This window comes from Triticum aestivum, chromosome 1A (assembly GCF_018294505.1).
Source record: "Triticum aestivum cultivar Chinese Spring chromosome 1A, IWGSC CS RefSeq v2.1, whole genome shotgun sequence".
Classification (NCBI taxonomy): Eukaryota; Viridiplantae; Streptophyta; class Magnoliopsida; order Poales; family Poaceae; genus Triticum; species Triticum aestivum.
Window position 1 is genome coordinate 16025071 of NC_057794.1, and position 71725 is coordinate 16096795.

Here is a 71725-nt window from a genome sequence, read left to right on the forward strand (position 1 = left end):
AGGGACATGTTGGTGTCTGTTATTCACACATGCATTACGATTTCCGGATAACACAATTATAGCATGAATAAAGACAATTATCATGAACAAGGAAATATAATAATAATGCTTTTATTATTGCCTCTAGGGCATATTTCCAACAGTCTCCCACTTGCACTAGAGTCAATAATCTAGTTACATTGTGATGAATCGAACACCCATGGAATTCTGGTGTTGATCATGTTTTGCTCTAGGGAGAGGTTTAGTCAACGGATCTGCTACATTCAGGTCCGTATGTACTTTACAAATCTCTATGTCTCCATCTTGAACATTTTCACGAATGGAGTTGAAGCGACGCTTGATGTGCCTTGTCTTCTTGTGAAACCTGGGCTCCTTGGCAAGTGCAATAGCTCCAGAGTTGTCACAGAAGAGCTTGATCGGCCCCGACGCATTGGGTATGACTCCTAGGTCGGTGATGAACTCCTTCACCCATATTGCTTCATGTGCTGCCTCCGAGGCTGCCATGTACTCTGCTTCACATGTAGATCCCGCCACGACGCTTTGCTTGCAACTGCACCAGCTCACTGCCCCACCATTCAAAATATACACGTATCCGGTTTGTGACTTAGAGTCATCCAGATCTGTGTCGAAGCTAGCGTCGACGTAACCCTTTACGACGAGCTCTTCGTCACCTCCATAAACGAGAAACATTTCCTTAGTCCTTTTCAGGTACTTCAGGATATTCTTGACCGCTGTCCAGTGTTCCTTGCCGGGATTACTTTGGTACCTTCCTACCAAACTTATGGCAAGGTTTACATCAGGTCTGGTACACAGCATGGCATACATAATAGAACCTATGGCTGAGGCATAGGGGATGACGCTCATCTCTTCTATATCTTCTGCCGTGGTCGGACATTGAGCTGAGCTCAATTTCACACCTTGTAACACAGGCAAGAACCCTTTCTTGGATTGATCCATATTGAACTTCTTCAATATCTTATCAAGGTATGTGCTTTGTGAAAGACCTATGAGGCGTCTCGATCTATCTCTATAGATTTTGATGCCTAATATATAAGCAGCTTCTCCAAGGTCCTTCATTGAAAAACTTTTATTCAAGTAGGCCTTGATGCTGTCCAAGAGTTCTATATCATTTCCCATCAAAAGTATGTCATCTACATATAATATGAGAAATGCTACAGAGCTCCCACTCACTTTCTTGTAAACGCAGGCTTCTCCATAAGTCTGTGTAAACCCAAACGCTTTGATCATCTCATCAAAGCGAATGTTCCAACTCCGAGATGCTTGCACCAGCCCATAAATCGAGCGTTGGAGCTTGCACACTTTGTCAGCATTCTTAGGATCGACAAAACCTTCCGGCTGCATCATATACAATTCTTCCTTAAGGAAACCATTAAGGAATGCCGTTTTGACGTCCATTTGCCATATTTCGTAATCATAGAATGCGGCTTCTATGCGGCAATTGCTAACATGATTCGGACGGACTTCAGCTTCGCTACCGGTGAGAAAGTCTCATCGTAGTCAACCCCTTGAACTTGTCGATAACCCTTAGCGACAAGCTGAGCTTTATAGATGGTCACATTACCATCCGCGTCTGTCTTCCTCTTAAAGATCCATTTATTTTCTATGGCTCGCCGCTCAACGGGCAAGTCAGTCAAAGTCCATACTTCGTTTTCATACATGGATCCTATCTCGGATTTCATGGCTTCTAGCCATTTGTCGGAATCCGGTCCCGCCATAGCTTCTTCATAGTTCGAAGGTTCACCGTTGTCTAACAACATGATTTCCAAGACAGGGTTGCCGTACCACTCTGGTGCGGAACGTGTCCTTGTGGACCTTCGGATTTCAGTAGGGGCTTGATCAGAAGTATCTCGATCATTTTCATTAACTTCCTCTCTAGTCGGTGCAGGCACCTCAGGAACATTTTCTTGAGTTGCGCCATTTTCCGGTTCAAGAGGCAATACTTCATCAAGCTCTACTTTCCTCCCACTTACTTCTTTCGAGAGAAACTCTTTCTCCAGAAAGGACCCATTCTTGGCAACAAAGATCTTGCCTTCGGATCTGAGGTAGAAGGTGTACCCAATAGTTTCTTTTGGGTACCCTATGAAGACGCATTTTTCCGATTTGGGTTCGAGCTTTTCAGGTTGAAGTTTCTTGACATAAGCATCGCATCCCCAAACTTTTAGAAACGACAGCTTAGGTTTCTTCCCAAACCATAATTCATACGGTGTCGTCTCAACGGATTTCGACGGAGCCCTATTTAAAGTGAATGCGGCAGTCTCTAAAGCATAGCCCCAAAAAGAAAGCGGTAAATCGGTAAGAGACATCATAGATCGCACCATATCTAACAGAGTGCGATTACGACGTTCGGACACACCATTACGCTGAGGTGCTCCAGGCGGCGTGAGTTGTGAAACTATTCCACATTTTCTTAAGTGTGCCCCAAACTCGTGACTCAAGTATTCTCCTCCACGATCTGATCGTAGAAACTTGATTTTCCTGTCACGTTGATTTTCAACCTCACTCTGAAATTCCTTGAACTTTTCAAAGGTTTCAGACTTGTGTTTCATTAAGTAGATATACCCATACCTACTTAAATCATCAGTGAGGGTGAGAACATAACGATAGCCACCGCGAGCCTCAACACTCATCGGACCGCACACATCAGTATGTATGATTTCCAATAAGTCGGTTGCTCGCTCCATTGTTCCTGAGAACGGAGTCTTGGTCATTTTACCCATAAGGCATGGTTCGCACGTGTCAAATGATTCATAATCAAGAGACTCTAAAAGTCCATCAGCATGGAGCTTCTTCATGCGTTTAACACCTATGTGACCAAGGCGGCAGTGCCACAAGTATGTGGGACTATCATTATCAACCTTACTTCTTTTGGTACTCACATTATGAATATGTGTAGCATCACGTTCGAGATTCATAAGGAATAAACCATTCACCATAGGAGCATGACCATAAAACATATCTCTCATAAAAATGGAACAACCATTATTCTCAGATTTAAAAGAGTAGCCATCTCGAATTAAACGAGATCCCGATACAATGTTCATGCTCAAAGCTGGCACTAAATAACAATTATTAAGGTTTAAAACTAATCCCGAAGGGAGATGCAGAGGTAGCGTGCCGACGGCGATCACATTGACCTTGGAACCATTCCCGACGCGCATCGTCACCTCGTCCTTTGCCAGTTTCCGCTTATTCCGCAGCCCCTGCTTTGAGTTACAAATGTGAGCAACTGCACCGGTATCAAATACCCAGGAGCTACTACGGGCACTAGTAAGGTACACATCAATTACATGTATATCACATATACCTTTTGTTTTGCCGGCCTTCTTATCCGCTAAGTACTTAGGGCAGTTCCGCTTCCAGTGACCGCTTCCCTTGCAATAAAAGCACTCAGTCTCGGGCTTGGGTCCATTCTTTGGCTTCTTCCCAGCAGCTTGCTTGCCGGGCGCGGCAACCTCCTTGCCGTCCTTCTTGAAGTTCTTTTTACCCTTGCCTTTCTTGAACTTAGTGGTTTTATTGACCATCAACACTTGATGTTCCTTTCTGACTTCTACCTCTGCTGATTTCAGCATAGCAAATACTTCAGGAATGGTCTTTTCCATCCCCTGCATATTGAAGTTCATCACAAAGCTCTTGTAGCTTGGTGGAAGCGACTGGAGGATTCTGTTAATGACCGCATCATCCGGGAGATTAACTCCCAGCTGAGTCAAGCGGTTATGCAACCCAGACATAGTGAGTATGTGCTCACTGACAGAACTGTTTTCCTCCATCTTACAGCTAAAGAATTTGTCGGAGACTTCATATCTCTCGACCCGGGCATGAGCTTGGAAAACCATTTTCAGCTCTTCGAACATCTCATATGCTCCATGTCTCTCAAAACGCTTTTGGAGCCCCGGCTCTAGGCTGTAAAGCATGCCGCACTGAACGAGGGAGTAGTCATCGAAACGTGCCTGCCAAGCGTTCATAACATCTTGTTCTGCAGGGAGAACGGGTGCGTCACCAAGCGGTGCTTGTAGGACATAATCTTTCTTGGCAGCTATGAGGATGATCCTCAGGTTCCGGACCCAGTCCGTATAGTTGCTGCCATCGTCTTTCAGCTTAGTTTTCTCTAGGAACGCGTTGAAGTTGAGGACTACGTTGGCCATTTGATCTACAAGACATATTGCAAAGATTTTAGACTAAGTTCATGATAATTAAGTTCAACTAATCAAATTATTAGTGAACTCCCACTTAGATTAGACATCCCTCTGGTCATCTAAGTATTACATGATCCGAGTTAAACTAGACCGTGTCCGATCATCACGTGAGACGGACTAGTCAACATCGGTGAACATCTTCATGTTGATCGTATCTTCTATACGACTCATGCTCGACCTTTCGGTCTTCTGTGTTCCGAGGCCATGTCTGTACATGCTAGGCTCGTCAAGTCAACCTAAGTGTTTGCATGTGTAAATCTGTCTTACACCCGTTGTATGTGAACGTCTGAATAAAACACCCGATCATCACGTGGTGTTTTGAAACAGCGAACTGTCGCAACGGTGCACAGTTAGGGGGAACACTTCTTGAAATTATTGTGAGGGATCATCTTATTTACTACCGTCGTTCTAAGTAAACAAGATGCAAAACATGATAAACATCACATGCAATCAAATAATAAACGTGACATGATATGGCCAATATCACATAGCTCCTTTGATCTCCATCTTGGGGCTCCATGATCATCTTGTCACCGGCTTGACACCATGATCTCCATCATCATGATCTCCATCATCGTGTCTCCATGAAGTTGCTCGCCAACTATTACTTCTACTACTATGGCTAACGCGTTTAGCAATAAAGTAAAGTAATTTACATGGCGTTTCTTGATGACACGCAGGTCATATAAAAGAATAAAGACAACTCCTATAGCTCCTGCCGGTTGTCATACTCATCGACATGCAAGTCGTGAATCCTATTACAATAGCATGAACATCTCATACATCACATATAGATCATTCATCATTCATCACAACTTTGGCCATATCATATCACAAACCACTTGCTGCAAAAACAAGTTAGACGTCCTCTAATTGTTGTTGCAAGTTTTACGTGGCTGAATTAGGGTTCTAGCAAGAACGTTTTCTTACCTACGTTAAAGCCACAACGTGATTTGTCAACTTCTATTTACCCTTCATAAGGACCCTGTTCATCGATTCCGCTCCAACTAAAGTAGGAGAGACAGACACCCGCCAGCCACCTTATGCAACTAGTGCATGTTAGTCGGTGGAACCGGTCTCACGTAAGCGTACGTGTAAGGTTGGTCCGGGCCGCTTCATCCCACAATACCGTTGAAGCAAGAAAGGACTAGTAACGGCAAGAAAGTTGACAAATCTACGCCCACAACAAATTGTGTTCTACTCGCGCAAGAAGAACTACGCATAGACCTAGCTCATGATGCCACTGTTGGGGAACGTTGCAGAAAACAAAAAATTTCCTACTCGTTTCACCAAGATCATCTAGGAGTTCATCTAGCAACGAGTGATTAGTTGCATCTACATACCTTTGTAGATCGCGAGCGGAAGCGTTCAAAAGAACGGTGATGATGTAGTCGTACTCGACGTGATCCAAATCACCGATGACCAGCGCCGAACGGACGGCACCTCCGCGTTCAACACACGTACGGAACAGCCACGTCTCCTCCTTCTTGATCCAGCAAGGGAGGGAGGAGAGGTTGAGGGAGATGGCACCAGCAGCAGCACGACGGCGTGGTGTTGATGGAGCTGCAGTACTCCGGCAGAGCTTCGCTAAGCACTATGGAGGTTGAGGAGGTGTTGGGGAGGGAGAAGGAGGCAACCAAAGGCCGAGGCGTTCAGGTATGAAGTCCCTCCTCTCCCCCACTATATATAGGGGTGCCAAGGGGGGGTGGTGCGCAGCCTAGGAGATCCAATCTCCTATGGCCGACGGCCAAGGGGAGGTTTCCCTCCCCCCCAAGGCACCTAGGAGGTGCCTTACCCTCCTAGGACTCTTCCCCTTCTAAACCCTAGGCGCATGGGCCTATGTGGGGCTGATGCCCTTGGCCCATTAGGCCAAGGCGCACCCCCTTACAGCCCATGTGGCCCCCCGGGACAGGTGGACCCACCCGGTGGACCCCCGGGACCCTTCCGGTGGTCCCGGTACAATACCGATAACCCCGAAACTTGTCCCGATGCCCGAAACAGGACTTCCCATATATAAATCTTTACCTCCGGACCATTCCGGAACTCCTCGTGACGTCCGGGATCTCATCCGGGACTCCGAACAACATTCGGGTTACTGCATATACATATCCCTACAACCCTAGCGTAACCGAACCTTAAGTGTGTAGACCCTACGGGTTCGAGAGACAAGCAGACATGACCGAGACGACTCTCCGGTCAATAACCAACAGCGGGATCTGGATACCCATGTTGGCTCCCACATGCTCCACGATGATCTCATCGGATGAACCACGATGTCGAGGATTCAATCAACCCCGTACGCTATTCCCTTTGTCTATCGATATGTTACTTGCCCGAGACTCGATCGTCGGTATCCCAATACCTCGTTCAATCTCGTTACCGGCAAGTCACTTTACTCGTACCGTAATGCATGATCCCGTGACCAGACACTTGGTCACTCTGAGCTCATTATGATGATGCATTACCGAGTGGGCCCAGTGATACCTCTCCGTCATACGGAGTGACAAATCCCAGTCTTGATCCATGTCACCCAACAGACACTTTCGGAGATACCCGTAGTCTACCTTTATAGTCACCCAGTTACGTTGTGACGTTTGGCATACCCAAAGCACTCCTACGGTATCCGGGAGTTACACGATCTCATGGTCTAAGGAAAAGATACTTTGACATTGCAAAACTCTAGCAAACGAACTATACGATCTTGTGCTATGTTTAGGATTGGGTCTCGTCCATCACATCATTCTCCCAATGATGTGATCTCGTTATCAATGACATCCAGTGTCCATAGTCAGGAAACCATGACTATCTGTTGATCAACGAGCTAGTCAACTAGAGGCTCACTAGGGACATGTTGGTGTCTGTTATTCACACATGCATTACGATTTCCGGATAACACAATTATAGCATGAATAAAGACAATTATCATGAACAAGGAAATATAATAATAATGCTTTTATTATTGCCTCTAGGGCATATTTCCAACAACCCGAACATTATCGGTGGACGCCAGATCGATGATGGATCCGTCCGGGACGAGCCGCCGACGTCCACCACAATGCGGTTGCGGTGCCCGGACTAATGGGCCATACGGGGCGTCGGAGAATGTGACTCCGCCTCGTCGACGTTCATTGCCGCAAGGGCTGCCGCCGCCTCCCACGCTTGGTGCCTTGCATGGCGTGCACGTCGTGCCATGGCCTTGTGGGATGATGGTGCGCCATCGAAGGGGTTGCCTGTGCGCTAGCGCGTTCGAACGCCAGACGGACCGCATGACCTCCGGCGAGGCAGCGCCATGCCCCATTTGAGCGGACGCAATGGATTCCCGACGGATGGAGTCCGAGCACAGCCGTCCACGGGCCTCCTCCCGAGCATGGCGGAGCGCAAGCCGGACGTCCATCTCCTGCTCGGGGCCGCGCGGGATGAGATCGGAGTCGAGGGATCTCGAGGTGAAGGACTTGGATCCATTGCCCACCATGCCGGAGACGACCGGAAGGAGCCAGAGACGAGCTTGGGTGGCGGAGGGGAGGGAAGTGGCTAGGGTTTGGTCCGACGAGCGGTGTGAAGGATTTTATGTGGGATCGGGTGGGCCAGCGTGGACCGGGTCCGATATGGCGGGCATGCCGGGGCGCTCCCATATCCGCCCCATATTTAAGTTAGATATGGTGTGTGCCGGTGAGCCCGGGCGTTTGAGGGGCCTGTCTGGGTTAAAAAATCGTGACCGGGAGGCCCGTCCGGGCGTATGAGGCATATGCTCTAAGAAATAGTAGTATCTCTTTCCAATATTTCACTTACTTTAAATCAATATGTCTATAATATATTCATATGATGTGGTAGACATGAATAAATTATGCCAGTAACATCAATCAATCAAACAATAGAAATAGCATCCAGTAGCTTCCGCTCGGTGCGGCAGCAACAACACCCACTGCCGCCCACCACCGCTCACTGCGTGCCTCTTCCTTATCCACACACAACACACAACACACATCGGCCATTCCACCTCCTCTTCTTCATCCACCCCGATCTAGCCCACGAACAGCTTGGCCTAGCCTTCCCACTGTGCGCAGCCGTGGTGGCTGGCGGGGGCCAGGGCAGCAACCCCCCTGTCGGTGAGGAACCACGAGAGGACGCCATGGATGGCGGTTTGGAGCTGCGTCGCCCGATCTGGCCGCCAGCCCAGTATCTGATCCCTGCGTCGGCTTCGGCTCGATTCGGACGTCCATAGCCTCCGCCACCTGCGCATGCCCCCCTAGGTCCGGCCGATGATCTCGCGCCGCTTCGTCTGCTCGCGTTGACCCCGAGAAGGCCAACGCCTCGTCGTCCAGCCGCGGCCCGGCCTGTGACGGCGGCGGCGGCGGCATCCCCGTGCCGTGGTGGTGGAGCTCTCCGGTGGGTGGCTGGGCGACAGGGGATGCGGGGCTGGCTCGGTTGCTCGCCAGATCGGCAGGCCTGTGTGGAGGCGCGGGAGGCGGTCTGGCGCAGCGCCTGCTGTGTGTCGTCCTCGGCAGCTGCCTGGCGGGATGCGTTGTGGTGGTGCCGTGTGCACTGCGGCTGCCAATGGTATCAATGTTTTTCTGTATTCTCTCAACTCTGTTTCCATGAGGATTATTAGAAGGAATGTCAAATTCGCCGCCGCGACCACTGTTTTTTGTTGGATTCATGCGCCGTTCCTCTTTGATTGATTGTATCTCACACTTCTTTCGTTGGCTTGTTGATTCTTGCAATTTGGAAAGTATATAAGTTGCTAGGATTTGATGTAAAGTTGCGGGGTGGGACTATTAATTCGAATCTGAAATTTTAGCACAAACTCTGACTGCTACAGCAGGGAGGGAGAGGAGGGCGATGCGAGCGGGTGCGGGTGGATGCGGGTGACTCCTTTTTTTCCCCGACGAACCGTTATTTTCACCGCGACGCATCATCCCTTCCTTGGCTTCTGCGGAGGACGCCGGTGGCAATCGGCGGGGCGTGCCCGGCGGTTCGGTGGAGGGAGGCAATGGAGGAATCCGGCAATGGATAAGTGGGCGGAGGTGGGGGTGGTGGCAGGGGTTTTTATGCAAAACAAATCGAAACGTTATCTCATCAGGAGCATACGTTAAGTAGGACTGCGGGTTGATTTCTTATAAACTGCGGGACTATTATGCAAAAGCGACGACGGAAAACCGAAACGTTTTCTCTGGTTGCCACTTAAACAGGGAGCGCGGGTTGATTTCCTGTAAACGGAGGGGCTTTTTTGTAAAACGACCATGACGGACGACCAGAAGCACTCCGTGCTTTATTAGTAGGGAAAGATAAAGGCTTAAACCTCAATATCTTCTGTGGATTATTAACACACTCTCTCTTGTTTTATTTTATCTGCGTACTATAGATAATACCTTGCACATTATCGTGGGAATTTTTTGACTATGTGAACATGAATACTTGAATTAATAATATTTTAAATAGATGCAATTATACATATTTATTGAATATAAGTACGTGGAAGCCTGGTGGGTGAAGGGGGCTCCTATATCACAACCTCAAGCTGTAGGGTGGGGAGCCTAAGAGCAACTCTAGTAGACCCCACATTTTGCCGACTTGTAAAATGTGTTTGCAGGTCGCACGGGGACGGTTATGCAGGTCGAATTTTGCGGCGGCAGACTAGAAACCTCAAACAAGCCCCTAAATTTAAAAAAAAAGTTGTTTCGCGCGAGAAATTTAAACAGCAGCTCGCCGGAGCTCGCTTGCATAGATGGTTCTTCTTCGCATAATAAGTTTATACACGCCACATACATACATAAAGGTTAGATATGCTAGACAGGGCCTACGCTACCGCACCACTACAACAAAGAGTGAGCTCACCGGAGCTCCTGCGGTAGCTGCCCATCGGCGGCGATCAGTCGGAGTCGCGGTCGAGGTCGATGTAGAGCTTCGCCTGCTCCGCCTTCATCACGCGCAGGTCGCCCTCCTTCGATGCGTGCGCCTGCGATGCCATGAGTCCCGTCTCGAGGAAGAGCCGCTCGTACTCGAGCTCGTGCCGGATGCGCTCTTCCATCTCCTCCTGATCCCTCGCCGACCGCTCGAGGATGGCACGCTCAAGGAGCTCCTCCTGCCCCGATGGAAGGTAGTCCTCGGGTCCGATGATGCCTCGGCGCAGCGGCGCATCGGGCATGGCCTCCTCCGGCTCCCTCTTCACCGGAACGAGCCGCGAGCTCGATGCGCCCGCGGATGAGCACCCCACGGACCCGTAGCCAGATGAGCTCCTCGCGGACCAGTTACCGGAGGAGGCGCGGCGGCGACGGGCGCCCTCGAGCTCGAACTCGTCGAGCTCGCGTCGGTTGAATGCCGGCGGCGGCCGGGCATCGTGGTTGAGCCACCAACGCGCCCCCCCGCTTGCGCGCGACGTCAGATCTGGCGCGGCGGCGGCGCTCCGCCTCATCCCCCGAGTCGTCCATGGTGGTTCAAGGCTTGCCGGCGGCGAGAAATGGAGCGGCGCGGTGGGGAATTGGAGGGGAACGCGGCTGCGGGAGGATAGGGTTTCGACCCGCATCTGCCCCGCAAACCTGCAGTTATAGTGGCTCGGGGGTTGCGTTTGCGGGTTGCGGCAAAAAAATTTACGGACCGGACACCGATGCGGGCTTTGGTTTGGCCAGAAAAATGGGCCGAGCCTCTATAATTGCCGGAATTATGCGGGTTTGTGTCGGATACGGGGTCTGCTAAAGTTGCTCTAAGAGCTTGCATGGCGGTGAAGTGGTGGTGTGGAGGAGGCTAGGAGTTTATGCAACGCGGATGTAGTACGAAAATTCTGAGGGGCATGCACCTGCCCGCCCGTGCCAACTGTCCGTTTGCCCTAAAGATGCTGGATTTCACATAAGCATAGATCAAGTTTTAAGTTTTAGTTTCTGAAATTTATGATTCATTCGTTTGCTCTTATCAAGTTTCAGCAGTTGAGACTTAACAAAATTTTAAAAACTCGCCAAAACATATTTAAAATGGATCTTATTTGAAAGATCTCGAAAAAAAAAACACAGGACATAGTACTAGTAGATTGATTTGACAATTGCGAACGTATTTTCCTATAATATCTGCCAGCACACAATAAAAAAACACATGCACGGAGCCGTGACCCGTCTCCGACGTGGCCAGGTCAAAACATATGCACAGTGAATATGGTGATGTATCTAAATCATTATCTGTTGTGTCCACTTGCCTGAAATAACCGAATATATCTACACATACATGATATCCTTTTTTTTTGCGGTTATACATACAGTATATGATATCTACTACTCCCTCCTTTCATCTATATAGGGCTAATGCGTTTTTTAAGACCGTCTTTGACTATTCACAAGATTAATAGTACATGACATGCACAATATGGAAATTATATCATTGAAAGCTCCTTTCACACACGAATATAACGATGTGCTTTGTATAAGTTGTATGAAATATATTATTGCTCTAATATTTGATCAAAATTAGCCTTAAAAAACACATTAGGCCCTATATAGATGGAATGAGGGAGTATCACAATTTACCGGCCGGTCACATGCAAGCACAAAGTTTGACCAAGAAAATGCACACCAACAAATCAGAAAAAAGATGTTTAATTCATCATTTTTACATTTTAATACGTGTCTCATTCATAATTTCGCAACTACTATAATGCATGCCATACTCGTGACGGCCATATACTGTATATACTCCTACTTGTATAATGCTCCTACTTGCATACGTACATGTACCGGTCAAAATTGCGGAGGGGCCAGCAGCTCCATGGTCACATCGTATTCTGTCAGCCAAACAGAAGACCGGAGCGGCAGGGCACAGGCCAGAGCTACGTTCACTCACGCGACCAAAACAGCGTTCATCATAGCCGACCTAGCCAGCCGCCGCCTTAAAAACGCCAGCGTTCTCTGCCTTCCGTCGACGCCGGTGCCGGTCCGTTCCGTCTCCGGTAGCCTTAGGACCATGGAGGCAGAGCGGATTTCGGCATTTGCCAGCGGGGGGCTCCGTTTCTAGATTGTTATTTTTTTTGAATTTTGTTAGGGTTCGTGTTCTGTTTAGGAAGGTGAGACGGTGGCGTCTCCCTGAAGATGGAATAAAGGTCTCCCCGTCTAGGCCTCGTTCTGGTGATGCATCTAGCATTATCGGTGGGCGTGTGGAGGTGTGTCTTCGGCAGATTTGTCTTTGGTGGATTTGCTCAGATCTGTTCGTCGTTCGTCTTCGTTCATATGTTTTCAGGTTGGATCCTTTTGATCTACACTTTTCATCCGTGGCGGTTGATGTTCTGGTGCGTTGGTTCTATAAGACCTTAGCATGACGACTTCCCGACTATCTACTACAACAAGATTTGTCCGACTCCGGCAAAGGAGGGGTGATGACAGCGGCGTGCCTTCGGCTCTCTTTAATATTTGTAGCCGTCGCTATCTACTGATCTGGATGTAATTTTTATCATTTTTAGTGCTTATTGCACTATTATAATTAAAGATGAATAGATTGAAAGTTTTCTTGAAAAAAAACAGAAGACCCCAAAACAATGGCAGTTACAAGACACACAATTGATTTGACAACTTGGTACGTACTAGTACATAATAGCCGCAAGTTGCATATCGGTTTTCTTCCGGCCACGAATTTGTGAGGTGTGCACGCACGCACCCGTGTCCCTTCCCACGCAGCCAGGTCAAAACACATGCACACCGTACCTTTGGTGATCCATGAATCGTGCCTCATGCATGAATGCTCCTCCTCCTCCTCCCACTTGAAAAAAGTGTATGAATGTTGCCGATACATGTATGTGAAACCTTTGCTCGATCCACTTGAAAACAAACACACATGCTTGCATATACTGTACATGGCATATATCCTACCGGCCGGTCACATGCATAAAGTTTGACAACAGAAATACACGCCGAGAAATGAGAAAACGAGACTAGTTTCCCTCGGAAAAAAACAAGTAGACGTACGAGACGACCATCTACATATATAATACTCCCTCCGTCCGAAAATACTTGTCATGAAAATGAAAAAAGATATATCTAAACGTATTTTAATTTTAAATATATTATTTTCTATCCATTTTGACGATAAGTATTTTGGGACGGAGGGAGTACTCCCACTTGCACATACATACGTATACACATGTGTACCGGCCGGCCACAACGCATGAAATTGTATTTTCTCAGCCAAGCACAACAATGCTAGAGGACATACACATACGCCATTGATTTGACAATTTGGTTACCAGCCACAAAACTGTATTGGCCAGATATATATACCTAAATAAATGTTATAAAAAGAAAATCTTGGGTGCATGAATCGTGCCTCGTCCGCGAATGGCGATGCATTATTCTGTTGATCTCGATCGCGACAAGGTCCACTGCTTGAGACGTTTTCCCGGCTAGCTAGAAACAAATAAGATAAAGAAAAAGTAGGCGACCGGTGTACGGATATCGCCGTAACCGCTAATATTGTCGCACCCACGTACCGCCCACATAAACAAATACGGAGGCGTTGTACGGACGGCGATCTGGCGTGGCAGCCGAAATTGACCGTTTGGATTTGAATATTCGCCTTTTTCAGGATAATATTCGCTTTTATCCGTGGAACCACTCTCGATGCTGGACCATCAAATGTATAATCGGAGTAGAAAACATACTGGCGCACGAGCAGTTAGCTATGATTTCATTAACATTCGTTTCACAGTATCTCTGATTCAAAATAACTGTCGCATTTTTGAACTAAAGTTCTGCCACAGTTCAAAATTTCGACTCTTATTATGGATTGAAAGGAGTACCATACATATTCCGGCGATAAGTTTGTTTTTTCCCCATTGATGATGATAAGCTTGATTGGCTGGCACCTGTCCATCTGGACTCGACACAGCCAGGTCAATTGGTGCTATCATGCCTAGAGAGTGGTTCTCAAAACTTATCGCCATGTTTTTTTTGAGTACTACTCCGTCTGTTCCTAAATATTTGTTTTTTAGAGGTTTTAAATGATGACTACATACAGAGCGAAATGAGTGAATCTATACTTCAAAATATGTCTATATACATCCGTATGTGGTGACCATTTGAAATCTCTAAATACGGAGGGAGGGAGTAGTATACAAGAAAACATAGCGGCATTCTCAAAAAACAATAATAATACGGGCACATGAGCGATGAGGCACATCGTACATTTTGGCATTGTTTAAGCACTTGTAGATAATACCATGGCGGTAAGTTTTGCGTTGGTTTGATCTTTTGCCCCGCGGATAAGCTCGGCTGGCCCGCTTGCCCTCGTGTCGACGCCCGCGAGCAGAGGCGACCGGCGAGGCGAGGCCAACCCCAACCCCAACCCCAACCACCACCCCGCCCGCGCCGCCCCTCCCTTTCCCTCGCCTTTTCGGCCCCATCAATGGCTCCCTCCACCTCCTTCTAGAAGCCGCCTGCCCCACCACCCGTGCTAGCGGTAGTGTATCGGGTTCCCCTTCCTTCCTTCCTCCCTCCCTCTCCCTGCCCGCACTGTCCCATCGCCCGCCCGCCCGCTCGCTTTCTGCCTTTCCCCCGCTCGCTGGGTGGCGGTGGTGGTGGAGGAACTTGGCGCACGGGGAAAAGGAGGGGCGGAGGGGGACGCACGCAAAGGAAGATATACTTTCCACCGCCAGACTCCTCCTGGCTGGAGGAGTTCCGATTCCTCCCCTCTCTTTCTCTCTCTTCTTTCTCTCTCTCTTTCTTGCTCTGGAAGCAGGGGAGGAAAGGGGTTCTGATTTGGGCGCGCCGTGGTTCGGTCCGGCTGATTTGGGAGGTCTGCTCGCTTGATTCGGGTTCGCTGATTGACGGGCCGGTTCATCTCCGGCGGCTCCATTCGAGGGCCGGTCCGGCGAGCGAGCCAGTCGCCATGGGGAACTGCTGGGGCGCCAAGATCAGCTCCGACAGCTCCTCCTCCTCCCCTTCAGGTGCGTTCCTGCGTCTTCCTCCCTCCCTCCGCCTCCTCATGCTATTTCACAAATCTTTTTACCACTACTACAGTATATACTAGCAGTACGACTAGTTCATAACTAATCTGTGCCCATAGGGTCCAATAAACAAATCCCGAATGAAAAACAAGTGCTCAACAAACCATTTCTCTGTCTCTCTAATCTGGTGGTTTGGTTTGTGCCGACTTCGTGCTCTGCATCTCTTCTCTCCTCCCCGAAACCAGCCTTCGGTCATGCTGATTCCATTTCGGTCCAATCCAACTGCTTCAACATTGGGTAAACAGCAGGTTCAGTTAACTACTGTAGTAACTTAATCCGGTTCCTCCCAAATATCAAGTAGAATACCACCCAATAAATCACTCGTCTGTGTTAACTCTCTACGAGTACTACTTTGCATCTCTTCACTTTTTTCCGGAACTAAAACTAGAACTGGGTGATGCTGATTTCGTTCCGTTTAATCTGCTTCAGATTGTTGAGCCACTAAATTCAGTGCAGCACAAACTTAATTTGTCTCCTATAGGAAAATTCAGTCCATCCTTTGGAAAAATCTGTCGCGAGCTTGGACTCTTCCTCTTGGGCTGCTTCATGTGTAAGGAATCATGCCTTTCCGTTCTGGGCCTAGGGGAGAGGAAGCTTCGGATGTACATGCTTCTGTTAACTTTATCTGACTTTTCCTCTGATTTTTCTGAGTGCCCAGTTCAAATCAGACTGAGAGGAAAGCTCAAATTTTGATGCTACTTTTGGCTAAATCCACGTGCTTCCCTTCAAAGTTATTGACTGTCCTGTTTTGGATGTTCAGTCTTCTTTTCTAAGCGAAACTAGAGAGCGAAATGCATATTTAGTCCGACCTAACTTATCCATGATGAACCTATTTTCTGTTCAATGTTAGGCAGATAGGATGAATGATAAGGGACATCAACTTATTTGTGCTAAAATGTGATTGAATAATCTTTGGCTAAGTCTGAACCATCATCCTATAATGACCAGGGACAAATTCCAAGTATGCTAGTAGGAATGGGGCGGCCTTGAGCAGCTCCAGCAGCTATGCCTCCGCGGCGTCAGTGCCACGGAGCGAGGGTGAGATTCTGGAGTCAGCGAATGTCAAGGCCTTCTCTTTCAATGAGCTGAGGACCGCCACGAGAAACTTCCGGCCAGACAGTGTGCTAGGCGAGGGAGGGTTCGGGTCAGTCTTCAAGGGGTGGATCGATGAGAAGACCCTCACCCCAACCAAGCCTGGCACCGGGATGGTCATTGCTGTGAAGAAGCTTAATCAGGAAAGCTATCAGGGCCATAGGGAATGGCTGGTTAGTGACAATTTTGCCTGCTGGAGATGGGATTTCTTGTTCATTTCAGTTTTGCATTGTGTCTGACATGCTCTTCCTTTGGGACGCAGGCTGAAGTGAATTACCTTGGACAACTATCGCACCCGAATCTTGTAAAGCTCGTTGGGTACTGTGTTGAAGACGAACAGCGGCTTCTCGTCTACGAGTTCATGCCTCGTGGGAGTTTGGAGAATCATCTCTTTAGGAGTAAGTGCCTGGCCTTTTACTTTCCCTATTCGCTGGGTGTTATTCTACAGTTTTCTAAAGTGTCTGAACATTCAGGGAGTACACATTTCCAGCCGCTCTCCTGGAACCTTCGGATGAAAATTGCCCATGGAGCAGCTAAGGGGCTCGCGTTTCTCCACAGTGACAAGGCCAAAGTCATCTACCGTGATTTCAAAACCTCAAATATCCTCCTAGATGCGGTATATATATCCACAGCCTTGAAGGATCTTTTACTTTGTGTCCGAAAAATATCTCTATCAGTCGATCTGACAGTCACGCAATTTCTTCTTCAGAACTACGACGCAAAGCTCTCAGATTTTGGCCTGGCGAAGGACGGACCGACCGGTGACAAGAGCCATGTGTCCACAAGGGTGATGGGGACATATGGGTATGCTGCACCAGAATACCTTGCAACAGGTAGCTTGGTCATTCCACTTTCAGAATCCTCAGCTGCACAGATATCTTGCTGAAAATCTAACCACACGTGCCTGAATCGTGATTGCGTTGTCACTCTGGTTGCGTCATCAATCAAGATGCCAAACTTAACTAATTTTTCGGTTACAACCTTTCAATCCTCATGTGCCCAAATATGTTGCTGAAAATCTAAACACATCTACCTGAAACGTGCTTGCATCGTCACTCCGGTTGCGTCATCAACCATCATGCCGAACTTAAACTAATTTTCCTGCTACAACATTTCCATGATCAGGCCACCTGACCACGAAGAGCGACGTGTACAGCTTCGGCGTGGTCCTCCTGGAGATGCTGTCGGGGCGGCGCGCGGTGGACAAGAACCGGCCGACCGGCGAGCACAACCTGGTGGAGTGGGCGCGGCCGTACCTGACGAGCAAGCGGCGCATCTTCCGCGTGCTGGACCCCCGTCTGGGCGGGCAGTACTCCCTCGCCAAGGCCCAGAAGGCGGCGTCGCTGGCGCTGCAGTGCCTCTCGGTGGACTCGAGGAACAGGCCGAGCATGGAGCAGGTCGTCGTGGCGTTGGAGCAGCTCCACGACGCCAAGGAGGGAGGTAACAGCCCTCGCCCGCAGCTGCAGAGGAAGCCGAGCAGCAACCGGAGCCTGACCGGCTCGAGACCATCGTCGACCAAGGGGAACAACAACAGGCCCGCTTCGTCGAGACCGGTTTGACCGGTCGAGTGGGATCACATAGCATAATCTACTAGAGAGATGCGTTGAGGTGTAATGTATGTATGGTATAATAGGGTTTTAGAGTGGTGATCTGCGAAGAGGCAGCGGATTTGTGAATGTTTTGTGCCTGTGTTGTAGGGTTGTACCTTTGCAGCTTCTAGTGTTGGTATGTACAGCTTGTATCTATCCGGTTGTAGCTTCTAGTGTCTGTATGTAGTTATTTTTGTCAATGCCTGGTTGCTTTGGTTCTGACTCATGACGCCCAGAGGCTTTGTTTACATCATCTGATTTAGATGCATGCACCCTGTTAAACCAAACCCTTAGAATATGAAGATGAACAGTGTATATTACTATGTAAGAACATATTTGACACTTCATTTATCAAATGTGAATGAACAATCACAGGGATGTTGACCATTTTGTTGATATCATAATCATATAGAGCTAGTGTAGTAGTAGTATATTTTCCAGAGAATGTTGGGGAAATCAACTTCTGTAATTTTAAACAGTTGGCCACATTGATCTTTTTTCCCATTTACTTGGTGGGTTCAGCCAAATTATCTTTGTTTTTTTAGGGGTTACAGCCAAATTATCTGGGCAAGAGTATGGCGGCGGCCCAAGGCAGAGCACGCAGCCCAGCCGCCAAAACAGAGCTCGCCCGTGCTCCCCTCCGGCCCAAGTGCCGCTCCTCCTCCTCCTCGGTCGACGCCGGCGCCGGTGGATGGCTCCGCCGCGCCAAATCGAGCCCCTCACGCCGCGAGCCGCTCCTCCTCCTCAGCCTGCAATCCCCGCCGAGCTCCGATCCCCGCCGCCGTCAGGCTCCTCCGATCCGCGGGCGATCGCCAAGATCAGCCCCGGCTCCTCCCGTTCCTTTAGGTGCGCGTTTTTATTCTTCAGTAAAATAGTACGTACTATACTTTGATAGATAGATTTCAGACTGCTGTACTTCATTAACTGACTAGCAAAGCTGATAGATAGATCTCATCTTCTCTGTTCCTGTTGGAGGGTAAAATTTGACATGTGCTCTTCACGGAGGTAATCAGCTAAATAGTATTCTGGCGTCCGATCGACCAGGTTAATACTCACCATAACAACGAATGTTTTGATGATGAACTATACTAGTTGCAAAACCATATGAAAACATCCTTCTGGACAATGTTAGCCCCCGTCATGATTTATATTACTATTATTGCAGGCACTAATGCAATGGAGAGATTCTCAATTGTGTTTCCTCATGATATAGTTACTGAGAGTAAACACCATCTGTCAGCTTCATGGATTCTTTTCCAAGATTTTACTTTGTCTTTCTTCTTGATTTTCCAGTCGTGCAAAATACAATTGAGAGAAAAATTTAAAAAGCACACAAGTGGGCCATGGTGCTTCTCCGGTAGGTACAACACAGATTTTGGTACGCTCATCTGTTTCATACCAAGAAAGCCTTTTTAACACAATGGCATTGGTATCGATGTTAATGCCCAAGTTACTATTCTGACAGGAATTTATCCGAGAACGAGGTGGCCGATTGAGCATGCCGATGCTCTACAGATATGCTCAGTAATTTCCCATTAGGTACGTACTTGTTGTTAGATACAGTGTTCTCTGAGTCTGTATGTGTAGTGGGCACGCCAGTATCACATTAATTTTGGTGATGGTATTCATATTATTAGGTGGGCAGAGATTACTCCAAAGAGGAGACGTCCTTTGTCTTGCAAATATGGAAATACCAGTGCTCAGTTATCCAGAAATTCCAATGGTATGTTCAAGCTTGGTGTAATTACTTTGTTCCTCGTTCTTGATTTGTTACAATCCTACAAGGTATCACTCAAAGAACTTTATTAGAATTGTAACAGCTGATTTTGCTTCTACAATTTTGTTTTATGCACCACCTGTACATTGCATCCCCAGTCGGGCATTTATATGCCTTGAATGGAACAATGAAATATCGATGATGGTATTCATATTATAAGGTGTACGGAGAGTATCATGTTAATCTTGATGATGGTATTCATATTATTAGGTTAAACGGAGAGTACTCTGAAGACCAGGCTTTGCTTTGTTTTGCAAGGATGGAAATGCCGATGTTCAGTCATTCAGAAAAATATATATTCCAGTGGTATGTTCAAGCTTAGTGTAATTACTGTCTTCTTCGTTCTTGGTTTGTTACAATCGTATAAAATAGCACTCGAACAACTTAATAAAAATTGACACTAGGTGCTTGGTGCCAGAGACCTTGCACAAACGCCTGCATGCCATATCATCTGATTAGAGACGCTACAGAATAATAAGTCGAGGAACATGTGATTAGATAAGAGATAGAAGAAAATAATAGAATAGTCAAACAATCCAAATCAGAATAGGAGAAGCATTGGGCATACATTGTATATCTCACTCTCACCCACAACCTACTCACATATGCCCCACCAGCAACTTCAGGGTGTTATAATTTCCCCCTTGAAATTACCAAATACTTCTATCATTCTAATTTTCTCTAATAATTTAAACTTCTACCCTTAAGACAGATGGGCGCGGCAACGCACACATTTCTGTTCTAGTGGACATCGTATGAGGCGTCCAAACCAGGGGATGAGTCAGACCTCTTCTCTCCAGGGACCTTTCGACGGCCTTTGTCTTCTCCAGAGCGGCTGTGGCTTTTCCCTTGAGGGAAGGAATTTTCGGCTGTTGAGCACAAAGAAGGGAGCCCGGGCACAAGATCTCAGCCGTTCTCGCCTCAGAGGAGGGGTCCACGTTCCCTGTCATCGGCTCCTCGGAGGGCACACTAATAGAGTACTGAGGGCCCCTTGTCCTGGAGGTGCTCACGTACATGGTTGACTAGCAAGCCTCCCAACTGCCAGGAAATGGAAAGCTGAGATGCAAAGGAAGTAAGGAACATAAAACAAGCAAACCAATGGGAGGAAAGAGTTAGCGCACGTGGAAGACAAAAAGCTGGCACAAGCCAGGAAGGCGCGTGCCATCATAGGCGGCTCACAGTTGCTGGTCTGGCGCACCTTTGACATGATTCGCAAGGCTGTGAGCCCTGCCTAGCACCTCCTTGCCGAGGCACCATGGGATGTCACCCAAGGTGGTCAGCGCCCACATGGGTTGACATCTCAAGTGCGCGGGCTAGATCCGACTCCTGATGAACTCATCCATGATCCCCCTTCCCAAGCGCCCTTTGCTCACCAAGGCCGAGATGAGAGGCTCTAGAGCCCGGGCCGCTTTTAGGTCCACCTGAGAAAGGATCTCCTCCTAGGTTGATGGCTCCCTAGTGCTGAACGCCATCACGCCATCAGGGCCTGCATTGGCGCAGTAGAACTGTAGGTTGTGCCAACCCATGTTTGAGGAAGGGGCGATGATCTACGGCGCCCCCTTGATGCTCCTCCTGGTGAAGCAAGGGCATCTGACTTGAGAGAGCTCTTCCTTGGAGAAGTAAAGCTTAGTGAAAAATAGAGCTTCCCATAAAAGCAAAGTCGGGCTTGACCCCCAAGAAGCCTTCATAGAGCACGATGAACTCGATCACCTGAAGGACCCTGTGGGGATTCAGGTTGTGGATCTCCAGCTCATAATACTGGAGCAACCCACGAAGGAAGGGGTGGACCGTGAGAGAGAATCCCCTCTTGAAAAGGGGGCTAAAGATCATCACCCACGCCCTCTAAAAGTTGTGGGGTACTCTCCTTCTCGGGTTAGCGCCACTGAAGATCATGGGGGAAGACAGCCAAACCTTGCAACCTCTCCATCTCGTTGAGGGAGAAGGAGGAGCGTCTCCAAATGACGGGCTTCCTCGCCCCTCTTTCCTCGCTGGAGGTCACCTATGGAGCCCTCGCCGTTTCAGAGGACTCTTCCCCATCCACGACGTCCTCCTCCGCAACTTCTTCTCCTCCCCGGCGTCGGCAAGTTCAACGCTGGGAATCGGCCCACATGCCGCATCTAATGTCGCCTGTGCCTAGCTTAGAATGCAGAATGATTGTGTCCGGCTGCCCCCTCAATTCGGCTGGTGGCGAGGCCGATGTGGGGATAACCATTACTGATGGAACTCCCAGTGTGAGGCTCGGGGACAAAGGGGAAGATGGCTCCATGAGAGCTCGAGGTGAGCCGTGGAAATGCATGGCGGTGGCGCTTGAGTGCGGAGGACGCGGCGAAGGAGATGCAAACTCCTATGGGGGAAGTTGGGGAAGAGATGTGACGGACCCTACTGCTTCTTCCCGAACCCCCTTAAATAAAGCAGGGGGAGGTCGAAAGAGTTCCATACCCGAGGCGTCGTCAGGCGTCATGATGCGACCATTCAAAGCTTCGATGTGACAAGACGTGTCAGTGACCCTCGGTCCTGCTGATGCCATCAATACCCTTTCTCTCCTTGCGGAACTGAACCGAACCCACTAATAGCACGAGGTGTCCTGAGAACCTCCCAAAAGACCGTGCGTCATGGGGGGGGGGGGGGGGGGGCTCTGCTTTGATCATGGCAACGGAGGTCGGGGAGTTAGGATGCTACCATTGGACAGAGCACCATAGAAGGATCAGGCAGACAACAAGTCTCACGTCATCCCGCCCGAGGATGCGGAGGTGCTAATGAGGGAATTGAAGATCAAGGCGCCCTTGAAGGATGTGTAACTATATTACTGGGATTGTGGTGCAGCTGCCATATGTGAGCGGTGGGTGGAAAATAATGTTGAACTTGTTCATGACGGTGATACTAGCAACACTAAGGGCGCGTTCGGCAGTCCACCAGCTCCTTCAAATTCTAGAATCTGCGGAGCAGCTGTTTGCTGAATCCAAGGATTTTAACTACCGCTCTGGGAGCGGAGCCATGGAGTCGAGGGAAACCGAACGCGGCCTAAGGCTAGTACCATAAGGTTCTAAAGCTACTATAGTATGATTGAACTCTAGTTTGGTCTGGACTTGCTCTATATATATGTTCTTAGCAGAATTGAACTCTAGTTTGGTCTGGACTTGTAAGACTATGAAATCTAGTCATCTGTTCGTAATTAGTGTGTAATCCATAATGCTTTACACACGATGCTCCACAACCAAATGTATGTGATGTTTCCTTTCATCGCACACAATTACTTTAACACAATCATGTGCCTAGTAGAGTATATAATAATCCCAACACAATTGTATGCGCTATCACGAGTTATCGCACACGATTTGGATGGAGCCAACCATGAGCGGCACTTCACACGTGGTGCCCCTGTTTTGTAACAAGTGCGCTGTTTCCCCATCATCGCACACAATTCATTGATTTTGATCGTGTGCCATGTAGCCCGCACTATTGTGGTGATGTAATCGTTTGCGCTATCATGAGTTATCACACATAGGACGGACAACCTAACTCTGTGCCCGTTATCACACATGACTCTTTTCAAAATCATGCCCGATGGATCAGCCATCGCACACATTTGACTCTCAGGCACCTAATTTGATTTTTGTAACGTGTGTGATACGTGTGATAACCTGCATCACGACGCTAAGGTGTGCGATAGGTGGAGGCGTGGAGCTTAATAGTACCATTTTGCATCAGTGTTTAGAACGTAATCACAAACCAAACTGCCCGTGATTCTGGATAGATCGTTACCATTAAGTTATAGATCCAATCATTGAAATATAATGATGCGTATCAACGTGATGCCTCGAAAGGAACACCGTATTATGCTTCTAGTATATGATAGATAGATAGAATATTCCTCAGGATGATCAAGTGCAACACATTTACTTCCACTCATACTGGATCACCAGCAATATGTATGATATTTAAGTCCGAAAACAGTGTAAGCTCCCTCTCGTGCTGCTCCCGCGGGCGGCCCGGGAGTAACCCCAGTTGCCGCCGCCAACACACACCCACTGTTCCTCCTTCCCTCGCCGCCGTCGGCGGGAGCCGCCGGGCAAAGCCCACGCAGCTCGGCGTCGGCGGGGGGTGTTCCCTCCTTTTGGGGCTGGGCAGTGCGGGCTGCTCGCCTTGGTGGGAGTTCGACCCGATGTGTGGAGTTCGGGAGCTCAGGGAGGTGCGGCATGCTGGCGAGGCGGCTCAGCGGTGGCGTTGCTGCGCTGGTCGCAGCGCAGGCGTGCGAGGTCTCGAGCCCACACGGATCTGGCATCTCGAGGGCGCGCGTTGAGGTGAGGCGACCGTGTCTGGAGGAGTGGCATGGCTGCACTGGGAGGGTCGTGCTCGTGCGTCGGGGATCCGAATCTGGCGCCTTGATGTCGCGCCCTGGCTCGGGTGGCCCGGATCTGGTGTGTAGGGGTGGATGCTGTGGTGCTGCTGGCCAGGCGCTAGGGAGCGCTGCCTCGGGTTTGGGCGGTTGGCGCCGCCGTGGGCGCGTGGGTCAGATCTGGGCCCACGCGAGTTGGGAGCTGGCGCTTGCAAGGGTGCCGTCAGTCGGCGTTGCTGCCGGCCACTAGCAACGCGGGAGAAGTTGTGGGAGATGAATGGCACCCTTGTTCAGTGTTGCATCCTCCTGTTGGTGGTTCGGTAAGCTCGACGCTGCTTCGGGTGGGAGGACGAGATGGTGTGGCTGGAGGGAGAGGAATGGCCTCGCTGCGGTTGTTGCATCCTTCGTCGGGATTTGAATGGCCGGTAGGCGTTGCATCCTTGGGGAGATGAATGGCGTTGTGCTTGGTTGCATCCTTCCGATGGGAGACGAATGGCGCCGCTAGGGGTTGCATTCTCCGTCCAGTGGGGGATACGGATGCAAGGTTGGAAGCATGGCGAGCTTGCCGGGAGGTGCGGTTGGCCGTGGAGGCAGGGATAGTGGTTCGGTGTGTAGGCTGATCGGATCCTGGGTTCGGGCTATGCAGGTGAGACTTCCAGCGAAAGTCGTACTCCGGTTGCGGCCGGAGTCATCAATGGCGGCGCTTTCAGGCGTCGCTCCCTTGTTGGAGGCATCGATGTAGCTGCTCTCACCTTGCCTTTCCTGACGTGCTCCGGGGGAAACCCTTGATCTAGTTTAGATCGGACGATGGCGACACTATTCGGCGTTGAGTTCTCTCTTGGGGACATTGTCCTGGAGGTGGATCCGGTCAGAGGGACCCGTGGCTCGTGAGGTTGTGTGTGCTGTTTGCCGAAAGACGCCGTTTGTATGATCTTTGGGTCCGGTTTCTCTCATAAACAGGACCAACCTTATTTCTTCTGACCTATGAATTTGGTAGATCTACTGCCAACATTCGAAAAAAAAGATATTTAAGTCTCTTCCCATTGACAACCCTTGATTTACCATTAACATCACCTTCGAGTCTTATGGCCCTGATGGATAAATACCAGCAGTGGTATGTGACCATAGGCATGCAGGACAAATATGTTGGTAGGTAACTAGGTATGGTCCAGTGGGGCACGGACACGTCAATGAACAGGAGCCTCAGGTACATACTTCGAATGGATCTCATGATCTATCTCGCACATGGTGTGTATGCATATGATAAGCTCGAGATTACAATTTCCATCTGAAAAGGAGGGGAACCGAGCAGCAGAGGCATGCTGGAGCACCATGCTGCTCCTGCCTTATCCCTCTACTTTCCCCCCCATCTCTAGCTACCAACACCTAATGCTCAGCTGGGTCATACATAACATAATTAAGTTTAGTGTGTGTAGATAAGAGATAACTCTTGCCCCACAAATTGGCCAACACATACATGTACACCAGCCAGACAATCACCAGCTGATGAGGAAGGAAGAAGAGTAGCAGCTGCTGGGCCCGGTGGAATAATCAGATAGAATCAATCATATGCATACAGAGATGTCAACTACAAGCATATGCATGTCAAATATGTGCAAATATATCTCTTTTCTTTTGTTCAGATCCAATGAGCCTCTACCACCATAGCTTTTGGTGATTTGCCCTCATAATGATCTGATATGATCTGATCCTGACAAGGAGGTGCCATCTATCCACATGCACTTACCTTTTCTCCCCACTCTTCGAGTAGGAGAAGTCTCCCAGAGCAAGTTCACTGCATGCTCATCAGGCAGTTGTGACTAGTCATTTGGAGTTGTCAACTAAAGGTGCCATTGATCTGATAAAAGCTCAAATTAGCTGTCCCTTTGTTTGGCGGGGAAAAGCTCAAAGTTGCTGTGAAGGAGACTGAAAGAATATACCACATGGTAGTTCGTCTGCCAATAATGCAATCAGCCCAAGCGATGGCTCACAATATGACTTTACCGAGGTAATTGGGACCAGCTGGCACGAGCTTGCTTTCTTTAGATCACTAATGCTTCCCTTTACTAGCCGAATGGAGCACCAGAAACTGAACTTTCCAATCTCCTGTTCTGATTCTGCTCATGCCGTTGCCATGTTCCTTTACTAGCTAGCCTCATCCTGTATGGCAGACAAGTGGTGAGATGAGATAGGTCAACTGGGTTCCAAGCTCCCGGCCGGAGCGCTGACTACTGAGAGGGAAAAGGACTTAACCAGATCAATTGATATATGCCCCCACCCGCTACCATACGCATGCATCTTCATTGCCTAACTAATACACGTGTCCATGATCACAGCCTATGGTTTCAACAGTTATATTCCTGGCTCCCATATATCTTATCTGAGCTTCTGCATTTAAATGAATTATAAGTCAGGTCCAAATCATATAATAGGCCCATCATATTGTTTTTGGAAACAGGAAGGTATGCAAATATAGATCGGATCAGTGCAACTGTTCATGGGTCTTCACATGCTTTGCAACCTATATACATATAGATAGTAGGCAGGCAGGCAGGTAGTTACCGACAAGTACATAACGGCCACCAAGTGGCGCCTACTTCCACTAATTTGTGCATCCGCAATATTGTGCGATAAACACGTCCTTGATGGCAACTTTTTAATGTTAGGCATTACTGTTTATATCAAAGAAACAAATCATATACTAGTAGGTTTCGAAAAAAAGCTAATGCATATGTGCATATATTATTACCAATATATGATTTCAGAGAAACGGGCATGACTGTGTGTGCTAATAATTGTATGATCTAGAGAATTTTGTCAACAATTTAACATTTTTAGTGAACTGCTTGACACTGAAAAGTTAATGGAGATTCTCCACCATATTTCCCACGTGGGGCTCACCAGGAGTATTGAACTCCCATTACGTTTATTTGTCAGCATTTCTTTATCGAGTTAGCCTTTTGGTCAAGCCTATGAGGCTATATATATATTACTATTTATGAATCTATGATACTATGTCAGTGATGAATGGTTAGGATTTAGTGTCTGTATTGAAGGGCTTGAATTTGTCAACTTGTCAGCATCAGAAGGGAAAGATTCCCTAGCTACTTTTTTCATTGAGTTTTGACAAGAAAAGATACCGGCCGATCGATCCTTTTCGCATGAATAGAAAAGTTGAAATAGTTCTGCCCATATGTACATGTATTTACATGGGCCTGTACTATATAGACAGGAAAATAGAGGACCAGGTGTAAGGAGGAAAAGAAGGGTTAGGCTTGTGCAAAAGGTGGGGGTGCAAACTAGAGGAGGAGATGCAAAGGGAGGCTACTTTTCTCATTCATGATGGGGGATCTCTCTCCCTGCAAAAGAACCGATTGGTCGATATATGGCTAGAGGAAGAAGACGATCATTGATCTGAAGGGAGAGTATCATTAACTCATCGATCCATATACAACTAAAAGATGTACATATTTGCATGAGATAGGGAAATGCAAATTTTACCTCATATTGCATGTGGCTCTTATGAGTTTTCAGAAAAATCTGAAATAAATCATGGACATATATAGGTTATGTTGTATTGTGCACCTGTAAATTTCACCAAAAAAATGACTATATGTGACCTTCGCGAGAATGAAAATACATAAGTGAACAGTACTATATGCTATTCACACACCATTTGTTCTTTGCCACAAATGTTGATATATATTGATGTAATTTTGTTGTGCACAAGATACAATATAACCGATGATTTTCTTCCACCTCTTTTGAAAACTTATAAATATTGCATGAAACATGGCATGCAAGCACAATTATATGTGATATATTTCCTCAATCCTCATTCATCTCATCGTTAATTCATGCTAGTTCATTAATTATTCTATAGTTTAAAAAGAACATGATACCCAAAACGTGAATGAAAATGAGTCCTTACAAAAATAGAAAACAGATGGAGCTTTCAATCAAACTTGAGATAATTGCACTCGCAGTACAACAACTTGAACCAGACATTCACTTTAGTCCACCCTTTAGAAAAAAAAACTGGATTTTTCTGGTCCACGAACTTGCATGGTCTACCAATTAACAAAGGACATGCTTGACTGTGCACACCATCATAATGCAAATTAAGAGTATGTACATCGTCGTGTCTCCTCATAGAAGGTAGGTCAAGCTCCATGAGGCGCCTGAACCTATTCAAAAAAACATTGTTGTGTCACTTTTTTAGGTGTATGGCAACCTTGGCTATAAGGCTGCCGTGCACACCCCTTTTGCCTACATTTCACTAACCACACTACTAAGAAATACCCTAGTCGAAAGTTGTTTCCCTAACAACAGTCAGCATAAAGAGCAGTTCTACGCTTTATCAACTGTTAGCCAAGCTTGGAAATAATTTGCTTGGACTACCCCAAGTTGAGCAACCTGGCTAAACAATGCATAACCAACATGAAACGCATGGGAGAGAACGGGTCTGTGGCCCTATCTAAGCCCTCGCTTGTGGTTGATGCAGTCAGAGAGATATATGTTTACCATAATTCTTGTGCTTGCAGTGGTAACAAGGCAACAATCCAACCATTCCGATGGCTACCAAAACCCTGAGCGGCGAGCAGCTAAAATACGAATTAGAACAATGAATCAAAGGTACAGGAGATGTCTTGCTTAAACAGGTGCCCATGAAGTTTCTTTCACTACAGGAATTGTTGGATCTTAGAACCAACGGATGAGGTTAGGTGCTACGGGAGCGCCAAAATATTCTAAAAAAACACCCTTCAGGAGTCATGTAATCACAGCCAAGTCCAAGGCTCTGACCGTGACCGTTGGATCTCAGATCCAACGGCCGAGCTCGTGTTGGAGCACCTAAGCTTAGATGCTACGGGAGCACCTGATACTCACACCACAGACTTTCGAAAGTCCCGGAGGGGAAGTCAGCAGGGCTAATATCATATTTCTACATTCTTATTTATGCCTTTTATAAATGTTTTGAGGCAAACAAGCCTTACAAAGTGGCCCTTGTCTTTTATTTGTCTAAAAGATTTGGTATGTTTAAAACTATATACTTCCTCCGTCACGGTTTAGAAGGCGCGCTTGAAAATTCTCTGGGACCTAGGTGGTTATCTATTGGTTGTGAGATGAGCTAAAAAATAGTATTCACACTACGCATGCATATAGAAATTGTATATCGGAGTACTAATTAGCTATTAGAAATAAATGCAATGCGTCCTAAACCTTGTCTATTGTGGAAACGCACATAAATTTAACTGTGCCTTCTAAACTGTGACGGAGGGAGTAAGTTGATCGACAACCGAGGACATTACCAACCAATATCAGACCGAATGGACAGATATAAGCCTAAAGAATTAATTGCATGTGAAAAATCAAAAAGGTGGACAGATCAACACCATGATCCTTTGCTTTGTCCCTAGTCCTGATCTTCACACTCAGGTGGAGGTAGGTGCCTTTGCAAGTGCCCTCTCTTTCTCCTCCGTTGCTAGCTAATCTTATCTGCATTATTGTGATCGTTAGTGGGAAGGAAGGGCCCCATTGCAGATGCTGTTGAAGCTCCTAGAACATTCCTTGCGAGCTGAACTCCCTCTTCTCATCTCAGTTCACTTCCCTTAGTTTCCACGTCTCAGGGATCAGCAGTTTCTCCTCCTGCGACCATCTAGCACCTGAATATGATAATACTGAGATATACATTATTATGTGTGACCACCATTGGCTGCCACCAGGAGAGATGGAGAGAAAGCTCCAGGCTTGTAGTGCACGTCCCTCTCCAGTCTCCATCGCTTGTGATCGTGTAGTATGTACACCTCCTCCCGCCTATAAATGGGACATTGCGAGGTCGTCGATCCAGCAAGCAAGAACTAACCAGCACTAGCAGTCGTCTTCTTCTTCCACTGGTATATTCTCCTGAAGGATAGATCCATCCATCTTGTCCTTCTTCCTTCGACCTCAAGCTAGCTAGCACAAATGGTTCGTGATTGAGACCGATTGATGTACTAATCTGTGCATGTTCTTGCATTTTAAATGTGTCTCATTAACTGTGTGTTTGTACGTGTGGTGTGGTGCAGGGAGGAAAAATGGAGATTGAGAGGTCATCGTGGAGCGAGGACGGCAACCTGGTTCAGGATGCGGTCGACTACCGGGGTTGCCCGGCCAACAGGTCCAACACCGGCAGCTGGCTGGGAGCGGCATCCGTGGTCGGGATCGAGCTATGCGAGCGGCTGGCCACCATGGGCATCGCGGTGAACCTGGTGACGTACCTCACGGACACCATGCACCTGCCCAGCGCCGAGTCCGCCAACGTCGTCACCGACTTCATGGGCACCTCCTTCCTCCTCTGCTTCCTCGGCGGCTTCCTCGCCGACGCCTTCCTCGGCCGCTACCTCACCATCGCCATCTTTGCGCTCGTCCAGGCGCTTGGCACCGGACTCCTCGCTGTGTCGACGACCATACGCCATCTCCGCCCGCCACCCTGCGGGGGCGCAGCACCGTGCGAGGAGGCCACGGGTCTGCAGATGGGCGTGCTGTACGTGTGCCTCTACCTCATCGCGCTCGGCACCGGCGGGCTCAAGTCCAGCGTCTCCGGCTTCGGCACCGACCAGTTCGACGAGCGCGACGAGCGCGAGCGCGCCGCCATGGGATACTTCTTCGACCGTTTCTTCTTCTTCATCAGCCTGGGCACACTTCTCGCCGTCACCGTCCTCGTCTACATCCAGGACCATGTCGGCCGGAGCTGGGCCTACGGCCTCTGCTCTGGCGCCATGCTCGTGGCCATCGCCGTCTTCCTCTCGGGCACCAAGAGGTACCGCTACAAACGGAGCTCCGGGAGCCCGGTCGTGCACATCCTCCAGGTCCTCGTCGCCGCTGCCCGCAAGCGCGGCCTCAAGCAGCCGCTCACCGCCGCCACGCTCTATGAGGACCGCCCCGAGCACGCGAGGATCCATCACACCGACCAGTTCCGGTGCTTGGACAGCGCGGCCGTGATGGCCGGTGAGGAGGACAACGAGGTGGGGCCGGACGGGCGGCCCGCACCGAACCCGTGGAAGCTGTGCTCGGTGTCCCGCGTGGAGGAGGTGAAGATGGTGGCGAGGCTGATGCCGGTGTGGGCGACGACGATCTTGTTCTGGACCATCTATGCGCAGATGATCACCTTCTCGGTGGAGCAGGCGACCACCATGGACCGGCGCATCGGCCGCTTCGAGATCCCAGCCGCGTCGCTCACTGTCTTCTTCGTTGGCGCCATCATGCTGACCCTTGCCGTCTATGACCGCGTGTTCATCCCGCTATGCCGAAACCTCACTGGCCGGCCGGGGTTCACCAACCTGGAGAAGATCGGCATCGGCCTGGTCCTCTCCATCATCGGCATGGTCGCTGCCGCCATCTGCGAGAAGAAGCGTCTCACCGTCGCCTCCACGGCCACGAATGGGACCACTCTGCCGATCAGTGTATTCATGCTGATTCCGCAGTTCCTGCTGGTGGGCGCGGGCGAGGCCTTCATCTACACGGGGCAGCTGGACTTCTTCATCACGCGATCGCCCAAGAGCATGAAGACCATGAGCACCGGTCTCTTCCTCACCACGCTCTCCCTCGGCTTCTTCCTCAGCAGCGCCCTCGTCTCTCTCGTTAGGGGCGCCACCACATGGCTCGGTGACACCATCAATCACAGCCGCCTCAATTACTTCTACTGGCTCCTCGCCGTGCTTGGTACCCTCAACCTAGCCGCCTACCTCCTATGCGCCATGTGGGCCACGCCGGCCGCCAGCAGCAAGGCGGAGCAACCACATCCCGCGACAGCAGCCGACGAGAAATGCTAGCCGGTGCAGGTTATCGTTCATTACTGGATGTGCATATAGGTCCATCCGGTCTGGGAGTCCATGCATGCAGCTTCCATGTACGTCCGTATGTGAAGAACTTGTTTGTTTCAGTTTATCATTGAAAATAAGAAGAAAATTACTAAGAATCTTCTCCAATGTTTCTGGACCGTGGAAAGAGTGAGATATGTTTTTGTTTCCGTTTTATTATAGGGTCGCAATATCCGACGAACGGTTGGTCATTTCAGTTTAGTCGTATGGCGTGGTCTGTTTCTTCAAACACATGTCAATTTCTGGTAAGATTTTTTTCAAACAACAGCATTTGTCACCTCCTACTTGATAAAGTTGCCACAGAAGAATGTTGGCATGCCATCCCTCTCCCAACTGGCATTCACTAGTTATCACTACCGTTTTATATTGCCCCATAACATCTTGAGGATCATGGTTATCACACTGAAGTTAAGACGAAACATATCCTAGAACATTGGCATGACCACCAACTTGATATCTTCCAAAAGTTTTGAAAGACGGTGACCAGTGACCCATCCAATCCTGGCGTAGAGTCGGGTTTCATATCCATGAGCAACCGTGGATTGTGGACAATCTCAGCTGCAAATTGCCGATTGTGAACAGTCTTAACGGCAAATTGTCCTTCTTCCTGGTTGCCTACATATGGGTACCCGTGAGTTACTCTAGCATCCAAATTAAGTAACTTGGTGTTGTGATAGCGTTACAAGTGCATAATACATCATCTTAGTAGCTCCTAAGAATGCAACTTGACTTAAACAACATGTGCACGATCAACATGTATATAAGCTGCAGTAATGAAGATCAACATGTATATAAGCTGCAGTAATGAGCTAGAGTATAGGATTATCAAATTTCAGTGAATATGTAGCAATGAATACAATAAATTAGATGGGCAAGCGACAACATAAGATGTTTATGAGTGTAGCATCTATATACACAGAGACGACAGCATACATAAAATAATGTATTTTAAAATAGTACTAGAAATGATGACGCGGGTGGATAATGATAGCACAAGGTTATAACTCTTAGTTGAAAATTTTCACTAAAAGATATTTGATAAGTATTGCAACAAACTATTCATGCTTTAGTATTCTAGTTACCTATTGGTGTTGATGTATATAATTTTACTTAGATGGATTATTTCGCATAGTAATTGTTTACATTTTATCAAGGTATATTCATATATAAATAATGGTCAAACTCGTGCTTTCAAAAGCATGTCAAAATTGCTGAAATTTGAGATAATTGTATCCATTGATATTGAACATGTATATAATCTAGCCGCCCAAATGGGCAGGTCACCATGCTAGTTACAAGAATTGAAAATGAGAGCTCCTTGAGAAATTGTTGGCCCGGTCAAAATCGGATGACACAATTTTAAGATAGAGACCTCAATTGATTGTGAGGCCTTAAAAACTAGGGAGCATAGTGTTATAGATGATAGATAGAAACAGATAGATAAAATATTTCTCGAGGGTGATCAAGTGCAAAACATTTACCTCCACTCATACTGGATCACCAGCAATGTAATATTTAAGTCTCTTCCCATTGACCCTTGATCTAATTACAATTAACATCACCTTTGAGTCTTATGGTCCCTATGGATAAATACCAACAATGACATCTGATAGGCTAGAGATTATAATTTCCAGCTGAAAAGGAGGGAAACCGAGCAGCAGAAACCATGCTACTCCTGCCCTTATTACTCTAAAAAAAATTATCGTCGATCCATCTCTAGCAACCAACACCTAATGCTCAGCTGGGTCATACAAAACATAATTAAGTTCAGCGTGTGTAGATAAGATAGCTCTTGTTGCCCCACAAGTTGGTCAACACGTACATGTACACCAGTCAGACAATCACCAGATGATGAGCAAGGAAGAAGAGTAGCAGCTGCTGGGCCCGGTGGAGTCACTCACATGCATACAAGGATGTCAACCTCTACCACCATTGCTTTTGGTGATTTGCTCTCACACTAATCTGATCCGATCTGATCATGACAAGGCCGTGCTATCTATATATCGACATACACTTACCTTTTCTCCCCACCCTTTTGAGTTGTGAGAAGCCTCGTAGATGAACAAGTTCACAGCATGCTTTTTTTGAGGGCTAATGGCAGGTGCTCTGCCTTTGCATTAAAGATTAGGAATATACATGAGAGAAATCACACACAAAAGGCGTAAGGGCTAAGGGCATCTCAAGCCGTTGGCCTCCCCAGGAGGCATTTTTCTCGCCTCCTGGGAGGCTGCCGGCGAGAATTTTACTCTGGGGCTCCAATCTCTTTCAGTCGTTGCCCCCCCCCACCCCCACCCGCTCCTTCCCGACGTCGCCGAGGCACCGCGCGAGGACGGCTCCAGCGCGACGCACGAGCCTGGCAAGGACGCGCAGACCGCCGCGGCGTCCACGGGGCCTTCGAAGCCGTTGCCAGACGCGTCGTACGCCATGAGGTTCACGGCGCCGGGGAGCACCGGGTGGCTGCCGTTGAACGCCTCGAGGCGGCGCAGCCGGAGGAGGCCGGGCGGGAGCGCGCCCCGCAGCGCGTTGCCGGAGGGGCGGGCCGGGGAGCCGACCACGAAGCCGCCGCCGTGGAAGTAGACGACGACGGGGAGCTTGCCGGGGGCCGCGGCGGTGGCAGCGGAGGCGTCGGGCGGGAGGTAGACGTGCGCGCGGGCGGGGATGGAGTGGATGTCCTTGGAGACGACGCCGGTGAGCGGGTCGGTGCCGGTGGGGGCGAAGGCGTCGCCGCCCGGGCGGTGCACGCGGCCGCTCTTGTACTGGCAGAGGTAGGGCGGGAAGTCGAAGGCGATCTCGGCGTCGGGATCCATGGCGCAGCGGTTGGTGGCCGCGTCGGCTGCGCCGTCCCACGTAGCTCCAGAGGCGACGCTGCGGGCGGGAGCTGCGGCCGGGCGCGGAGGCGACGCTGCGGGCGGGAGCGCAGCAAGGAGTGCTTGGCCGGGGAGAGAGAGAAGAGTGGACGGGGAGAGGGGAGGTGGGGACGGAGAAAGCGACGGGGGAGAGAGAGAGAGATGTGGAGATAGAGGCCGACGTGTGGGGTTTCGCATGCAAAAAAGTAGTGCCGGCGCCCCGGCCAACCCCCAGGTTGTTGGGTTTCTCTCACGAGCGCCGGCCGTGTTTTTGGCTAATACCGGCGCAAAACGAGCCCCTGGGGTTGTGGCTGGGAGCGTTTTTGACCGCCGGCGCTGAAAAAAAGCTCCTGGGGGGCTTCCTGGGGGGCCGGCTGGAGATGCCCTAACAGTCAGAAAGACAATCTCTACTCCTAATGGAGCAGTTGGTAGTCTCGCTTCCAGGTTTTTTTTAGTCCCACCTCCTATGGTTTTTTTTGGTACATCCTCCCACCTTTGACTTAGCCATCACAAACCGAAAAAACCTCGTGCTGAGACCCCAACCCCCACCCATGCACGTACGACCGTAAAAAGACCTACGAAGGTTAACCAACGATAAAAGACCTACGAAAATTAACCAGCGACAAAAAAACCTAAACCTATCGCCCGCACGTACGAGGTGAAGGAGCGACGACCCCTGGATCTATTCGCGACGCGAACGCCGCCGCCTAGCAGATCCCAGGCGCTAGCCGCGGATCCCTTTGCCGGCTCCGAGGGGTCGTGGAGGCGGCGCCGCCATCGTTGTGGACCTCTGGGTCGCCATCTGGACACCTCTGCTGAGGTACGCCTTCGCCTTCGCACGCCGCCGACCTCCCAGAGGAGACGCCGCCACGACCTGCGCTAAACCCTAGGCATCAACCACCATGCTCCCGTCCTCCGGTTCCTCCTGCGTTCGCCACCATGCGATCGCCTTCCTCCCTCAGGTTCATCTCCCCTCTTTTCTCTATTTGGTTCAAGACGGAGAGAATCAGATCAGGATAGAGAGATGGAGATGAGGATTGAGGCCATGGGATCCCTTTGTGATTGCAACTTATACATGAGCTCAGTTTAGATCCCTTTGCTAGAAAAAAGAATGCTGCATACAACAATGATCTTATCTAGATTAATGGTTCTCTGATTATTCTTTTGATTCTGAGTCATCAATGTGTTTTTATTGTAGGTTCTTGTACGGAACATACCACCAGACCCCGATGAATCAGATAGCAAGCCTGTGGAACATTTCTTCCTTGTCAATCATCCTGATCATCATCTGAAACATCAGGTAATCACTAAATTTTGGAACATCTCCCATTTGAAGAATCATCTGCAAATTCAAATGTAAGGAAGTGTGCAGTGCAAGCAATTATCAGGGTAAATCTATTTCTCAATTATGTATTTTTACCACTTCATCAGGAGTGTAAACTGATAGTATTTCCAACTACAAAGTGTTGGCTGCCCAGGAAGAAGGAAAGGTCAGTCCAGACATGACATTTAACTATAATAATGGAGGTACGTAGTGCCTACTGCTCCCTTGTCCCTTGCTACCGGCTGGGGATGCTCGGCTCGCCAGCGATGGGGATGCTCGGCGGGCAGTCCCTGCTCTCATTTTCCTCCAGCCTCTGGTAACCCTCCTCCTCACCTGCCTCGCTGAAGCGGGATTCACAGGTTAGTTTAGTTTGGAGGGATTTCCTGTGGTTGTGCGTGAATCCAGTGTTCACTGGCTTGTATGTTTCATTCCTAATATGCTAGCTCCTGCCTAAACACGCATTAGAGAATCTCATGTATGTAACAGAAGATACACAAATGTGGTTTTCCAGGGAGCATCAGGTACATCTTATGTGGGGATGAACCATCAGCTAAAGGGAGTGATAGGAAAATATTTTGTTGAATGCAATGGGAAGGCGAAAAACGACACGCCTTGGCGAAGCAACTCTAAGATTCGGTAAGGCTAATCAAGTCTGCAATCAAATCCAAGAGCAGGGGCAGAGAAAAACATTAAAATACTTTTTAGGGCAGAGAAAACGTTAAAATACTTTTTAGCTATTGATTGAAGTAACTGGTAATTAGTAGCAGGAGCAACAATTGTAGTAAGAACCTACCTAGGCATATTTTCTCTCTTTCCTATCACATGGCACATTGAATAACTTTATAGTACAAATACATTCACATATGTTATTTTAAATTATCATGTGATGGAGGTTCTCGTTATTTCGAATCTTTGGTCGGAACCTTCATTTTGTGTTATTAAATGCACATGGTATTCAGTTATCTCCATTATGGTGAGAAGACTTTGATCTTGATATATCAGATTTAAGCCTCCTACACCATAGGAGGTCCTCCTTTTGGTGATATTCACTCATATGTCATTCTAAATTATCATGTCATGGAGGTGATGGGTATTTCGAATCTTTGGTTGGAACCTTCATTTTGCGTTAAATTCACATGGTATTCAGTTATCTCCATTATTGCCAGTAGCAATGCACAAGCACTTTCTATTAAATGCACATGCTATTTTCTTTTGTATCATGTCATTTTGTGGTCATTAACAATCAGATGGATGAAATTGATCTTGTTTTGTGCATCATGGATTTTCCTCAACTGAATGAGTAGAAACATAAGTGTGTAATGTAGTAGCCCCTCTATTCCATTGTTATAAATATTATAGTTTTTCAATCTTCTGACCTGATCGTAACAGCTGTTTAAAAGGAAGTGATCACATCACTATTTAGATTTTACTTTTTTTGTATGCTTAAACATAAGATTAGTTTGTCCCCTTTCTTTTTACCCTTCATGCTAACATAATAAATACATATTTGAACTGAATCGGTTGTATTACATATGCCACGAAGGATGTCGCCGCTTGAAGCTCAATTTCCATCAGCCCCTCTTTTAATTCACTTGCATTGTTTCAGCTTTGCATTGTACTTCTTTGACGAATTACCTCATCCAATCGGCTTTAATTCGGAGCGTCAGTCTTACTAATTATCATTGCCTTAACTTTTCATATGAACCTCTTACAGGAAACAAGGACTCCTATTTGTCTGTAGTACTGCCCATGAGACTCAACCTTGTTTTACCTTAATTATCATGGTGTGCCTGTTTTTAGAATAGCTCACCATTTTGTTAGTGGCAATAAAATGCATCTTTAGGCACACCTATAGCGCACATGTGATGATGTACAGATGAAAGAAAGATCTTAGAAGTTGAGAAGCCGAGAGCTGGAGGAACAAGGAGAAGCTAAAAAGACAGAAGAAGTCAGAGCATGTGGAGCTGTTGGGCAAGCAGAGTTCTATCTGGGTATTTAGGTAGCTGAGGATAAAAGGGAAAAGGAAAATGTTGACGATATAGCTACTCAATGTTGAGAATGTTGCCTGCATACTTTGTTGCCTATATATCATTGGCTTTGTATTGATCCAGGCAAGAACAAATCAGATGGAACAAGTTTGCTACGGGTGGGTGTGCATCAAGTTGCTTCGTTGCCGGCGGCGAGTAATCTCACACATGTTTATGGTGCATATGTACCAGAAAATTCAAATGGTACTGCCCGATGTGCCTTTCATACGAAACAGTTTATGCTTATGGGTGTTCATCTTTGTTTCTGTATACAGCTTACGGCTTTTTTGTTGATCATACGTACAAGGGGAATCAGGTAGGGTTTGATGCGCCTTTCATACGAAATGTTGATGAGAATTACCCAAGTAGTCCAGGTATGAGGCTGTGCGGATATAGTAATCATAATTTTCAGTGGCATCGGCATGTTCTAATAAATAAGATGGGAAGTTCAGAATAATGTAACATCGGCATGTTCTAATAAATAAAATAAGAGAAGGTTGGGTATACTGAAGCAGACCCCTTATAATTATGAACGGTTTATAAAGTTGAAGGATGAAACTTGAACGAACACAATTCTGAGGTTTGTAAAGTGAAGCCAAAGACAAGTTCGAGGGGTAATGTGGACTTCTCTCAAACTATATTATTAGAGGACAATGAGGGTCTTGAAGACAATGAAAGCGATGAGTTTCTGCTGGTTTTGTTTTGTTGTAGGCGAAGTTCTTAATTATAATTATCAATGTGTTTGTTTTTCTTAAGGACGCAGTGACATGCAAGGCGAGGGAAATTGAAGCCAAAACATGCAGGACGGCCAGGAGTGTGCCATTTTTTCTATGACAGGTTAGTGATTTTATCCTTTTTGTATTTTTTACATTGCTAGGTACAGTAGTTTATATGAAATGATTTGTTAATGGTAGGGGGTGGTTCTTCAATCTTCAGGGAATCAAGTGGTAGCATCAGATACTGACATGCATGGAAGGTAGCAGTATATGTATTTGTAGCAAATCATCATCGCCCATAAATAAATCATCTCTTGCCCGCTTCCTCTGTCCGGTTGTCAACTCAAATTGCTTTGGTTCACAAGTTCGTTTCATCGTACATCTAGGTACACTAGAACTGAGAGACTACTTTCCTTGAATGGCTCATGCGAGTAAACTGACAATAGTATTCATCCAAGATGCAGTAGTATATGTATCTTCATAGAGATGTAGATGCATAGATAGTTCAATAGTGCACATGTTCATTGACAGGGATGTAGATGTAGTATACAACCGAGGTTACATTGACAAGTTGGTCCATGATGCTCCCAGGAAAAAGAAAATATGATATATTGTTTCACACTATCATCCATAGTGAAACTTGTATTTAATATTTCTTTGTTTTGCAATGCTGAATATTTTGGGAACACACAGTAAGATGTAATCTACGGATTCACCAAATCAGCTTGAACATTGTTATCATGCTTCGTATGATTTGGTAATGATTTCAGAACATGGAATGGGGCAAATAAAGTTGAAACCATGTACTGTTCCTCACAAAAAAAACAGTTAATGTCGAGAGGTTTCATACTGACATTATTTCTTACCAACTAATGGTGCATTACTCCTGCCATGATAACAGCAGCTAACTACTCCATGATCACAGCAGTAAACATTGATAAGAGTACAAGCATTGGAGGAGTACTCACCACGTTCGAGGAAGTCGTCATCATGGTGGTGGTGGTCGAGGAAGTCGTAGGTGCTGGTGGCATCATCACGGAGCAGTTACCATCTTCTCCTCGACTTAAAATGTAGTACTCCATGTACTCCCACTTGTTAACTTTTTGAAATGCAGATCCACTCCAAGAATGTGCTCTGAAATGGAAGTAACATGGAGTATACTCTAAAAATCAGTATGGTTTGAGCCCACTAGATCAATCAAAGTTCTCCAGCATGATAAAAATAATACTACAGCATGAGTATTACAGTAGAATCAGTTTGGTTTGAGCCAAGCAAGAGTACTAAAATCCTGACAAAAAGAATACTACAACATGACAAACATGATTTCAGAGATGTTGATTTCAGTACTTACAACCCATTGATAAACATGATTTTCAGAAATGTTGATTTCAGTTAAACTACAATATTTACTCCAAGCAAATACTCTAAGAAACAATACAAGTACTCCTACAGTACTGAAAGTACTCCTGTAGTACAAAATACTCTAGGGGGAATGTACTCCTAAGTACTGAAAGTGTACTCCTGTGAGTACTGAGTTTACTAAATTCAGAGGCATCAAAATGCTCACACCCAAGTTCAGTCATCTACACATGGAGTAGTGCAACCGAGTGGTCTTTACCATGCCCGAATCGGCGAGTGGTAGTGGCAGTAGCAGCCGCATTGTACAGGAGCAGCAGCAACCGCATTGTACAGGAGCAGCAGCAGCCTTTCCAATCTACTCCCGCGGCAGAGAGCAGTTCTTGACCACATTACATCTACATCCATATTCCATCCACATCAACAATCACAATCACAATCAGCTCCAAAATCTCTCCTTGCCTTTCCCCGAATCCTAGGCTCCAGAGATTGGAAAGGTGTGGGGAAAATTAAGGATGATAACCTTGCAGGTCAAGCATGGGGAGCTCGACTTCGCGCTTGACCTGGGCGCAGGTGACGGGGCACTCGTAGCGGCGGAGGAGTACCAGCAGCGTCGGAGATGGCAGCGTCCAACACGGCGCTCCTCCTTGCAGGTCGATGGCGGCGAGGAGCGCTAGCATCCGTCGCCGCCTTCCTCGAGCAGGACAAGGCCGCCGTGCCCGCGCTTCTCACGCTCCTACTCGACCTCGCTAAAATATCCAACTTTGGCTCGACTGTGACGCAGAGGATGCGGGCAAGAGGGAGAGGCGACGCAGACGAGAAGGCCCGGCGGCGACGCCTGAGGAGAAGGGCGGCGACGCGGTTGATTCGCCGACGCGAGTGAGGGGGAGGTGCGTCGCCGCCGCGGGCTAGGGATTTGGTGGAGTGGGTGAGCGAGGGGAATGAGCGTGAAGAGGCGACTGAGTGAGTGGGTGAGTGAGCGAGGGGAAAAACTGGAAACCACAGAAATTTTGTAACGTTCCAAGAAATGTACTACAAAACCTTCGACATTCAAAGTACCAATATTTATTTTTGTTATCACTATATTTAAAATAGTACTCTCTTTGTAAACTAATATAAGAACGTTTAGATCACTAAAATAGTGTTCTAAACGCTCTTATATTAGTTTACGGAGGGAGTACTAATTTAGGAAATGCAGAAATATGTCTGGCTATTATGTTTTTTTATGCTCTGGTGGAATGGTAAAGAATTAGTTTGTCCGGTTAACACCATGAGTATTTTCCGTTGCATATTTTAAGTCCTTCGACATGAAGCTCCGTTACACGTTGCTTGTGCAAGATGTGTATATAAGCTAATGAAGAAGTTTTTTTATTATACTTACTCAAATATCATGTGAATCAAGCTAAAAACAACATTCATGATATTTTACGGGAATTATTATTTTTTTAACTTTGAAAACAACAGGAGTCTCCTACTATTATATATTACTCAAAATAAAGTACTGGTTAATTACATGGCCAAGAAGCAAATAAAAAGAAAGCAACTATGATTTACAGAGATAGGTTTGGGATAAAGCTATCAAGAAAGGAGACCAATTCAGGATTAACTTTGAATTTGAGATTTTCCAAGTCAGCTTTGAGTGCTCTTTTCCAATCATACAGGGATGCATCAATCTTGTCAAAGTAGCATCTGTTCCTTTGTTTCCAAATGTTCCAGGCGGCCGGGACTTTGATTGCATTGAACAATGGGTGTGGCCATGAAGACTTCACTGCATCAAACATCTCCTGAAGCTCCAAGTTGGTATCCCATTGAATATGAAGGTGCACTCAAAGAATGGGTGTTTGTTCGTTTCCAGTGGGTGTTGCACAAAAGACAGGAGTGACTTCAATATCAAAATGTCTCCGGTGGAGCATGTCCCTTATGTTGACTCTGTCCATTAACATCAGCCAGGTGAACACTTTAAGTTTCATGATACACTTTGTCTTCCAGATCATTGTGATGTATGCGGGTGGCTGCAGTTCTCTGAAGAAGAAGTTGATGAATTTCTTGGGCCGAAACTGAACATCTCCCCAACAAGTAATCCATTCATCAGCCATCATTGGTTCCAAGTATAGATCATTCATATGATTCTGTAGATATGTTAATTCATGTAGCGCCTCGATTGATAGAGTGAGGTAAAAGTTTTTAGAAGCCCGTGGTCTGTCTTGGAATTGCACTATAGAAATATCCTCCTCCCTTGTGAAAGAGAACATGTGTGGCAGCTTGTTGGAAAGGGGTTCGTCATCGATCGGAATATCTTTCCATAGAAGAATTGTGTCGCCAGCTCTAGGGATGCAAGTTGTAACCCCTCTGTATATGTCCATCAACGAGAACACATCGTTCTGTATATCTTTCCATAAAAGAATTGTGTGAAAATTTCTTAAGCGCAACAACTAGATATTAATTTATAATAGAATTTTAGTTGGATCATCACTTTATATGTATACATCATTAATTTATCATTTTTTATCAATTTACATTGCAAGTGAATTGGACTACGATAAACACCCGATTGTGCCCGTGCTATCTTGTTTCTACATGTGAAATTTGACATGCATTATGTTTACATAATTCCAGCAAAATATTTTCGTGGCACGTGACAAGGCACCGGCATTCCCATGCTATCTTATCTCTACATGTGAAATTAAACAGTCATTATGTTTATACAACTCAACAAAAATATTTCAAAAGCCCGTGGCAACGCATGGGCACTCTACTAGTAAAGCTAATTACACAGGCCTGGCTGAGGCCAGAACTAACGAAGCCAGGTCCGAATGCACCAAACAAGCTACCATGCCAGCAGTAGCCGACTGGTTTTGGAAGATTCTACGATTTCGCTCATTCCAAACATTCCAAGCAAAGTAGAGCGCAGTTGCAGCATGTGCTCGCTGGCCATGGAGAAAACTTTTCCACCAGGCCGCCGATGATCTGAAAGGTTGTGTGGGTGGCAGTTGGGCATCAGGTTGCAGGACAGCCAATTTGTGCCAAACTTCCTTGGCGAAGGGGCAATGGCAGACTAGGTGGGATGCCGATTCAATAGTTTGGTCACGAAGGGAGCATGTGTCATTATGATCACGTCCTCTCGCACGGAGCCTGTCAGCCATGGGCAGGCGATTCAGAACCAGGAGCCAAGCAAAGAATTTAACTTTCCCCTCCACCTTTGTTTTCCAGATTGCATTAAGTTGGGGCTTCATGATGGATCCCGTGAACTGGGCATTGTAGGCCGAGGCAGCGGTGTAGTTGTTGTTGCTAGTCCATCTCCAGTCAATCTCATCAGGCTGGTCAGAGAGAGTGATTTGGTTGATCTGATGCCATAGGTCAATGAAGCTTAGCAAATCAGCAGTAGTGGAGAGCCTCTCGATGCCCTTCATCCAGCGGCCCTGGTGTAGTGCATTCTTGACAGTGTCATTCTTCCGTCTGGCCAGAGAGAAAAGGTTTGGTGCAATGTCTTTTGGCGCCGCTCCGTTCAACCACGCATTTTTCCAGAACAGTGCACATTTTCCGTCACCAAGTCTGATGGTTGTAGAGGCGTTGAAGAGCTGCAAATCAGTCTTGGAGCAGGGGAGTTGGATTCCAACCCATGGCCGAGAGGGTGACTTCCATGTGTACCAGGCCCACCTCAATCTGAGAGATCTACTATAGAGGGCAAGGTTTTTAATTCCAAGACCACCAAATTTCTTTGGGGAGCACACTTGGTTCTAGTTCACCGCACAGTGCCCACCACTTGCTTCCTCTTCTCCCTTCCACAGAAAATTCCTTCTTAGCTTGTCGATCCTCTTGATGATCCACTTTGAGGGGGCGAACATAGTCAGGTAGTAGGTTGTGATAGAAGTTAACACCGAGTTTATAAGTGTCAGCCGGCCCATTTTATTCATCAGCTTTCTTTTCCAACCTGCAAGCTTAGCAGCGATCTTGTCAATTAGGATTTGGAAGTCAATTCTTCTTGGTTTTCTAAGGCTCAGTGGGAGCCCGAGGTACTTGCAAGGAAAAGAGCTGATGTCCCCCTCAAAATCTGAAAGAACTTCCTCAACGACCTCTTCCTCACAAGCAATTGGGTATGCAGCAGATTTGTTGAAGTTGGTGCAGAGCCCTGAAACATTGCCAAAAGCAGCCAGAATTTCTTGGAGGGCAGCCACCTCCATTTTGCTTGGGTTTAACAAGAGTGCGGCATCATCTGCGTACAGGCTGATCCTCACAGAGGCCGATCGGTGGCTGATGGGACTAAGAATGTGCTCCTCGGTGGCCTTCTCCAAAATTGTCTGAAGTGGGTCGATGGAAAGCTGGAAGAGAAGAGGTGCACTAGTAGAAAAAACCCCATTCGTCCCGGTTGGTAAGGGTCTTTTGTCCCGGTTTCTGAACCGGGACTAAAGGGTCGTTACTAATGCCCTAGCCCTTTAGTCCCGGTTCAGTCCAGAACCGGGACAGATGGGCCTCCACGTGGCCGGTGCGCCGAGCCCAGGCAGGAGGGCCTTTGGTCCCGGTTGATGGCACCAATCGGGACCAATAGGCATCCACGCGTCAGCATTTCAGGGGCTGGGGTTTTTGTTTTTGTTTTTTTTGAAGGGGGGGGGTTGGGGGTTTTGGAGGGTTAATTTAGGTGTTTCATATATTGTGTTAGCTAGCTAATTAATAGAGAGAAGTGTCCTCTCTTATGTCCGTGCTTGGTCGACGCTACGTACTATCCATACGTATAGAGAGGACTAGACATGCTAGCTAGCTAGTAAGCAAACGAAGGAAACAGAAGATCGTCATGAACATATATGCATACAGAGAGAAGTGATATCGACCACCTCTCCTTCTCCAAGAGATTGGTCGAACAATAAGTTCTCGTATATCTATCCAACACTACCGGCTACATATATGCAATAATTATCTCTTACAATATAATCTCCTAATTATATATGAACACAGGATCCACATAGTATTCTCCGTCTTCAGCGATCACGTGGTCAAGGAAGAATGCCGCCAATTCCTCTTGAATTGCTCGGATACGATCTGGTGGTAGGAGTTCATCCCGCATCCGAAAGATCTAATTTGAAGAAGGTGGTCAATACATATATATATATATATATATGAATAAATGAAACTCAACACAAATGACGGTAATAAAATAAAATTGTGAATATTATTGCTTACGCACTTCATATTGTTCGTCAGAGTACCCCCGTTCACAGGTCATGTAGAGGATGGACTCGCAAATATAGTATCCACAGAAATCATTCCCTTGATCCTGCCAGAACCACTTTACAAGAAATAGAGGTCAATCAAACTGATAAGCAAGCATGCCAAATGGTATTGATGAAACTAGCGCTCGAATCACTAGGAGACGCGCGGAACATGCTACTATAGTACTTACTTTCGGGTATCTAAATTGCAGCTTCTTCGGCAGTCCCGGAGCTTTTTTGGTGAATTTTCTCCAAACCCTGCCAGACAAAGAAAACAATTACTTGATATCAGGAAATGAACAAAGTTGCTGATATGGTGGATAATGATCGATTTAACTTACTTCTCGAGGATTTGAGTCATGTCTGCATACTCCTGGGGATCTTTTCATCTCGAGTCTAAGACGGTTACTAGTCCCTCCTCTCTAACTCTCAGCGTCAAAGTATTACTCCCCCCAGACTCTCTGCAGGTTTTCATGTACCAATCATGCAATCTTCGCATCATCGTTGTTAGAGATCTTTCATCATTGATGAGAGGCTTCCCATACTCGTATCTGTGTACCGCCTCTACCTCCAAGAAATCATAATGTACATCGTCGGGCAGGTAATCTCCAAGATTCCTATAACCTGGCACCATCCTCGGATCATTAGCGACGATGTCGCTAGACACCTTGAGCGGGGGGTACGATTTGTTCGCTTGTTCGCCGAGCTGGGTAATTTGTTTCCCAGCTCGTCGTTCTTTTATCCTTTGATCACTGACAGTACTTCTCGACCGCTCCGCTTCGACAAATGTCTTTCCAATAATGCGCTCATAGTTGCCTTTCGGCGGAGACTTTGGTGGTTTTGTCAGGGCAGCCAGAGTGCGCTTCGCTTTCACCGGATCTACCTTCTCCTCCGGAGGTGGATGTCTCTCTGCTTTCGCCCCTTTAAAGAAGTCCTTCACTTCTTTTTGCACGATCTTCTTGTATTCTTCCACGGTCATCTCGTACGGTAACTTCTCTAGAGGCTTGAGAGGTGGACCGTATCTGTATTTCCTCCTGCTACCTCTTGAGCTTGCGTTGGATTTCCCCGAAGAGGAAAGGATGATGCAGCAGAGTAGCGTAAGTATTTCCCTCAGTTTTTGAGAACCAAGGCATCAATCCAGTAGGAGGCCACGCTCAAGTCCCTCGTACCTGCACAAAACGATAGCTACTCGCAACCAACGCGATTAGGGGTTGTCAATCCCTTCACGGTCACTTACGAGAGTGAGATCTGATAGATATAATATTTTTGGTATTTTTGGTATAGAGATGCAAAGTGAAAAGTAAAAGGCAAAGTAAAAAAGCAAAGCAAGATTAAAGTGATGGAGATTGATATGATGAGAATAGACCCGGGGGCCATAGGTTTCACTAGTGGCTTCTCTCAAGAGCATAAGTATTCTACGGTGGGTGAACAAATTACTGTTGAGCAATTGACAGAATTGAGCATAGTTATGAGAATATCTAGGCATGATCATGTATATAGGCATCACGTCCGTGACAAGTTGACCGGAATGATTCTGCATCTACTACTATTACTCCACTCATCGAACGCTATCTAGCATGCATCTAGAGTATTAAGTTAAAAACAGAGTAACGCTTTAAGCAAGATGACATGATGTAGAGAGATAAATTCATGCAATATGAAATAAACCCCGTCTTGTTATCCTCGATGGCAACAATGCAATACGTGCCTTGCTGCCCCTTCTGTCACTGGGAAAGGACACCGCAAGATCGAACCCAAATCTAAGCACTTCTCCCATGGCAAGAACTACCAATCTAGTTGGCCAAACCAAACGGATAATTCAAAGAGACTTGCAAAGATAACCAATCATATATAAAATAATTTAAACAAGATTCAAATATTATCCATAGATAGACTTGATCATAAACCCACAATTCATCAGTCTCAGCAAACACACCGCAAAAAGAAGATTACATCGAATAGATCTCCACAAGAGAGGGGGAGAACTTTCTATTGAGATCCAAAAAGAGAGAAGAAGCCATCTAGCTACTAACTATGGACCCGAAGGTCTGAGGTAAACTACTCACACTTCATCGGAGGGGCTATGATGATGTAGAAGCCCTCCGTGATGACGGCCCTCTCCGGCGGAGCTCCGGAACAGGCCCCAAGATGGGATCTCATGGATACAGAAAGTTGTGGCGGTGGAATTAGGTTTTTGGCTCCTGTTCTGATCGTTTGGGGTACGTAGGTATATATAGGAGGAAGGAGTACGTCGATGGAGCACCGAGGGGCCCACGAGGCAGGGGGTGCGCCATAGGGGGGTGGGCGTGTTGGGGAACGTAGTAATTTCAAAAAAATTCCTACGCACACGCAAGATCATGGTGATGCATAACAACGAGAGGGGAGAGTGTGATCTACGTACCCTTGTAGACCGACAGCGGAAGCGTTAGCACAACGCGGTTGATGTAGTCGTATGTCTTCACGGCCCGACCGATCAAGCACCGAAACTACGACACCTCCGAGTTCTAGCACACGTTCAGCTCGATGACGATCCCCGGACTCCGATCCAGCAAAGTGTCAGGGAAGAGTTCCGTTAGCACGACGGCATGGTGACGATCTTGATGTACTACCGTTGCAGGGCTTCGCCTAAGCACCGCTATAATATTATCGAGGATTATGGTGGAAGGGGGCACCACACACGGCTAAGAATATGATCACGTGGATCAACTTGTGTGTCTAGGGGTGCCCCCTGCCCCCGTATATAAAGGAGCAAGGGGAGGTGCGGTCGGCCAGGAGGAGGGCGCGCCAGGAGGAGTCCTACTCCCACCGGGAGTAGGATTCCCCCCTTTCCTAGTTGGAATAGGATTTGGGAGGGGGAAAGAGGAGAGAGAGAAGGAAGGGGGGCGCCGCCCCCCTCTCCTTGTCCTATTCGGACTAGGGGGGAGGGGCGTGCGGCCCAGCCCTGGCCACCTCTCCTCTCTTCCACTAAAGCCCACTAAGGCCCATATACCTCCCGGGGGGTTCCGGTAACCTCCCGGTACTCCGGTAAAATCCCGATTTCACCCGGAACACTTCCGATATCCAAATATAGGCTTCCAATATATCAATCTTTATGTCTCGACCATTTCGAGACTCCTCGTCATGTCCGTGATCACATCCGGAACTCCGAACTAACTTCGGTACATCAAAACTCATAATATAACTGTCATCGAAACCTTAAGCGTGCGGACCCTACGGGTTCGAGAACAATGTAGACATGACCGAGACACTTCTCCGGTCAATAACCAATAGCGGAACCTGGATGCTCATATTGGCTCCTACCTACGAAAATCTTTATCGGTCAGACCGCATAACAACATACGTTGTTTCCTTTGTCATCGGTATGTTACTTGCCCGAGATTCAATCGTCGGTATCTCAATACCTAGTTCAATCTCGTTACCGGCAAGTCTCTTTACTCGTTTCGTAATACATCATCTTGCAACTAACTCATTAGTTGTAATGCTTGCAAGGCTTATGTGATGTGCATTACCGAGAGGGCCCAGAGATACCTCTCCGACAATCGGAGTGACAAATCCTAATCTCGAAATACGCCAACCCAACATTCACCTTTGGAGACACCTGTAGAGCTCCTTTATAATCACCCAGTTACGTTGTGACGTTTGGTAGCACACAAAGTGTTCCTCCGGTAAACGGGAGTTGCATAATCTCATAGTCATAGGAACATGTATAAGTCATGAAGAAAGCAATAGCAACATACTAAACGATCGGGTGCTAAGCTAATGGAATGGGTCATGTCAATCACATCATTCTCCTAATGATGTGATCCCATTAATCAAATGACAACACATGCCTATGGTTAGTAAACATAACCATCTTTGATTAACGAGCTAGTCAAGTAGAGGCATACTAGTGACGGTTGGTTTGTCTATGTATTCACACAAGTATTATGTTTCCGGATAATACAATTCTAGCATGAATAATAAACATTTATCATGATATAAGGAAATAAAATAATAACATTATTATTGCCTCTAGGGCATATTTCCTTCAGTCTCCCACTTGCACTAGAGTCAATAATCTAGATTACACAGTAATGATTCTAACACCCATGGAGCTTTGGTGCTGATTATGTTTTGCTCGTGGAAGAGGCTTAGTCAACGGGTCTGCTATATTCAGATCCGTATGTATCTTGCAAATCTCTATGTCTCCCACCTGGACTAGATCACGGATGGAATTGAAGCGTCTCTTGATGTGCTTGGTTCTCTTGTGAAATCTGGATTCCTTTGCCAAGGCAATTGCACCAGTATTGTCACAAAAGATTTTCATTGGACCCGATGCACTAGGTATGACACCTAGATCGGATATGAACTCCTTCATCCAGACTCCTTCGTTTGCTGCTTCTGAAGCAGCTATGTACTCCGCTTCACATGTAGATCCCGCCACAATGCTTTGTTTAGAACTACACCAACTGACAGCTCCACCGTTTAATGTAAACACGTATCCGGTTTGTGATTTAGAATCGTCCGGATCAGTGTCAAAGCTTGCATCAACGTAACCATTTACGATGAGCTCTTTGTCACCTCCATATATGAGAAACATATCCTTAGTCCTTTTCAGGTATTTCAGGATGTTCTTGACCGCTGTCTAGTGATCCACTCCTGGATTACTTTGGTACCTCCCTGCTAGACTTAAAGCAAGACACACATCAGGTCTGGTACACAGCATTGCATACATGATAGAGCCTATGTCTGAATCATAGGGAACATCTTTCATTTTCTCTCTATCTTCTGCATTGGTCGGGGATTTATTCTTACTCAATTTCACACCTTGTAACACAGGCAAGAATCCTTTCTTTGCTTGATCCATTTTGAACTTCTTCAAAATTTTGTCAAGGTATGTGCTTTGTGAAAGTCCAATTAAGCATCTTGATCTATCTCTATAGATCTTAATTCCCAATATGTAAGCAACTTCACCGAGGTCTTTCATTGAAAAACTTTTATTCAAGTATCCTTTTATGCTATCCAGAAATTCTATATCATTTCCGATTAGTAATATGTCATCTACATATAATATCAGAAATGCTACAGAGCTCCCACTCACTTTCTTGTAAATACAGCCTTCTCCAAAAGTCTGTATAAAACCAAATGCTTTGATCACACTATCAAAGATTTTATTCCAACTCTGAGAGGCTTGCACCAGTCCATAAATGGATCGCTGGAGCTTGCACACTTTGTTAGCTCCCTTTGGATCGACAAAACCTTCTGGCTGCATCATATACAACTCTTCTTGCAGAAATCCATTCAGGAATGCAGTTTTGACATCCATTTGCCAAATTTCATAATCATAAAATGCGGCAATTGCTAACATGATTCGGACAGACTTAAGCATCGCTACGGGTGAGAAGGTCTCATCGTAGTCAATCCCTTGAACTTGTCGAAAACCTTTTGCGACAAGTCGAGCTTTGTAGACAGTAATATTACCGTCAGCGTCAGTCTTCTTCTTGAAGATCCATTTATTCTCAATTGCTTGCCGATCATTGGGCAAGTCAACCAAAGTTCATACTTTGTTCTCATACATGGATCCCATCTCAGATTTCATGGCTTCAAGCCATTTTGCGGAATCTGGTCTCACCATCGCTTCTTCATAGTTCGTAGGTTCATCATGATCTAGTAGCATGACTTCCAGAACAGGATTACCGTACCACTCTGCCGCGGATCTTACTCTGGTTGATCTACAAGGTTCATTAGTATCTTGTTCTGAAGTTTCATGATCATTATCATTAGCTTCCTCACTAATTGGTGTAGGTGTCACAGAAACAGGTTTCTATGATGTACTACTTTCCAATAAGGGAGCGGGTACAGTTACCTCGTCAAGTTCTACTTTCCGCCCACTCAATTCTTTCGAGAGAAACTCCTTCTCCAGAAAGTTTCCGAATTTAGCAACAAAAGTCTTGCCTTCGGATCTGTGATAGAAGGTGTATCCAATAGTTTCCTTTGGATATCCTATGAAGACACATTTCTCCAATTTGGGTTCAAGCTTATCAGGTTGAAGCTTTTTTACATAAGCATCGCAGCCCCAAACTTTCAGAAACGACAACTTTGGTTTCTTGCCAAACCACAGTTCATAAGGCGTCGTCTCAACGGATTTTGATGGTGCCCTATTTAACGTGAATGCGGCCGTCTCTAGAGCATATCCCCAAAACGATAGCGGTAAATCAGTAAGAGACATCATAGATCGCACCATATCTAGTAAAGTACGATTACGACGTTCGGACACACATTACGATGTGGTGTTCCGGGTGGCGTGAGTTTCGAAACTATTCCACATTTTTTCAAATGTACACCAAACTCGTAACTCAAATATTTTCCTCCACGATCAGATCGTAGGAATTTTATTTTCTTGTTATGATGATTTTCAACTTCACTCTGAAATTCTTTGAACTTTTCAAACGTTTCAGACTTATGTTTCATTAAGTAGATATACCCATATCTGCTTAAGTCATCTGTGAAGGTGAGAAAATAATAATATCCACCACGAGCCTCAACATTCATCGGACCACATACATCTGTATGTATGATTTCCAATAAATCTGTTGCTCTCTCCATAGTACCGGAGAACGGTGTTTTTGTCATCTTACCCATAAGGCACGGTTCGCAAGTATCAAGTGATTCATAATCAAGTGGTTCCAAAACCCATCAGTATGGAGTTTCTTCATGCGCTTTATACCGATATGACCCAAACGGCAGTGCCACAAATAAGTTGCACTATCATTATCAACTCTGCATCTTTTGGCTTCAACACTATGAATATGTGTGTCACTACTATCGAGATTTAAGAAGAATAGACCACTCTTTAAGGGTGCATGACCATAAAAGATATTACTCATGTAAATAGAACAACCATTATTCTCAGATTTAAATGAATAACCGTCTCGCATCAAACAAGATCCAGATATAATGTTCATGCTTAACGCTGGCACCAAATAACAATTATTTAGGTCTAGTACTAATCCCGAAGGTAGATGTAGAGGTAGCGTGCCGACTGCGATCACATCGACTTTGGAACCATTTTCAACGCGCATCGTCACCTCGTCCTTACCCAATCTTCGCTTAATCCGTAGTCCCTATTTCGAGTTGCAAATATTAGCAACAGAACCAGTATCAAATACCCAGGTGCTACTGCGAGCATTAGTAAGGTACACATCAATAACATGTATATCACATATACCTTTGTTCACCTTGCCATCCTTCTTATCCGCCAAATACTTGGGGCAGTTCCGCTTCCAGTGACCAGTCTGCTTGCAGTAGAAGCACTCAGTTTCAGGCTTAGGTCCAGGTTTGGCTTTCTTCTCTTGAGTAGCAACTTGCTTGCTGTTCTTTTTGAAGTTCCCCTTCTTCTTCCCTTTGCCCTTTTTCTTGAAACTAGTGGTCTTGTTGACCATCAACACTTGATGCTCCTTCTTGATTTCTACCTCCGCAGCTTTCAGCATTGCGAAGAGCTCGGGAATAGTCTTGTTCATCCCTTGCATATTATAGTTCATCACGAAGCTCTTGTAGCTTGGTGGCAGTGATTGGAGAATTCTGTCAATGACGCAATCATCTGGAAGATTAACTCCCAATTGAATCAAGTGATTATTATACCCAGACATTTTGAGTATATGCTCACTGACAGAACTGTTCTCCTCCATCTTGCAGCTATAGAACTTATTGGAGACTTCATATCTCTCAATCCGGGCATTTGCTTGAAATATTAACTTCAACTCTTAGAACATCTCATATGCTCCATGATGTTCAAAACGTTGTTGAAGTCCTGATTCTAAGCCGTAAAGCATGGCACACTGAACTATCGAGTAGTCATCAGCTTTGCTCTGCCAGACGTTCATAACATCTGGTGTTGCTCCAGCAGCAGGCCTGGCACCCAGCGGTGCTTCCAGGACGTAATTCTTCTATGCAGCAATGAGGATAATCCTCAAGTTACGGACCCAGTCCGTGTAATTGCTACCATCATTTTGCTTTCTCAAGGAACGCATTAAAATTCAACGGAACAACAGCACGGGCCATCTATCTACAATCAAACATAAACAAGCAAGATACTATCAGGTACTAAGTTCATGATAAATTTAGGTTCAATTAATCATATTACTTAAAGAACTCCCACTTAGATAGACATCCCTCTAATCCTCTAAGTGATTACATGATCCAAATCAACTAAACCATGTCCGATCATCACGTGAGATGGAGTAGTTTCATTGGTGAACATCACTATGTTGATCATATCTACTATATGATTCACGCTCGACCTTTTGGTCTCCGTGTTCCGAGGCCATATCTGTATATGCTTGGCTCGTCAAGTATAACCTGAGTATTCTGCGTGTGCAACTGTTTTGCACCCGTTGTATTTGAACGTAGAGCCTATCACACCCGATCATCACGTGGTGTCTCAGCACGAAGAACTTTCGCAATGGTGCATACTCAGGGAGAACACTTCTTGATAATTAGTGAGAGATCATCTTATAATGCTACCGTCAATCAAAGCAAGATAAGATGCATAAAAGATAAACATCACATGCAATTAATATAAGTGATATGATATGGCCATCATCATCTTGTGCTTGTGATCTCCATCTTCGAAGCACCGTTGTGATCACCATTGTCACCGGCGCAACACCTTGCTCTCCATCGTAGCATCGTTGTCGTCTCACCGATCTTATGCTTCCACGACTATCGCTACCGCTTAGTGATAAAGTAAAGCATTATAGCGCGATTGCATTGTATACAATAAAGCGACAACCATATGGCTCCTGCTAGTTGCCGATAACTTGGTTACAAAACATGATCATCTCATACAATAAAATTTAGCATCATGTCTTGACCATATCACATCACAACATGCCCTGCAAAAACAAGTTAGACGTCCTCTACTTTGTTGTTGCAAGTTTTACGTGGCTGCTACGGGCTTAAGCAAGAACCAATCTTACCTACGCATCAAAACCACAACGATAGTTTGTCAAGTTGGTGCTGTTTTAACCTTCGCAAGGACCGGGCGTAGCCACACTCGGTTCAACTAAAGTTGGAGAAACTGTCACCCGCTAGCCACCTTTGTGCAAAGCACGTCGGGAGAACCGGTCTCGCGTAAGCGTACGCGTAATGTCGATCCGGGCCGCTTCATCCAACAATACCGCCGAACCAAAGTATGACATGCTGGTAAGCAGTATGACTTATATCGCCCACAACTCACTTGTGTTCTACTCGTGCATATAACATCAACACATAAAACCTAGGCTCGGATGCCACTGTTGGGGAACGTAGTAATTTCAAAAAAAATCCTATGCACATGCAAGATCATGGTGAGGCATAACAACGAGAGGGGAGAGTGTGATCTACGTACCCTTGTAGACCGACAGCGGAAGCGTTAGCACAACGCGGTTGATGTAGTCGTACGTCTTCACGGCCCGACCGATCAAGCACCGAAACTGCGGCACCTCCGAGTTCTAGCACACGTTCACCTCGATGACGATCCCCGGACTCCGATCCAGTAAAGTGTCGGGGAAGAGTTCCGTCAGCACGACGGCGTGGTGACGATCTTGATGTACTACCGTTGCAGGGCTTCGCCTAAGCACCGCTATGATATTATCGAGGATTATGGTGGAAGGGGGCACCGCACATGGCTAAGAATATGATCACGTGGATCAACTTGTGTGTCTAGGGGTGCCCCCTGCCCCCGTATATAAAGGAGCAAGGGGAGGTGCGGCCGGCCAGGAGGAGGGCGCGCCAGGAGGAGTCCTACTCCCACCGGGAGTAGGATTCCCCCCTTTCCTAGTTGGAATAGGATTCGGGAGGGGGAAAGAGGAGAGAGAGAAGGAAGGGGGGGCGCCGCCCCCCTCTCCTTGTCCTATTCGGACTAGGGGGGAGGGGCGGCCCTGGCCACCTCTCCTCTCTTCCACTAAAGCCCACTAAGGCCCATATACCTCCCGGGGGGTTCCAGTAACCTCCCGGTACTCCGATAAAATCCCGATTTCACCCAGAACACTTCCGATATCCAAATATAGGCTTCCAATATATCAATCTTTATGTCTCGACCATTTCGAGACTCCTCGTCATGTCCGTGATCACATCCGGGACTCCGAACTAACTTCGGTACATCAAAACTCATAAACTCATAATATAACTATCATCGAAACCTTAAGCGTGCGGACCCTACGGGTTCGAGAACAATGTAGACATGACCGAGACACTTCTCCGGTCAATAACCAATAGCGGAACCTAGAGGCTCATATTGGCTCCTACATATTCTACGAAGATCTTTATCGGTCAGACCGCATAACAACATACGTTGTTCCCTTTGTCATTGGTATGTTACTTGCCTGAGATTCAATCGTCGGTATCTCAATACCTAGTTCAATCTCGTTACCGGCAAGTCTCTTTACTCGTTTCGTAATACATCATCTTGCAACTAACTCATTAGTTGTAATGCTTGCAAGGCTTATGTGATGTGCATTACCGAGAGGGCCCAGAGATACCTCTCCGACAATCGGAGTGACAAATCCTAATCTCAAAATATGCCAACCCAACATTCACCTTTGGAGACACCTGTAGAGCTCCTTTATAATCACCCAGTTACGTTGTGACGTTTGGTAGCACACAAAGTGTTCCTCCGGTAAACGGGAGTTGCATAATCTCATAGTCATAGGAACATGTATAAGTCATGAAGAAAGCAATAGCAACATACTAAACGATCGGGTGCTAAGCTAATGGAATGGGTCATGTCAATCACATCATTCTCCTAATGATGTGATCCCATTAATCAAATGACAACACATGTCTATGGTTAGGAAACATAACCATCTTCGATTAACGAGCTAGTCAAGTAGAGGCATACTAGTGACGTTTGGTTTGTCTATGTATTCACACAAGTATTATGTTTCCGGATAATACAATTCTAGCATGAATAATAACCATTTATCATGATATAAGGAAATAAAATAATAACATTATTATTGCCTCTAGGGCATATTTCCTTCAGGGCGCGCCCCCCACCCTCGTGACCGCCTCTTTGACTCCTTGGAGTAGGGTCCAAGTCTCCTGGATCACGTTCGGTGAGAAAATCACGTTCCCGAAGGTTTTATTCCGTTTGGACTCCGTTTGATGTTATATTTCTCCGAAATATTGAAATAGGCAAAAACAGCAATTCTGGGCTGGGCCTCCGGTTAATAGGTTAATCCCAAAAATAATATAAAAGTGGAAAATAAAGCCCAATATAGTCCAAAACAGTAGATAATATATCATGGAGCAATCAAAAATTATAGATACGTTGGAGACGTATCAGGCATCCCCAAGCTTATTTCCTGCTCGTCCTCGAGTAGGTAAATGATAAAAAGAGAATTTTTGATGCGGAGTGCTACTTGGCATAATTTGAATGCAAATCTTCTTAATTGTGATATGAATATTCAGATTCGAAAGATTCAAGACAAAAGTTTATATTGACATAAAAATAATAATACTTCAGGCATACTAACAAAGCAATTATGTCTTCTCAAAATAACATGGCCAAAGAAAGTTATCCCTACAAAATCATATAGTCTGGCTATGCTCTATCTTCACCACACAAAGTATTTAAATCATGCACAACCCCGATGACAAGCCAAGCAATTGTTTCATACTCTAACTTTTTTAATCTTCACGCAATACATGAGCGTGAGCCATGGATATAGCACTATAGGTGGAATAGAATGGTGGTTGTGGAGAAGAAAAAAGGAGAAGATAGTCTCACATCAATAGGCGTATCAACGGGCTATGGAGATGCCCATCAATAGATATCAATGTGAGTGAGTAGGGATTGCCATGCAACGGATGCACTAGAGCTATAAGTATATGAAAGCTCAAAAAGAAACTAAGTGGGTGTGCATCCAACTTGCTTGCTTATGAAGACCTAGGGCAATTTGAGGAAGCCCATCATTGGAATATACAAGCCAAGTTCTATAATGAAAGATTCCCACTAGTATATGAAAGTGACATAACGAGAGACTCTCTATATTGAAGATCATGGTGCTACTTTGAAGCACAAGTGTGGTAAAAGGATAGTAACATTGTCCCTTCTCTTTTTTTTATTTATATTTTTTTATTTGGGCATTTTCTCTTTTTTATGGCCTTTTTTCTTTCTCCTTTTTTTGGGCTTCTTTGGCCTCTTTTATTTATTTTTCGTCCAGAGTCTCATCCCAACTTATGGGGGAATCATAGTCTCCATCATTCTTTCCTCACTTGGGAAAATGCTCTAAAAATGATGATCATCACACTTTTATTTTTCTTACAACTCAACAATTACAACTCGATACTTAGAACAAAATATGACTCTATATGAATGCCTCCGGCGGTGTACCGGGATATGCAATATGACAATGATGGAGTGTGTCATAATAAACGGAATGGTGGAAAGTTGCATGGCAATATATCTCGGAATGGCTATGGAAATGCCATAATAGGTAGGTATGCTGGCTGTTTTGAGGAAGGTATATGGTGGGTGTATGATACCGGCGAAAGATGCGCGGTATTAGAGAGGCTAGCAAAGGTGGAAGGGTGAGAGTGCGTATAATCCATGGACTTAACATTAGTCATAAAGAACTCATATACTTATTGCAAAAATCTAGAAGTTATCAAAGCAAAGTATTACGCGCATGCTCCTAGGGGGATAGATTGATAGAAAAAGACCATCGCTCGTCCCCGACCGCCACTCATAAGGAAGACAATCAATAAATAAATCATGCTCTGACTTCATCACATAACGGTTCACCATACGTGCATGCTACGGGAATCACAAACTTTACCACAAGTATTCTTTAAATTCACAACTACTCAACTAGCATGACTCTAATATTATCACCTCCATATCTCAAAACAATTATCATGCTTCAATCTTTTCTTAGTATTCAATGCACTCAAAAGAAAGTTTCACAAATCTTGAATATCAAGTATGTTATTATTAAGCAAATTACCATGCTATTAAGAGACTCAAAATAATTTAAGTGAAGCATGAGAGATCAATAGTTTGTTTAAAACAAATCCATCACCGTGCTCTAAAAGATCTAAGTGAAGCACATAGAGCAAAATTATAACGCTCAAAAGATATAAGTGAAGCACATAGAGCAGAACTACTTAGCTCAAAAAGATATAAGTGAAGCACACAGAGCAAAACTACTTAGCTCAAAAAGATATAAGTGTAGGACATAGAGTATTCTATCAAATTCTAATTCATGTATGGCTCTCTCAAAATGTGTGTACAGCAAGGATGATTGTGGCACACTAAAACATAAAAACACAAATAATACAAGACGCTCCAAGCAAAACACATATCATGTTGGTGAATAAAAATATAGCTTCAAGTAAATTACCGATGGAAGTGGACGAAAGAGGGGATGCCTTCCGGGGCATCCCCAAGCTTTGACTTTTTGGTGTCCTTGGATTATCTTGGGGGTGCCATGGGCATCCCCAAGCTTAGGCTCTTGCCACTCCTTGTTCCATAATCCATCAAAAGAATTCACCCAAAACTTGAAAACTTCACAACACAAAACTCAATAGAAATCTCGTGAGCTCCGTTAGAGAAAGAAAACAAAAGACCACTTCAAGGTACTGTAATGAACTCATTCTTTATTTATATTGGTGTTAAACTTATTGTATTCCAACTTCTCTATGGATTATAAACTATTTTACTAGCCATAGATTCATTAAAATAAGCAAACAACACACGAAAAACAGAATCTGTCAAAAACAGAACAGTCTGTAGTAATCTGTAACTAACGCAAACTTTTGGAACCCCAAAAATTCTAAAATAATTTGCTGGACGTGAGGAATTTATCTATTAATCACATGCAAAAAAATAATTAACTAAATAGCACTTTCCAAATAAAAATGACAGCAGTTCTCGTGAGTGCTAAAGTTTCTGTTTTTTACAGCATGTTCAACAAGACTTTCCCCAAGTCTTCCCAACGGTTCTACTTGGCACAAACACTAATTAAACACAAAAAACACAACCAAAACAGAGGATAAATAATTTATTTATTGAATAACAACAAGGAAAAATATTGGGTTATCTCCTAACAAGCGCTTTTCTTTAAAGCATTATAGCTAGGCATTGGTCATTTTAATGATGCTCACAAAAAAGACAAGAATTGAAGCACAAAAGGAGCATCATAAAGCATGTGACAAACACATCTAAGTCTAACATACTTCCTATGCATAGGCATCTTAAAGGCAAACAAATTATCATAGCAAGCAAAAACTAGTATATGCAAGGAAGCGGAAGGAAATAATAGCAATCTCAACATAACAAGAGGTAATTTAGTAACATGAAAATTTCTACCACCATAGTTTCCTCTCTCGTAATAATTATATGTAGAATCATAAGCAAATTCAACAAAATAGCTATCACATAAAATATTTTCAACATGATCCACATGCATGCAAAGTTGACACTCTTTTAAAATAGTGGGACTAACATTAACTAAAGTCATGACCTTTCCAGACCCACTTTTATCAAAAATTTCATAAGATTGATCATTCTCAAAATTTGTGGGATCTAAAGTTGATACTCTTCCAAACCCACTTTCAGTAATATTGCAAACACTATTATCAATCTCATATTTATCATGGGACTTAAATAAATTTTCAATATCATATTGCTGGACAGCCTCCGCACCGGCATGAGGACAGAGCCCCTACTCAAGCGCCTGGTGGTGGTGGCCACCGACCCCAAGGGGCTCGAGCAGTGCCGGCGCATGCACCCGCTCTGCCACCTGCTCTCCGGCGCGAACGGGGCCGCCCCCAACGGCACGGAGCTCATGTTCTATGACAAGGACTACGTGGACATGATGTGGGCGCGCAACAGGTTCCAGGCGCGGGTGCTCGCGTTGGGCCACTCCTTCCTCTTCACTGACCTGGACATCTTGTGGTTCCGAAACCCGCTGCTGCGCATCTCGGTCGGCGCCGACATCACCCTGGGCTGCGACAACCATTTCGGCACCAACCCGTACGACCTCGACAAGGCCGCCAATGGCGGGTTCGTGTACGCGAGGCCGACCGCGGCATCCCTGGCCTTCTTCAGGGACTGGTACGAGGCGAGGACGCGGTGGCCCGGGGAGAACGACCAGGTGGTGTTCAGAGAGATGAAGCATGAGCTGGCCGCAAGGCACGGGGCGACCGTGCAGCTCGTGGACACCACCTACTTCCATAGCGCGTGCGAGGCGTGGAAGAAGTTCAACTTCCATGAGATATGCACCTTCCACGCAGCCTGCATCCACGGCCTGCAGGACAAGATCGACAGGCTCAACGCCGTGCAAGACGAGTGGAGGCAGCTCAAGGCGCAGCAGCTGCTGCTCGGTGCCAACAGCACCACGCTCACCTACTGATCAAACTTTCTTGCTGCCTGTTTGGTTTGCTTCCTTGTTTTGCTGGATAAGATTGACCTGTGCAATTGTTGGGTTCTTCCTTGTCCACCGAGACATGTACAAACGAGCAGAGCGGCACGGGCATTTGCGTGGCTAGATTTGTTATGAGTTTTATATTTATCGGCAATTTTGAATTCCTTTTCCATTTTATTCATAAGCTTCCTCTACTTTTCTTTATGCTTAGATGTTTAGTAAAGTATTTTATCATAGCATTCCATAGACATAAAAACAGAAAACCTCAATAGATACATATTGTAGGCTTATGATGCATATTGAACTTAACATACTATTACTAACCAAAATTTTCGTTCCCCTAAAAAATTTAGTTAAGAGTCTTAATGCTTGTGTTTTTCGTATTTTTTGGGAACTTCTATTCTTAAACTACTCTAGTATGATATCGATGATTAAATTTGGACCGAGGCCAGCTCCCCGTCTTCCACCCCGCGGCCTCCTTCCGCTCCGACTCAACTTGAGCTCCGACCCCGAGCTCGCCGTCCTTGTGCGGCGGGGTGACTTCTTGCTCACCCGCCTTGAGCACAGCCCGGCGTGGCGCCTCCGGGACTGCCGCAACAGTTGGCTCCTCCTCTGCAGGGGCGACTCCCTCTCCGTCTACGACTCTATCTCCCACCGGCTCCTCCTCTGCAGGGGCGACTCTATCTCCCACCGCCGTCCACGGAACGAGCCCTCCTGTAACAGTAATAGAATACTTTATAAAAATAGAAAAGGAGGAAGACCCCAGCGTCTGCATCTGGGCGATGCATGCAACCACTTTATTAATCATTCGGATAATGATGTGATGGACAAGACCCATCCGTTAGCTTAGCATAATGATCGTTAAGTTTTATTGCTATTGCTTTCTTCATGACTTCTACATATTCCTTTGACTATAAGATTATGCAACCCCCGAATATCGGAGGAACACCTTGTGTGTTATCAAACGTCACAACGTAACTGAGTGATTATAAAGATGTTCTATAGGTGTCTCCGAAGGTATTTTTTGGGTTGGCATAGATCGAGATTAGGATTTGTCACTCCGAATATCGGAGAGGTATCTCTGGGCCCTCTCGGTAATGCACATCATGATAAGCCTTGCAAGCAATATGACTAATGAGTTAGTTGCGGGATGACGCATTACGGAATGAGTAAAGAGACTTGCCGGTAACGAGATTAAACTAGGTATGAAGATACCGACGACGAATCTCGGGCAAGTAACATACCGATGACAAAGGGAATGACGTATGTTGTCATTACGGTTTGACCGATAAAGATCTTCGTAGAATATGTAGGAAACAATATGAGCATCCAGGTTCCGTTGTTGGTTATTGACCGGAGATGTGTCTCGGTCATGTCTACATAGTTCTCGAACCCGTAAGGTCCGCACGCTTAACGTTCGATGACGATTTATATTATGATTATGTGTTTTTGGTGACCGAAGATTGTTCAGAGTCCCGGATGAGATCACGGACATGACAAGGAGTCTCAAAATGGTCGAGAGGTAAAGATTGATATATTGGACGATGATATTCAGACACCGGAATAGTTCCAGAGCTTGTCGGGTTTTTTTCGGAGTACCGGGAGGTTACCGGAACCCCCCGGGAATGTAATGGGCCAACATGGGCCATAGAGGAGAGAGAGGGCAGCCCACAAGAGGGTGCCCCCCCCAAGGGGAGTCCGAATAGGACGAGGGGAGGGGGCGCGGCCCCCCTTTCCTTCTCCCTCTCCTCTCCTTTCCCCTTTCCACTCCGGGAAAAAGGGAAGGGGGAATCCTACTAGGACTAGGAGTCCTAGTAGGACTCCCCTCTCTTGGCGTGTCCCCTGGTGGCCGGCCTCCTCCCCTCCTTTATATACGGGGGCAGGGGCACCCCATAGCACATCAATTGTTCTTAGCCGTGTGCGGTGCCCCACTCCACAGTTTACTACTCCAGTCATAGTGTCGTAGTGCTTAGGCGAAGCCCTGCGCGGATCACATCACCATTACCATCACCACACCGTCGTGCGGACGAAACTCTCCCTCGACCCTCTGTTGGATCAAGAGTTCGAGGGATGTCATTGAGCTGAACGTGTGCAGAACTCGGAGGTGCCATACGTTCGGTGCTTGACTGGTCTGAACAAGAAGAAGTTCGACTACATCAACCGCGTTAACAAACGTTTCCGCTTTCGGTCTACGAGGGTACATAGACACACTCTCCCCCTGTCGTTGCTATGCATCTCTTAGATAGATCTTGCGTGATCGTAGGAATTTTTTTGAAATTGCATGTTATGTTCCCCAACATGCATGACTTGACATCTTCACCGAAGCTCCGTGCAAGACGAAGCCGCTCCACCTCTTGCCTCGCGCAGAAGAGAAACCACCAAACTCAACCATGGACCAAGCCTTCCATCATGGCCAGCGCCCCAGGCTCCTCTTCGCGGCCCCATGGCCCTCAAGAAGGGAATTGGCAAAGTTGCTTTGTACCTCGTCTTCAGCTGAGCAAGCTCCAGACGCAGGGTTATCTCCCTCTCGTGGATCTAGTCTCCGTTCGAGCGGGCCTATATTCAATCGGCAACGACGCGATGGCTGAGAATTTCCCCGCCCCCAATAAGGGGGAGAGGGTGTGCTTCGTCCCGTTTTTGTTACGGGGCCTGGGATTTCCAATCCATCCCTTCCTCTGGGGGTTATTGCAATTCTGTGGCATCCAACTACACAACCTCACCCAAGGTTCGATTCTGCACATCTCAGGTTTGTCGCCCTCTTCGAGCTATTCTTAGGCACCGAGGCACATCTCAGGTGGACCGAGGCAGGGCCGACCACCGCCGCCGTCGTTGAAGCCATCGCCGCCGCTTCTAGATCGGACGCACCTCCACGCGCGTTTGGGCCCCGCCACCCCTAAGACGCGGGAAAGAGGAAGGACCCCCGCCACCGCCCACCGCCGTCGGCCTCCGGGGGCTGGCCGGCAGTGTCCTCCGGCAGCGGCAGGAGGAAGGGACGAAGATGCTTTAGGCCCCGGCGGCGGCTAGGATTGGGGCGCCACCCGAGTCGCCCGAGGGGGGGGGGGGGGGGTGGGTCCTCCTCTTTTCTGTTTGCTCGGCGGCCATGGAGAGGACGGCGCAGCTCCGCGTGGTCACCGTGCCGCTAGACGGCCATAGGATGCGAGCCATAGAGTACCACTCCTGTACGCCATCACCGTGGGTGGATGGCATCATCAATGTGACACTAGGCACACAGCGGACGATGCACGCCTCCGCGGCTGGGCTTATATTTTGGAGCTATGACCAGAATCCTCGCTCTTGCTTGACACCAGCACCATGACAGTCTCCACGGTCCCTCTCCCAGTTCCACTGGTACTCGTGTCGACGCTGCCGCTAAGGCCAGTGCCAGCATATGCCATAGGAGAAACCGAGGCCGGTGCTTGTTGCCTTGTGTTCATCGTTGGCAGAGCGGCCAGAGCCACGGTTTAAGTGTGGGTACTCAAGAAGAACGGCAGTGGAAATGTGTGGGAGTTGGAGAAGCAAAGTCAAACAGGCGAGCAGCCTGCGATTTAGCGACCGTATGGTGGTTGCCGAATTAGCTCTTGTTCACTGTGTGGGTAGCAAGTATTCTCACTTTGTCATTGATCTGAAGAACCTGAGCCTCAAGGACAAGTTTGTTTGTCATCGCCCCATGGCTTACCCTTTCCAAATGCCATGGCCACCTGCTGGGTTGCTGGCTACTTCCACGTGTGAGCGATCCACGCCTCAAACATATGCCAGCAGAGGTACGAGTGGATTCGCAGGTTCTTTGATTGCCACCGGCCTGTTGCAGAGAACTTGTTGATGTCTATGACTTGCCTCAGGATTGATGGCCTTGGTGTCACACATGCCAATCACCATAGCATATGAAATTCAATGAAACTGAATTATAACTAGTAACTTTACTGCTTCCTTACCAAACTGAACTGACAATACCACATTTGGCATTAGCAACTGTCGTGATACATAGGATCTTTTGATAGTGATCGAGGTGTGAGTAAAACTACAAGTTTGTCACTTTTTATCTTCTCACCATTTACAGATGCTGAAAATCAATACGGAACACTTTCTTCTAGTAGGAAGCGTAAGAGCAATGATGAAATGTCAAGTGGTAATGAAACAACGGAGCCATGTACCTCCATATCTTCTTTGATGAATTAATCGTCGCAGAAGAAATTTTGCTATGAGATTGGACCGCTGTCGTGATAAAGGAGATCAACTGTCAGCGGTCCTAGCTCTGCAGCTGATACTGAAGATGATCATGACGATGCGCGGGAGACAACAACTTCAGCTCGTGGGCCGGAGGCCCGGCCCACTCGTCGTCGAGCCCTTCCCCAGTGGCTTGCAGGCCCAGACTGGACCCGCTAGCGGGATGTAATGGTAACCCATATATTAGGGTGTGCGTGTGTCATTGAGATCTGGGATTGGAATGGTGGCTTCGGCTGAAACTACTGTAGCTCGCTGTGAGGGAGGTTGGGAGGAATAGCCATGGCTACGGCCGAATTCTGTTGATCTGCGCCGGCTTTCACATTTGGTATCAGAGCCATTCCGATCCTGGAGATTCCTTGCCATCCGCACGCTACCCGCCTGCGTATCCGCCGTCGGAAAGAGGCCATGGACAAGCTCTCGGCGGAGGGGAGACACATCCATGAAATCCTCAAATCCTCGATCTCCGACGACCTTGACCACTGTTAGCCATTTCTTGTGCACAACCTGAGTGGTTAACAGAAATTCTGAACAGTTATACACAAGATCCTGTTGCTCAAAACCTGTTACAATGGTTAGCTGTACAACCTGCATCCAAGGACAGTTACCAACTAGTGCAAGGGCTCATCAGATACAAAGGAGCAATTTGGATAGGCAACAATCCCCCTCTGCACTCCAAAATATGTCAAGCTTTCCATGACAGCCCTGTTGGTGGCCATTCAGGATTTCCAGTGACATATAAAAGAATCCATGCCTTGTTCAAATGGGTGGGAATGAAGAACTTTGTCAAACAGCATGTTCTGTCTTGTCTAGTGTGTCAGCAGGCTAAACCAGAAAGAGTAGCATATCCAGGTTTACTTTCCCCCCTTCCAGTACCAACACGAGCTTGGGATACTGTGACCATGGATTTCATCTCAGGTTTGCCTTCTTCTGACCAATTTGACTGCATCATGGTAGTGATTGACAAGTTCACGAAGTATGGCCATTTTGTCCCAGTGAAGCATCCTTACAATGCACAGAAAATTGCAGAACTATTCTTAGATAATATCTATGAACTACACGGTATGCCCAGACTGATTGTATTAGACAGAGACCCGGTTTTCACTAGTCAGTTCTGGCAGTTGTTGGTAAGAACTGGTGCTACACTTAATATGAGCTCAGCTTATCATCCTGAAACAGACGGTCAAACGGAGCGTGTTAACCAGCAGGTGGAATGCTTCCTCCGTTGCTTCATCATCGCACACCCGAAGAAATGGGCCCGTTGGATTGCCCAGTGTGAATTTTGGTACAACACGAATTGGCATTCGGCTCTGAACAAGTCCCCGTTTGAAGTGCTCTATGGTCACAGCCCTCGTTACTTTGGCATTTCGCCGTCAGATACTGTAGCTCCAGTTGATCTTCAGCAATGGCTGGAAACCAGAGCAGTGGTCCAACAATCTGTTCGTCAGCATTTGCTTCGTGCCCAGCAAAGGATGAAAATGCAGGCTGATAAGAAGAGAACTGAACGCGTCTTTTCTGTTGGAGATCGTGTGTTCCTCAAGTTGTAGCCGTATGTGCAAGCCACAGTGGCTCATCGCGCCAATCATAAGCTGCCTTTCCGTTACTTTGGGCCATTCGAAGTGTTGGACAAAATTGGTGAAGTTGCTTACAAATTGCAGATGCCAGAAGCTAGCAAGATACATCCTGTCTTCCATGTGTCCCAACTGAATAAATTTGTTCCTGCCACTCACCAGGTATCTAGCTCGCTCCCTTCTGATGACATTCATCTACAGGTTCCATATCGCATTTTGCAGCACCGCATGCGTCGTCGTGGAACGCGCTCCATTGCGCAAGTTCTTGTGGAATGGAGTGGGAGTTCTCGGGACAAGGCTACCTGGGAGGACAAGGACTCCCTCCAACAGCTGTTTCCGCGGGCGCCTGCTTGGGGGCAAGCCGCTTCTCAAGCAGGGGGGAATGTCAGCGGTCCTAGCTCTGCAACTGATACTGAAGATGATCATGACGATGCGTGGGAGACAACAACTTCAGCTCGTGGGCTGGAGGCCCGGCCCACTCGTCGTCGAGCCCTTCCCCAGTGGCTTGCAGGCCCAGACTGGACCCGCTAGCGGGATGTAACGATAACCCATATATTAGGGTGTGCGTGTGTCATTGAGATCTGAGATTGGAATGGTGGCTTCGGCCGAAACTACTGTAGCTCGCTGCGAGGGAGGTTGGGAGGAATAGCCATGGCTACGGCCGAATTCTATTGATCTGCGCCGGCGTTCACATCAACACTTACATGCTTCAGCGCCTTTTTGTGAGTATATAATTTCTTTTGGAGAAACAGAGCCAAAAATTCAATATTATGCTTTGTTTGCTAAAATATGTGTGTGCATGGTAGACAAGAAACATACCTATATATATCAAATTCAACACAAGCAAGCATCTAATGCAGCACATCGATCCCCTGGGCTGCCGGAGATTGGCCTGATAACGTAAGTCGGCGTGGCGACGGTGAATGGCGAGTGTCTCGAAGCTGTGGTGATGTCAGACAATGAGCGTGCCGGAGATTGGCCCAACAACGAGAATTGACTGCCCGTGCTTGGGCGTGACGACGGTGAGCGGCGAGCGTCTCGAAGCTGTGGTGATGTTGGACAATGAGCCCGAGTGGAGCGAGGCGGCTGCAGGCAGCAGGCTTCACAGGTTGATAATTCACAGGACGTGGCGGCCACATCGTGGAATCTGAGATGGCCATCGTCCATTGAGGCACAGCGACGCCAGTATGCCCGCATCTCGCACTTGCGTGATTACCTCGCTCAGCGCCAAGCATAGCAGCAACTTGAAGCAGCCCTATTGTCGAGTAGGCATCTCTTCCCTTCTGTCTCCTTTTCTGGATAGCATATATGATTTCTTATTCTTAAGAATGGCGCTTTAACAACATCAGCCTCTCCTATATATTGGTCCGAGACAGTGGATTCCTGGTGGCTGCAGATGAAATCGTCGAACGGGCCGGGCGGTGTCTTCGATTCTAGGGCTAGAGAAGATGTATAGGAAAGGGGGCCTGGAGCCCAGGACTGGCTGCTGCCAATTTGAAGAAGACAAAGCTTACGGCTGTAAGTTTGGGCCCCTGCTACATATTCATCATATAAGGTTTACAGCAGAAATCAAGTCCTAGGTTCTTTGATTGATTTTGATGATTCTTTTGTTTCCATACATTGCGTCAACTCCAACTTCAGAGCTGGAAGTCTGGAACAAGACGTGCAGAATGCCATGAACGATGGAACAAGGTACCACCAGTTGCAGCCTAGATTAGATACTTGAGTACGTGAGAAAACATGTGTCCTAACGAATAGTACAAACATCAGCCTTAATTTCTGAGTGAATATTTGTCATCGATAATTACAACTCCTGAGTTTATCTGAATATATCGAGAAGTAAACCTTTGTAGTACACAGATGGATTATTATTTGAGATGTATTCTGAATTTCTGATGCATGAATATACACATTAGTTATCTATGTGTGGAAACTTGGCACAAATTGATGATTAAACCAGCTAAAATTGTTTCCAAAATGGACTCCTTGCTACAGTCAAATCATTGATAACTGCTGGAATTTTGTCTATTTTGGGCCTAGCCCAATAGTAGTTTCAGAAATTCCTAATAAATCCTAGAGGCCCACACAGCCCATTTGTGCAAGGCAAGAGGTGGAACAAAAGTTTAGTCCCATATTGCTAGTTTAGACGAAGTTGGACCTCTTTATAAGGGAGGTTCTTTCCCCACATGTATGAGCATGAGAACAAGAGGGACATCCACGTGCGCTCCTCCTCTGCCGCCCGCCTCGTCACGACGCGCCGCGGGTTGCGGGAATGAGCCGAGCCGATGTCTAAATTTTTGCCACGCACGACGGGTATACAAAAGGTCACGTGGGAGTTGAAACGTTTTTCTGTAGTGGACACTGAATTCGAACGGCGCGCCTCTTCGGCCGCTGCCTGTTCGCTTCGTCTCCCTTCGTTGCTTCACCTCCCGCCGCAGCCTCTTCGCGTCCTTCTCCTGTGCCTATATGAGAGAGGTCGCTCCTCTCCAGAGAGACACACCAGAAGATCCTCTTTCTCTTGCCACAAAGTTCCTGAGCACTGCGCTGCTGCTACGATCTTCCCCATCCCGGCTTGCGGCGTGCACCGCAGGTCGGGACAGTAGGCATCCGAAACCGTACCTTTTGAGTCCTGTACAGGAGAAGGGTGATAAGGTTTTTGGGGAGCGCTCAGCGCGACTACTGGCTGCTTCATCACGGACGATCCGGTCGCCGACGACTACTTCCCCGACGACGACTTCTTCCCCGACGTCCACGACCTCCTCGACGACATGGCAGGCGAGGACACCGACCCCAAGTCCAGCGCTTCTGCTGCTGCTGTCCCGTACGTGTTCTTGTCTTTCCTGTTAAAGGTTCTGCCGCAGTTTCTTGTTCTAGTCCTTGTCCTACGCATGATATGTTCTACTTCATATATGCAACTAGTTCTACTGTCTGCTATAGATATGCTAGGCTACGGTTCATATATGCAGAAGCTATTTACCTTCTCTCTGTCAGAACGCATGACTTGTTTTATCTCTATTATATTAGTCATGCTTTATCTAGTATTTCTGTTAATAAAATCATTTGGTAAATTGCTCATATTTCCAACAATCCAAAAACCTTATTATAGGCAATTTACCCCAAGTGGTTTTGCTGCTTCCATGAGACCTCCTATGTTTGAGGGTATCCACTATAAGAGGTGGCGCGTGAGAGCAGTCTTATGGTTTCAAACCATGAGTTGCTATGACGCCACTCTCGGCAAACCTGAAGGAGAGCTTGATGCTCAACAGGCACAAGCTTTTCAGAAAATGGATACTCTGTTTAAGGCTGCTCTCTTGAGTGTTCTTGGTGAGAACATAGTTGATGCTTATGCGTCAATTGATAATGGAAAAGATATGTGGGATGCACTCGAGGCCAAGTTTGGGGTCTCAGATGCTGGCACTGAGCTGTACATCATGGAGCAATTCTATGATTACAGGATGACTGAAGAGCGCTCTGTGGTTGAGCAAGCTCATGAGATACAGTCATTTGCTAGAGAACTTGAGCACTTCAGTTGTATGCTACCGGACAAGTTTGTTGCCGGAGGTATCATCACTAAGCTTCCTCCTTCATGGAGGAACTTTGCTACCTTGCTGAAGCATAAGAGGCAGGAGTTTTCCGTCCCGGATCTCATTGGCACTCTTGATGTGGAAGAAAAGGCGAGAGCAAAGGACACACGTGCTCGAGGTATTGAGGGAGGATCTAGTGCCAATGTGGTACAGAAGCAGAACTTCCAGCCCCACAAGTTCAAGAACAAGGGCAAGTTTGATGGTAAAGCAAAGTTTGATGGGAAGAACAAGGCTGTGCAACACACGAACTTCAAGAAGAAGAATGGCAAGAAGAAAGGTGCTTGTCATGTGTGTGGGGATCCTGATCATTGGGCTCCTAGTTGCCCTAATCGCTATGACAAGCGTAATCCTGGGAAAGGCGGCAAGACCGCTAATGTTGTCATTGGAGACACTGACATGAAGGATGCTGGGTATGGTATATTTCCCACTATTCTTTCAGTATGTCATTCTCCTGACTGGTTGATTGACACGGGTGCTAATGTGCATGTATGCGGTGATATTTCCATGTTTTCGTCTTATCAGACCGCAGGGACTTCAACCGTGCTGATGGGCAACGGTTCAAGTGCTTCTGTTCGTGGTGTTGGCACGGTCGATCTGAAGTTTACTTCGGGGAAGATCGTGCGGCTGAAGAACGTGCATTATGTCCCCTCCGTCAATAAAAATCTTGTTAGCGGATCTCTTCTGTGTAGAGATGGCTACAAGCTTGTCTTTGAGTCGAATAAATTTGTAATATCCAAGTATGGAACCTTTGTTGGTAAAGGCTATGAGTCAGGAGGCTTGTTTCGTTTATCCTTATCAGACGTTTGCAATAAAGTTGTTAATCATATTTGCAACAATAGTGAATCCAATGTGTGGCATTCACGTCTCTGTCATGTTAACTTTGGTTGCATGTCGCGACTAGCGAAGTTGAACTTAATCCCTAGTTTCACCACCGTCAAGGGATCTAAGTGTCAAGTGTGTGTGCAAGCTAAGCAACCTCATAAGTCTCACACGACTGCGGAAATAAGAAATCTTGCACCACTAGAGCTCATACATTCAGATCTATGTGAAATGAATGGTGTTTTGACAAAAGGTGGAAAGAAATATTTCATGACGTTAATTGATGACTCCACTAGATACTGCCGTGTGTATCTTCTGAAATCTAAGGATGAGGCTTTGAACTTTTTCAAGATCTATAAAGCCGAAGTGGAAAACCAACTTGATCGAAAAATCAAGAGGCTTAGGTCCGACCGTGGTGGAGAGTATTTTTCCAATGAATTTGATGCTTTTTGTGCGAAACATGGTATAATTCATGAGAGGACGCCTACCTATTCACCTCAATCAAATGGGGTGGCCGAAAGAAAGAACCGTACTCTAACTGATTTGGTTAACGCCATGTTAGACACATCGGGTCTCTCCAAGGCATGGTGGGGGGAGGCGATATTGACAGCATGTCATGTCCTGAACCGAGTCCCCACAAAGAACAAAGAGATAACTCCATTCGAGGAATGGGAGAAGAAAAGGTTAAAACTTTCTTATCTGCGAACATGGGGTTGTTTGGCGAAAGTTAATGTTCCAATTCCAAAGAAGCGGAAGCTCGGACCAAAGACTGTGGATTGTATTTTCCTGGGATATGCTTTTCATAGCATTGGCTATAGATTCTTGG

General features: G+C 46.7%; 3 protein-coding genes and 3 long non-coding RNA genes across 12 annotated transcripts; 5 read left to right on the forward strand and 1 right to left on the reverse strand.

The window, feature by feature from the left end:
- Window positions 1–14574: 14574 nt before the first annotated feature.
- On the forward strand, window positions 14575–18257 carry LOC123186878 (receptor-like cytoplasmic kinase 176). 2 transcript variants are annotated; one of them, XM_044598566.1, is made up of 6 exons: window positions 14583–15129; window positions 16138–16454; window positions 16544–16679; window positions 16755–16897; window positions 16991–17114; window positions 17407–18257. In XM_044598566.1, exons 1-6 carry the CDS (start codon window positions 15072–15074, stop codon window positions 17838–17840), a joined length of 1212 nt encoding a protein of 403 aa, XP_044454501.1. In that variant the 5' UTR covers window positions 14583–15071; the 3' UTR covers window positions 17841–18257. The 2 variants fall into 2 exon arrangements, with proteins under 2 accessions (XP_044454494.1, XP_044454501.1); XM_044598559.1 differs by having other exon boundaries at window positions 14575–15129; window positions 16544–16897.
- A 796-nt stretch (window positions 18258–19053) lies between these two features.
- LOC123186889 (uncharacterized) lies at window positions 19054–20717 on the forward strand. The gene is made up of 4 exons (XR_006493731.1): window positions 19054–19248; window positions 19336–19409; window positions 19508–19593; window positions 19858–20717. It is a non-coding gene; the product is annotated as an uncharacterized lncRNA (long non-coding RNA).
- An 8974-nt stretch (window positions 20718–29691) lies between these two features.
- Window positions 29692–31937, forward strand: LOC123186895 (protein NRT1/ PTR FAMILY 6.2). Its single transcript, XM_044598587.1, has 2 exons — window positions 29692–29950; window positions 30049–31937. The coding sequence occupies exons 1-2, from the start codon at window positions 29948–29950 to the stop codon at window positions 31792–31794; spliced, it is 1749 nt and encodes a 582-aa protein (XP_044454522.1). The 5' UTR covers window positions 29692–29947; the 3' UTR covers window positions 31795–31937.
- A 166-nt stretch (window positions 31938–32103) lies between these two features.
- Window positions 32104–41090, reverse strand: LOC123186896 (uncharacterized). Of its 6 annotated transcripts, XM_044598603.1 has the most exons (5): window positions 40635–41090; window positions 40374–40509; window positions 39724–39889; window positions 36109–36353; window positions 32480–35976 (listed from the first exon to the last, which is right to left on the reverse strand). In XM_044598603.1, exon 5 carries the CDS (start codon window positions 34884–34886, stop codon window positions 34011–34013), a length of 876 nt encoding a protein of 291 aa, XP_044454538.1. In that variant the 5' UTR covers window positions 34887–35976; window positions 36109–36353; window positions 39724–39889; window positions 40374–40509; window positions 40635–41090; the 3' UTR covers window positions 32480–34010. The 6 variants fall into 6 exon arrangements, 4 of the variants coding, with proteins under 4 accessions (XP_044454538.1, XP_044454560.1, XP_044454549.1 ...); XR_006493736.1 differs by lacking the exons at window positions 32480–35976; window positions 36109–36353 and adding an exon at window positions 32104–32457; XM_044598625.1 differs by lacking the exon at window positions 40374–40509.
- LOC123186911 (uncharacterized) lies at window positions 36233–37730 on the forward strand. The gene is made up of 2 exons (XR_006493738.1): window positions 36233–36371; window positions 36524–37730. It is a non-coding gene; the product is annotated as an uncharacterized lncRNA (long non-coding RNA).
- On the forward strand, window positions 38385–39980 carry LOC123186918 (uncharacterized). Its single transcript, XR_006493746.1, has 2 exons — window positions 38385–38876; window positions 38954–39980. It is a non-coding gene; the product is annotated as an uncharacterized lncRNA (long non-coding RNA).
- Window positions 41091–71725: the final 30635 nt, after the last annotated feature.

Bases quoted from the DNA above. Each gene is read 5' to 3' on its own strand.
- LOC123186878 (XM_044598559.1), top strand. From the start codon at position 15,072: ATGGGGAACTGCTGGGGCGCCAAGATCAGCTCCGACAGCTCCTCCTCC. The intron at 16,898-16,990 runs GTATATATATCC...TTTCTTCTTCAG, and splicing joins CAAATATCCTCCTAGATGCG to AACTACGACGCAAAGCTCTC. The intron at 17,115-17,406 runs GTAGCTTGGTCA...TTCCATGATCAG, and splicing joins ACCAGAATACCTTGCAACAG to GCCACCTGACCACGAAGAGC.
- LOC123186896 (XM_044598631.1), bottom strand. From the start codon at position 34,886: ATGCGAAACCCCACACGTCGGCCTCTATCTCCACATCTCTCTCTCTCT.